This window comes from Clytia hemisphaerica, unplaced genomic scaffold (genome assembly GCF_902728285.1).
Source record: "Clytia hemisphaerica strain Z4C2 unplaced genomic scaffold, Clytia hemisphaerica genome assembly, whole genome shotgun sequence".
Classification (NCBI taxonomy): Eukaryota; Metazoa; Cnidaria; class Hydrozoa; order Leptothecata; family Clytiidae; genus Clytia; species Clytia hemisphaerica.
This window is the reverse complement of record NW_027103851.1, coordinates 1,370,816-1,442,312: the sequence shown is the minus strand read 5'-3', so window position 1 is coordinate 1,442,312 and position 71,497 is coordinate 1,370,816. Positions and strand designations below refer to the sequence as shown.

Genomic DNA, 71,497 nt, shown 5'->3' with positions numbered 1-71,497 from the left:
TATAAAAGATAAGGAATAAAGAATCAAAGGTTGCTTTGAGGTGTGGTATATTTTATGAGGGTCATATGTATGATATTTTACAAAGTATAGATCAATTGATTTTTATGGTATGGGTTTTCTTGCTTTTACATGGTTAGTAGGAAGTCCATAGCTTCATACAAATTGTCGGAATGGAACATTTTGGGAATGTCAATATCCTCAAAGTCTTGTTTACATGGTCCAAATATGTCAGATGCTGAGATTTTCTCTTGTGGTTGAACGGAACAGAGTGATTTTGGTGGTGGAAAAGATTGTAGTTTTGGTAAACGACGTGGTGGCGTTGATTTGATTGGATGAAACTCTGGAATGTTTTTGTAGACTTTGCGAATAGGTTTTGAAGGCGTTTCTGATACGTTTGAGGATTCAGAAGTAGCTGATTTGTCTTGTGGTGGTTTGAGGATAGTAATGTATTCTTTGTTACTGGTCATTGGAGCATTTTCACCGTCAAAATATTGCAAATCGACTTCGCTTTTGAAAGAAACTGACTTCTTTGTCTTGCTCAAACTGTTCAACTTTCTTTTCAAATTTGATGGTTTTGCTGGTTTTTGAAAAGGCAAGATATTTGCATTACCAATATTGACATTTTCTTTGACTGGTGGAACACTGTGAGCTTTCGAAAGATTCTTCACTGAGGGAATATGTTTTTTGTCCTCGCAGGAATATTCTTCCCTGGTAGCATTGATTTTAGTAGCATCAACTGGAGTGCTAGCAACGACAGATTCGGACTTTTCATTGCCGGCAATATCTTTGGAAGCAGCAGAATGTCCAAAAGAAGTAACCATATATAGACCACCATCTTTTGGATGTTCTACAACGTCATCCTCTGTAACATTGCACGACATTGTAATATCCTTGTTCTGCCCGCTTAGCAACAATTTCTCATATTTTGCATCGTTTTCCAACAAAGAATTTTTCAGTTTTTCGTTTTCCGATTCAAGCAATTTCAACTTTTCTGCCATTCTGATATCTTGGACGCGTTTTTCACTTTGAATGTCTTGGCACTTCTGCTCCATTGTGTCATAGAGATCTTTCAACACATTTAACTTCTTTTGTTCTTCGGACATTCGTTCTTTATACTTCTCAACTTTGGTTTCCGCAGCTTCGAGTAGATTTCCTCGTTGAAAATAATCTTCCAAGAGAATTTTCAAATCTTCCTCGCACTTATTCTTTGTCATTTCCCATTCAAAACGATCGTTATTCGCCTTTTTTATTCTCTCCTCGTAGTCTGTAATTTTCTTTTTCATTAGGACGACTTTTTCTTCATATTGCTTTTTGACTAGTTTGATTTGATCGCTGGATGCGGATTGGATTTTCTTCAGCGATTTCACTTTCCTTCGTAAGTCGGACTCTACCTGTATAAAATAGAGAAAGAAGACCTATGACATCTTTTTCTAAGACATAAAAATATATTCAGAGAACAAAAGTTTTTTTAGTAGAAAAGTTTTATTTGATTTTGTAATTTAAGATTATCTATACATTCTCAAGAAAAGTCATCATTCACTAGAAAATCCATGGAAGCGTACCTGTCGCTCTTTGGTCAAAGCTGACTCGTGGTTTTTTTGTTTGTCGGTTAAAACACTGTTAAATGTTTTGACTTCTTTCTTCAAAGATCGAATTCGATCGTTCTTTTCGTCGATTTTCTTTTCTAATCGAGTGATCTTTTCGATCGCATCTTTTGATTTTTTCTTTTGCTCGCGATCTTCCTTTCGCGGAAGAGACGAAGTAGCTTTTTTAAATCCATTACGGATTTCACTAGAATGGTTATCAATCTCCATTCTCGAAATACAAATTTATAAACACTGTATAAAAATAGATTCTCAAATTCACTTGAAAATCATTCACTTTTAACTATAAAAATACACAAACCGTGGCTAATGCCTGATTTGTATCGTTTGTATGTATTTGAAATAAGTTTTTTCTTTTTCATGATAATAAATAATATATTTGACGTCAATTTATATTTCAATTACGTCAATTTAGAACAAGATATGCTAAATTGACGTGATACAAACCATCGTCGTTTTTACAACAGCTTTTGTATGTAGAGACCACAGATATCTTGTATAAAATACTAGATAGTTACTCTGTCCCTAGCTAAAGCATAATAATGCGCCATCTTTGATAAGTAGACCTTAGTTCGGTGCCGGCAATTTGATTGCTTAAGCCTATCTTTCGCCTCGTCGCTTCGTGCCAGTCTGGTTTTTTTGCTTGGTTGAACAAATTGCCGGTACCGAACTGTTACCTACTATGACCTACTTTCAGCAAAGATGGCGCATTATTTTGCTTTACCTGCCTTTGCGTTGTAGTGTTTTATATCTATGGTAGAGACACGAAGATACAGGAATTGATTGCAAGGTGTCTGTCAGTATTGCAGAAATTAACTTATCTAATGCTTCCGAAGTTGACGAATCATCTTTAAAAAAAAAAAAAATAAGAAAAAGAAAAACTCTCTTTCAACCTTAGCCTGTGCAAATAATCCCTTTTTAGATAATGTTTCGTAGGTAACGGTTCCGTTTTGCTCCGAAACGAAATGAAGCCATTCTATTGGTTAGATGTGACTTGAAGATTTAATTCAACCAATAGAATAGCTTCTTACCTTTCGGAGCGAAATGGATTTGTGGCGTGTGAATGGGATCTTAGTTTAGGTTTTCAACCATAGAAGATATCGATCAAATTCTCTTTATTTTCAGGAGCATTTAAAAGAGCACTCATTTCTATGGATAGTCTCCGACTCGGTGGCTTTTGTGGCAGTCTGGTATTCCTGTATAATGTGAGTTAAACGGTTTTAAAGCTCAACAAACGGAGGCTTTTTCTATTTTTCCATTCCACACTTTGCTTTAGATAGATAGAACTAGCCAAGAACGTTACGAGTTTTAAATTTGTCACGGTCTCTTTGTTTATCTTTTTTTTTTGGATTGTGTATCAATACATCGCTTTCCAATATTACGATATTTTGTGGTCGTTTCCAGCTCCTACCTGAAAAATCATTTTTACTGTACTAAAAGGGGTTGATGTCTTCATGCATGATTATTTATTAAGCCAATCAAACTATCATATTTTTATTTAGACGATAGAAAAACTACTGGACAGAATAAACAAAGGCAAAGAAGGCATGAATTCAGCCATTGCAGGTAAGACCCTAATGTCCGAACCTATCCTGATTACTCCGCGTACAGCATGTTTTCACTCTTAAAGACGCGGCTCGTTTAAAGGATCTATCTAGGTTGGCCGATCGCAGTGATGATTTCTATCTAGATTTGAGATGGATATCAAATAAGCTTTTGAAAAAAAAATAGCTTGTCAGATCATCGTATGCCCCTCAGCGCTTTAGAGTAGAGCGTGATGCGGGTAGAACGGATTAGTAAAAATGAGTGGACTTTCTCTATTTGAACTTTTATTACATTTTATCTAAATTATACCCACTGCATATCGAGAAAATTACTCTGAAAAAGTTCAGTATTTTCTTTAGTTCGAACAAATAAGACTCGACTTTGAATTGACAAGAACCAATTTATTAGTAAGGGAGTGTTAGATTCGTTTATAATCTAAGTCTAAAATCATTTGATTTTATTGAGTTTTTGTTCTGTTGAAGCTGAGAAATACACACGATGAACCAGGCAAATTTTAATTCTTGTAGAATTTGGGCTACTGTATGATTTTCATTTTCATAATAGTAAATCGTAAACATGGAGGACGAAAGGTGTTTTTCATTTACACGCTTTTTTTTTAAGAATAGTGTACTTTGGATGAGGGTCTAGTATTCTTAAGAAATTACCAAAATTGAGGGTGAAATATTCTTAACGAATTCTTAATTTTTCAGACTTGACTTTTTTACAAACATGAGAAATGATCAGTTTGAGAGTTTTGGAGTTTTGAATGAGTATTTGGAGCTAAAATTACATTTCTGTCTCAGTTTAAATTCAAGTCTAACAAAGGAAGCAACATTTTTTCTATTAACCAAATACAAAATGACTGTATCCTTATAAAATTCTGTGAAACTCACCCTAGAGGTTATTCTTAGGATATTCTTACGATTTGGCAAATTTTCACCCTAATATTCTTATAGAAGATATTCTTATATAAAAAAAGCGTGTATCGATTTGTGTTCTAATCGAAAATTCTTGCATTTCTCGTAGGCGCTGTTGCCGGTTGCTCGATGGTTCTACAACGGAGCTCCTATATTTCACTTTATGTCTTAAGCAAAACCTTAGAGGTAAGATTATATACCTAGACGTAGTGGTGTGGTTTTTATCGGTCTTAACTTTTACCATGATGGAAGGTACCTCTGGGCCTTCCTTAATGCTCTAACTCAATCTATCTATCTAACCCTTAAAACCTCTAAAATTGTTATCGTTTTTTATAATTTTTTTCCAGCTGTTTTATATGAATGGCATACAAAAAGGACAATTTCCATATATCAAGCATTTCGACACAATATTGTATACACTTTGTACTGGACTCATGTTCCACGGTGTAAGTTTATATTTTCTTTTTCAAAATGTTTATAAATTCAAAATGTTCTCTCTAAAGGTCAAAGTTTTCAACTGCTATTTTCTGCTTCAGAGCTTTTAGAGTTTTTACCTGCTATGTTCTGTAAGGGTACGAAAGTAATTTATCTTAGGAAAGAACATCTTTCAAAAAATCATTTCTCCTAAGGGTCCTTTTTCCCTAAAATGAATAAATGCCCGTTCTGTACATACCCGGCATTCTCCAACCTTAGTACCGGTTTTTACATATTCATTCATTTTCAGGCTATTTTACAACCAACATATTTGAAGCCAACATATTGGAACTTCCTAATAAAACTCACTGGGAAAAGGTTGGTGAGATCCTTATCTTTTTTCACGATAATTTAATTTCGCGAATTTTAGCAAATTCGTGAAAATCGTGAACATTTCTGGCCGCGAAAATAATTTCTGACATTGGGTTAGGATTATGTACTTAACGCTTTACCATTGGTGCCCCCCCCATAACTATTACTACTAATACCGTATAATCACTGCACTTTTATTTATCATGCCCGGAGCCGCATTTCTATCTTTTTGTTGTTGGTTATGCATAAAATATTTAATGAATGATTTCTTTCTAGGTTTGGAGATATAAATCGTAAGTATTGGGACGTCCTTGGTTACGATAGTTCATTATCACCAGAAAGCATCGGTAGGTGAAAGTAGTGCTTCTCCGGCGCCTTTCAAACATCAATGGAGCTTGTGATAGATAATCGCTCATCGTCACAATTTCGATATTTTTCGAGATCGATATCTTCATGAATGGAGGGGAAAGTACGACCATTCAGCCATAGTTGGTTGGTACAGAATTCAAAATTTCTGGGAGTATTTTGAACACTGTTTTAGCCAATCCCTGTCCCGGGGACAAAATTGTTATGGACGGAGTCCACAAGAATTATGTCCCTTATGTTGAGTTCTTATGCTTGGTATACTTAATAACTTTAGAAATTATTTTTTAGCGTTTTGATTAGATTTAGAAACTTTACCATTGGTGAATATGATGGGAATAATTATTGTACATACTAGTTTCTATTTTTTTATAAAATATTACTTAGGTCAAGATCTTTCAATTTATATCAATATTGTTCTGTTCCGTTGTTTACATATTATTTAGATTTTTACAACACAGGAAGAATCATTGTGTCATTGTGCCATCAAGTCTAACTAACGTCTCAGATAAAGATTGATTTTCAAACCTTATGCGTCTAATCGTTTTATAGGAAGAAGTTTAACGAAAACACTAAGCGGGTTTTTAGCAATTTTTTCGTCATTAGAATTTATGTCAATCTGGAAATCTATGTTGTTTTTTTAACAATCTTACTTATATGATTACTATTTTGTACAATTAACTAGATTTTGTACCAATATTTATAATAAACATATACGAAAAATGAACCAAAAGCATTTGTCTATTTCCAAATATATGATTAATTTCGAAACGCTTCCAAAAACATAAAAAACATTCATGTTAAATGGTGGAACCTCATGAGACCATTGGGGAGTGCCTTAGGTACCCCGAGAACCTAGTACCCCCCTCTCCTGGCATTTTGTAATTCTTTTTTTTTGTTTGATTTGATCAAAATTTATAATTCGATCGAATTGGATCATTTGAAAGGACATTTTTGTTTTGATAATTGGTCATTCTAATGTCTACAATCATAGTGCCATAATATATTGGCACTTTTGGCGAATTTACCATTTTTTCGAAAATTGAAGTTCGAGCGAGAATGTCAATTTCAGGCCTTCAACTTGATTTAATCGATTATTTCGATCTGGGAGGGATTTATTGGTTTCTGGGCTATATTTCCAGCCCTACTAGACCATTTTTGAACTTTTGGATCCTAAGTTCCTAAGTTTTAAGTCTAGCTTTAAAACTCTACCCTTCGAACCTACTTGAGCACTTACAAATCGATTGTGGTTTCAAAACACCCGGTGAATTTCCCTTTTGTGCCAAGTATATTTTGTCACTGATTGTAGATTCGAACTCAGACGTTCGAATGGTGTTATTTAAAAAAACCCTTTGTTTTGATTATAGGTGTATCGTATGTCAATTTCGAACGTAAACGTTCGAATGGGTCATTTAAAAAGAAGCTTTGTTTTGAGAACGTTCGAATTGTATATGATTTAGAAAGCCATTATTAAATGAACCAATAGAAAACCATGTTGTGGGTGACGTCATTAAACATTCGATTATTTGTTGACAAAATGTTATATGCCTGAGGTGAGAGGGTTTCGAAATTGTAGTTGTGTCAAAAAAATCTTTCTCGATAAACCAAAAACAGTATGGCTACCAAAAGTGAAGCAAATCTAAAACTGATCAACCAACTAATTGATGAAATGAAAGAGATGAAAGAAAAGATTTCTGAAATGAACTGTAAGTCATGTTTAATTTTATCTTGAGGCTGAAAACACTGTGAATGGGGAAGGGGCGTGGGGAAGTACTGTATAATTTTTTCAAGGCCGCCAGGGAAGTACAAAGTAGGAAAGTTTCATATATGTAACATAGCTTTTCTTGCAAACAAACAGAAGCGATCGACGAAGCAATCTTTTAGAAATATGTTTTCTTATTTTGACACCCCCCTCTAAACTATCATTTAAGCGAAGAAATTTATGCGGGGGAAAAAATGGATTGTCAAGTTTATAGATTTTATTAAATTACATACTAGCCTAGATCAGAGGAATGTAAAGAGATGGAAAAACAGCTTTTTCAGAACAATAGACAAACGGCTCGTCATATACCAGGTCCTTTGCCCTTAAGGGAATTTGTTTCGAGCAAATGGATTTCTTTTGTTGTTGCTTTAAAAAAATTGTATAATTAGCGTGGTATGACGAAATTCTTTTGTTTCAAATATAATTATCCGTAAACTTTAGGTGCTTATAATTTAGGGAGACCACTTTTGATACAAAAAGATAAGATATTTTCTTGCTCAGAATTTTCTAGCGATTCTAAATGATATAACGGCATCATGACCGCATTAAGCCGCATAATTAGATTAAAAGCTAAAGTGCACGAAAATAAGAAATCAAATCTGTCTTTGATGAATTTCTATCAAATTTTTAGAAATAATTTGGTATCATTGTGATGAGAATTTTTCAGACTACAAGTTAGTGTAAGATTTGTTACTGGATATTGAAAAAATTTCTTGCTGGGTCGGATAAATTTCATAAAAAAAGTGAAAACTAAAAATTTAATTTTATTTATTATTTGACGTTTCGGTGTTTTCTTTGCACCATGATCACAAGTATAGTAAAAAAAAAAATTCAAAACGAATTTCAATTTACAACATTAAAAAAAATCGAATTGTAATTACCTGATAGTAATTTTTAATTTTGTGATTTTTTTTTTAATGTTGTAAATTGAAATTCGTTTTGAATTTTTTTTTACACTTCTAGCCGATTGATTTAAAAAATATCAAAACAGATGAATCCTTCCAGGATACGTGATTTGAACTCGAACAGATGAAAATTTCCAGGAACCTAAAAATTTTCAAGAACAGATACGTTTATCCAGGAGTCTGGCAAGAAAAGAACAGATACATATTTCCAGGGAAAGTTACCATTCAGAACAGATAATTTGTAATTTCTAGCCGCTGGCTGCTCTTGTGGGGGCCCTGTCAGGTTAGGTACTTACAACAGTCCAAAAAAATGTTTTACAATTTGTGTCTGGTAATTTGAGGCCAAAATGTCTCGTTTATTTATGAGATTTTCTGATATCCTTAACTTTTTCCTTTTTGTAGTGAAAGCAGCTATTCACTGCGTTGAAATGACGTCACTTCATCATCCAGATATGTCTCAGGAAATCAGTAAAGCAACCCCAACATCATTCCAAAAAAGTCAACACAAATAATGCAGGTGATGAAAGTACGCCAAACTATCAAACTAGATTGTAAAAATTTCGTTTTTCCTGTTTTTATGAAGAATCAACATGTGAATTACAAATTTTCAGGTATCGTTATTCTAAAGTCTGTCCAGATATAATTGGCAGTGGAAACAAGAATGCCTGTAACTCTTGATAGTCAAGTATAATTATGGAAAATTTTTTTGCTTGTTTTAGAGAATCAAAAGCGCTATATTTGAATGTGTTTTTGGTTGAAAAATTTGCGATTTTTAGCGGTTAAATTTGCGATTGTAAAAATAAAGCTTTTTTTCTACTTATGCTATAACGTTTATTTTTACACCAGTGGTAGTTCAACCTTAGGTTAAAAAGTTTATTAAATTTCAAAGCAAACAGAAAAGTCCTTTGGAAGATATGGGACCCGAAATACCCCTTGTTAGCACTTTTCTGTGAAGTATCAAATCTCCAACTTATTACTAAAAACGGGGGTTATATTATCTTTTTTGAACAGTGCAATTAAAAATTGGAAAATGTTAAGTGTTGGTGCATTGGTATTATTGGTATCATTGATTATTTCGAAACGAAGTGAAATCACAGTATAATAAGCAGATATTCAATGGGTAAAAGTTAACCCGAGGTGATGTAATATTCAACGAGGCGAAGCCGAGTTGAATATACATCACCGAGGGTTAATAAATCCAATAACCAACGAAAACCTATTGAATATATGTTTTATTATATACCTAGAGGCAAAAATAAAACATTAATTATGTCAATAGCTAAACGTTTCACTTAAAACACTCCCATAATCGAACGATCGAATGTTTTTCTTTCTTAATGATTTTCTTAATTACTTTTAATCATAAAATTTGTTTATGAAATTGACAATAGATTTATTTTAATGAATTTCTTTGATAACAACAAGAGCAACAAAAAAACTCAAACTTTGAAAGCAAAATTTGAAAAAAAAATTCTACCGTGGTATAATAGCCATGGTATATCAGGAATTATTCAATGGCTGTTTTTGCCTACAGGTATATAATAATTGCTTTTATTGAAAAGATAAGCATGAACTGATATTGCCTTTGTTATTTTTAAGTCGTTAAAGAACTTTGCTAATTCCCCAAACACTAAACACAGTTTGGCTATGAGGTCATTAAAGAAATCGTAAAACGTGTTATGATCGAAAAACTGTTTTATCAATCATATCACTACCCCCGTTTTTAGTAATAAGTTGGAGATTTGATATTTCACAGAAAAGTGCTAACAAGGGGTATTTCGGGTCCCATATCTTCCGAAGGACTTTTTTGTTTGCCTTGAAATTTAATAAACTTCTTAACCTAAGGTTGAACTACCACTGGTGTAAAAATGAACGTTAAAGCATAAGTAGAAAAAAAACTTAATTTTTACAATCGCAAATTTAACCGCTAAAAATCGCGAATTTTTCAACAAAAATACATTCAAATATAGCGCTTTTGATTCTCTGAAACAAGCAAAAAAATTTCCATAATTATATTTGACTATCGAAAAGTTACAGGCATTCTTGTTTCCACTGCCAATTATATCTAGACAGACTTTAATTCTATGTGACGATTTTAAAGCTTAACTGTTTTTTAGTGTTTACCATTTTATGGGTATTTTTTTATTTCGATTTTTGTTTTCATACAAAATAACTGCACCTATGGTTGAAGAACAATTTTCTGTGTGCCCTGTCGAATTTCATATGACTTTTTCTCATCTCATTGATGATAATACCACATATGGTGCATTTTTTCGACAAATTCAAAATAAAGACCTACTTTTTTACCTGAATGCAACCATACATTGATTTTTTTTGAAAATTTTCCACTCCAACCTACTTATGCCATGCCAAAAAAGCATTCCAATCGTCTCTTAATTTCGTAGTAATACTGAAAATTGAATCTTGAATTATGAGGTCTTCTGGAGCACCTGGGTGAACTCATTACGGGAAGCAAACTATTTTTTCTGCATGTTTGCGAAGAACCGAAGAGGCATTATTTTTGCTTTTAATTTGGTGTAGGCAGTGTCTGTTACTTCGGGAAATTGCATAGAATGACAGCTCTTTAGTTTACTTTTAAGTTTACCGTTATCAAACTCTGCAACGTTGTCAAATATCGCAACTTTTCCGCTGTAAAATTAGATAAAGCTTGTCTTTGAAACAAGAACGGAGTTGCGGCGTCTCAAAATCATGTGCATTTTGTAAACCAATCCAAAAGTAAACCTTTCATCCTAGGATTTCGCTTTCCTACTTGTAATTTTTCACAATTATCCTTGTCAGTAAGGATTCTTTATTCAAAAAAGTGCTAATTTGTTTATAAGAGCGACATCTTCCCTAATTTTGCCTGTGATTTAAAGAAAAATGCTCGGGTATTTTTCAATAACAGGCTCCGTTGGAATGCGTTGCGTAGAAAAGCAGCGCACCTGTTACACACCCTGTGGACTGCTATTACACGTCCATTCGCTGAAAAATATTTGTAGAAAAAGGGACCATGTTGTTTTCAGCTTCAACTTTCGAAAATCCATCAAGAGATTTTCAAAATCTTAGTGTCTAATTCCCAGTGGAGATGGGAGCCCCATGTGGTTTTCCAATTTGAAAAAAAAATTGCTCACATCGACGATATTTGGGACAGTTTTTCATAGGGGAGGGAATCCCATCGGAGCTTTGATTCATACAAGGGTATGTATTCAGGGCAATTTATTTTTTCAAATTTGTTCACCAATCCACCAGTATTATAATACAGATTTTCCTCCACCAATATCAATTAGCATCCCTCGACGATATTTTCAAAATAATCTTGTAATTCATATTCCTATCCCATTAATTACAAATAAAATGCACCTGCTACAAGAGTACTGGGTAAGCGTTGAAAATTAAAAATCAAACAGTCAGAGGTCTTTTTTATCTGCTTTCAAAATTCTTAGACAGCGAGCTCGACGAATTGGTGTTTGGACGGTAAACATAGAATAAACTCTTTTACACCTCTTCTAACCAGTTCTAACCAGAAAATGGAGGATAACTTCCGAAGAAATCTTTCCTTTGTGGACTGTTCAACCATTTACGATGGTGTTGTATTGATGTCATATCCTACAAGATCCGTCTTTGGTGCATTGTTCCTCTTACTTTGCTTGGTGAATCTAATATTCAATGTTTTTGTTATTTGGATTATTGCCAAAGTCAAATTCACTAATGGCTCCGGTCGATTTTTTCGGCTGATTCAAATCGTATCGATGCTTAATATCTTTCAAGATGTTTTCAGTTTTCCGTTGTACGCTGCTTTTTGCTTTATGGCAGAAAGAATTACAGACTGTTTTGATCGGCGCATTATCTACGCTGTGTTCCATATCGGAATAATGGTATCATCTTATGTCTTTATCTTTACGCCTCTCGACCGAATGCTTCATGTAATTTTCTTGGAAGATTATCAACGAAAAATCAAAAATAATGTATATCAAGCTCTTCTGGTCAGTTACGCAATAGCTGGATTTATTGTAGGCCTACTAACGACATTTGGGTCTTTGATTCTTGGTAAAGCAGGAGGTTCTCGATTAACTAGTCCTATAACTGGATTCTTTGGAGTTGGGACGTTTGTATTCCAGCTTCTTTCTGTTATCATATTGAGAAGACATTCGAAAAATTCACGGGTCATTAGCAGCACTAGACGAAACGTATTTACTATCGCTCAGCGATTTTTAATGATTTACGTTGTTTTTAATTTACCGATGGTTTTATATCCAGGCTTCATCAAAACATTGGTTCAACTTGTTGGAGATGAGATCACCTTAGCTGGTTTTCACACTTGCTTGCTAGTCTTGTATTCGTCGAATATCTTCCATGCGCTAATCTTTCTAACTGGAAATAATCAAACTAAGCAAATTATGAAAAAACTTTTCTGCAAAAATCGAATTGATCCTGTAAAACCTTCTGAAAACTCACGCACTCAATCGATCAAACTGACATCGGGGATTAAAAACAATATCGCCAAAAAAGTTGCTTGTTGATGTCCCGAAGGGCTAGATGTCGTGTTTTGGCTGAAAAATGTGCCAAGGTTAGGTAGGAATTCTCACAAACCCGGTGGGATTTTTTAAGCCAGTTGCGGGATAAAAATTACGGATTGCAACTCGATGGGGATCGATTAGCCATATTTTTTTATGGCTGGGGATTTCAATTATATTGCTTTTAAGTCTAAAAATCCAGTGGGTATGAAGAAAATAATACAATATTTCTAGATGAAAGTTTTTTGATTGATTATTTTCAGCGGGTACAAAAATTGGAGTATAATTTTCCACGGGGACGATACTTTGGCCAATTCTTCCATTGGGAAAGGGTCCCACCGGTACTGTGAGAGGGAGGGTGTTTCTCAAAAACTGACAGCAGTTTAAGTACAACGGTGAATAACTTTTAAAGAGTTTCAATTCGATTGCGATTTTGGTCGTGTAAAAGATTATTTAGAAAATATTACATACTTTTTGTAAGACTGCTATATTGAAACTTTTCTCACTGAATTTGTGCCACCCTTCTAAAATAATAAGAGAAAGGGTCTTTGGGTCCCCTAAGCATTATTTTCATAACATTGTTACGTGTATTTAGGTGTAAAAGTCTAAAATAATTGAAAAATATCCAGCCGTAGAAGACTGCAAAATACGGGTAGTGAAAAATTGAACAAATGATTATTTAGATTTTACTTTTACAATAAATTATGAATGTATTTCCAACATAGCAAAATCCCATCTCATTACATTAAGCTCATATAATCTGCTCCAATCTTGATTGAAAAATGATTTTAAGGGTCTTTCAGTCCGAATATTACAAAAAAATAAAACATTACCCAAAATTAGCCAAGATCAAATTCTCTTTTTCAAATCATGAATTGTAATTATTGGTTAAACTGTTGTTAGATGATATTAGAGGGAAGTGGCGGTGTAATCCTGCCATTAGAAATTACTACACATTGTCTTCGTTTCTGTTCTTCTTTCCTTGATCTCCTTGAAAACAGGTATCGTTTTTTCCAAAATCTTGTTTTCCCAAAATCTTTACAGAATCGTGGAAACAGTTGTTTTAGCCTTTGCCGAAAAACTTGAGATTTTAGTCCGTACAATATTGGATTAATACACGAGTTAGAGAATCTCATCATTACTGTGAATTGATAAATATGTGAGTTCCATTGCAGATCAGTGGCATTTAAAACTGGTTTCAAAATCATAAAAAAGATTTGGTTGATTTCAACACAGACCAGAAATGCAATCACTACCACTCGCATTGTATTAACAGTTTGTTTTGTTCTTTTCATTGCTAAGGTGACTTTCTCCTGGTAATTAGATGAATTTCGGTAAGCTGTCAAATGAGAATCTAAATTCGAACATCGTTGGTTTAATCTTTTTCGAATCTGCCAGAAACAGACGAAATAGATAATAGAAGGAATGACTGTTTGCCACACGAAAGAGTTATAATGCATAATTTTCATTGGTAGATTATCATACGAGTATATGCAAGCATTACCAATATCAGGTGTATTAGTCGTATAATGTGACCCGTAAATTGTAGGTGCTTGGGTGACGAAACTTAAGATTAAAACACCAAAAATGACCATAACACTCCATGTCATTTTATTTTCCTTGAGTCTTGTAAGCGGTTTCATAACCACACGCCATCTCTCAATAGCAATTGCTACAAGCAGGAAAGCAGAGATATCTAGCAACCAGAAAGGGAAGAAATATCCAGTCACAGTTTTACACATTATTTCACCAGATTTGCCAGTAGGATGTGGAAAGATATTTGTTGATAGCACGTAAATGGGAACGCATAGTAGGCTGATCATCAGGTCAACAATTGCCAGTACCAATAGATATATCTATAAAATAGTGGATAAATAGTTGCAGTTAATATACTCTCTTCTTGCAATTTTTTTCCATAGACTCAACAGCTGATGATTGGTTGCAAGTGACGTATTGACTGATTTTACGTCACTTACAACCAATCAGATGTTGGGTCTGTAATGTCAGAAGACATTGCAATGGCAAACATCATGCATAGAGATATAATGAGAAGACAATATTATTGTGACCAAAATAAATTTACAAATGTACAGCTTTAAACGCCGGAGGTTAGAAGTTTTAAGAGTTGAATATCCATCCACCTTTCTCTTACACTACCATACTACTATTTTGCATATCATGTGTATTTTGCTACTAAATGCTTGAAACACTTGAAGGTATGATTAGCAAGTAAAGTTAAGATTTTCAAAACAAATAACAAGAAAACACTTACGTTAAACGGTGCTTTTCTATCTATTTTACTTTTCTTCGCTGCGCAAATCAAATAGATGACCAAACTATTACCAATTGTACCAATAAGAGAAATCAGACTGTACCATACTAGTTGCCAAATACGTACAGGAAATGTTGTCACCAGTGTCATAACTCCTTTATTTGATAATAGATTAGTCTGTAACTCTCTTCCAACTCACAATTTCAACAAAATTTCTCCTGGACTTCTTCTGTCGTCCAAGCCTGTTTGAGTTCTATAGTTACTTTTCTTATCATGAAACTGTATTCATTTTTTGTTCAAGGCAAGTCTATACTCTTATGAAGTGGAAACTCAAATAAATGTTTTGACTTCATCATTTAAAAAGGGGAATTCAAAACACAGTTAATATGAAGGAACGTGTCGCAATATGTAAACAATGTATGATAAATTAAACAAATAGGTCCGGTTATTAAAAGTCATCTTGCATATTTTCAAGCTAAGGCGGCAAATAAATGTCCCACTAATAAATACATACTTGGAAGCTGAGGCAGGGTAGTATATATCAAATCAATTCTCGGAACTGAAACCTTTGGTCATCGGAAGGTTAGCCTCAATGTCTGAATTTAGCTTTCCTCTAATTCGTACAAAATAATACCCGCAATTTCATCTTTGTAAATTGTAAATTTTTAGTCTTCAGAGGGATGTTATAATTGAGTTTTCTGCATTGTAAATATAAAGCGGAGTCCCTAAACACGCCAGCACACATAAAAAACCTAATCACGCCATCACGCCGAAAATATTCACTCATTACGCCATCACACCAAAAAGATTCTTTTATCAATCACGTATCAGGCTTTTTGATTTCATAGATCACGCAATCACGCAAACCGCTGGGAAGGGCTCATCAGGACCTAAAGCCTGGATTTTTCTATTTTGTAGAACAGTAGCATGGTGGAAGGGAGCAGTGCCCCCCAGCGGACGGTTTTCTGGGGGGAGCCACAATACAAAGGGCGCAAAAAGACGCCGCTGATTACTAATTTCGGTGGCCCCTCGCTCTTTTACATCTTAGATATGGCAGTTTTCGGCCAAAAAGAGAGAAAACACCCAAAAAGTTTTGTGTTCGCTTTGCTCGCGTAATTTTTAAAGACATTTTTTTCATAGGAGTGCGCTAAAGTAAAAATCATCTAAAACTGCCGCTCCCCAGTTTCACCGAATTTTAGTCAACCCACCACGCTACTGTAGTAGAATATCATTAATAGTTTAAAAAAAGTGCTTAGTTTGTTTGGAAGATTTATTTATGATGTTTATAAATATTAGTTGTACAGTTTGTATAAACGTTCTATATACAGAAAGTCCTGCACGATGTATTTTTGCTGCATGCTTAGAGCGCGCAAAAGATCAATTTAGCGCCATTTGTATGCTTATCCTGGCATAGTTCTTTTGTTTGTGACTTCCGTACAGTTAAGTCATAGCGAGATTTGTTAACCTTTGAGATAAATATGAGATTTGGATTTATTTTTTTACTGGGGAGCGTACTTGTGGTCAATCAATTGATATTGCCAGTGTCCTCAGTAATATGGGTGACCAACGGTGCAAGTGCTGTAAAGGAAATCAATAAAAGAATGGACGAGATGCAAAAAGCTAACCTAATTTTTGACGAGAAATTAGACGCTAAATTGGGTGCACTAGATAAATCATTGAAAGAGCTGAAACCACCAGAGAAGAAGGAAGAGAAAAAGAAAGGGCCAGATGCGATGGATGTTGCCTCAGCTGTCGGTGATGCTTTGGAGGGATTGCCAGGGATCGTGAATGGATTACAAACCAAGAATTACGCGACAGCTCTCAAAAGTAAGACCAGCATTATATATGTTACAACGATAGTACTACGAAAATTTAAAATCTAAAAGAAAATCTTGATAGCGGGGAATATCTTCTCTGTAGACTTAATTCTTCTTTCATCAAAATTTTCTAATTCCCTGGAGACTGGAAATATGTCTATTGTGTCACTTTAAAAAAACCTCGAAACATTCGTATGTACTTAGCTTAATATTATATACTATAAATAAAATCTGTCCGATAATTAATCCCTCCCCATACCGTTCTTTGTAATATAGTCCTAACGTTTACCTTTTACACCATCTTCATTGAGCCAATTTTTCATAGCCTTGAAGAGTAGGTCACCCTTTACCATACTTAACACACGTATATTCTCTTTGTGGTTTAAGAATATAAGACACGCATGCGTAGTTTTATATATATCAAGGATAAACGGAGACGTCATAGAGACGTGATATTTACGTAATATGAACTACGTTGCTTTTAAGACTATTTTATGTGAAATGGCACGAAATTCTTCCATTTGATAAAGGTCGAAAAAAAATTGACTAATCGAGTCCAAAATTTCATAAAATTTAAAGTAACACATTTACGTCATCTTTAAGTCCCATTTTCTACGTAGTCATGACGTGCCCATGATGTTTTAAATCGACGTAATCATAATGTCACAAAGTTACGTCACGAATACGTTATTACCAAGTAACTTGGTGCACGTCGTTTCGTCATCGTAAAGTTACATCAATAAGACGTCTTTTTTACGTTCATATTATCGACGTAAAAATTAGACGTTGTATCTACGTCGTTTGAATGTTGGTCGCCGACCGACTTATTTGCGACATAAATCCGACGTAGCTGTGACGTCGCTTCCCTGCTGGGTTATGCTGATGAAGTCACGAAAGATGACGAAAATTACTACATAAGCAGTCTCTTCAGCCTCTTCATTTTTCTGTTCTATATATTTGTTGCTTTTACATTTTACGTTTTCTACTTAACCTAATATTTCATTCGTCATTTTGGTAAAAAAGAAAAATTTTAGTCAGCGTTTCACATCTTCTTGCCGCAAGGCTTGGGGATAGATAAATTCAATATATACAGTAGTATGTCAATATATGTTACAATTATTTTTTCTAAATAGGTGGAATGAAGGTTGTTTCGTCAATCGTCAACTTGTTTGTCCCTGGAACAACCAAAATCGCCAACATGGTCTTGAAAGCATTCACCAATATTCAATCTTTGTTCACCGGAGTCAAGATTCGAAAACCTGAATCTCCAATACTCAAGTAACGGCATTTTTTCATTGTTTTATTACCCCCTATATCAGTGTGCAGTGTGATGGGAAAAAAAAAACGGAACACAATTTGAATTAAAGAATCCTGTACTGAGTAACCCAATTAGTTGGCCTCTTTTTTCAAAAACCTGTTTAGTTGGGAATTAATTACAATTTGTCCCAAAAGAAAAGCAGACAAATGTAGTATACAAGTACACAGGTCAGAAATTCGTTTTAATTATGAGGATTTTACTTTATAGAAACATGTGCCCGCCTTCTTTTTCGACATTTTGTAAAGCCTATAAATCATCTAAAACTTTTTCTTAAGAGATTTAGAATTATTTCGATATGAAGTTTAGAAATTATCGTCAATTTTATTTTCAATTAGCGTAGGATTTGATTCCCTAGCCTAATGTTTTTTCAAACCAGTAGATTCGTGCACATGCTTGACCAGGTATTGAGCGTTCCTTTTTTGCTAACTTTTATCCTACTATAACTTGCGCTATTCCAAAGGAATGTTAAAGAAAACGCAGCCAAAAACCGTAACAGTAAAAAGTAGCCAAAGTTAGCTTACTTCCAATGTAAATATCACTGGGTCAATAAAACTCAAACTTATTTAGAATATTGAAGAGCTTTGGCCAGGGTTCATCAGCTGTTTAGGTAGCCAAAGTGGTCAAATGCGAAATTTGCGAGCATAGATCGCTGCTGTCACTAGCAAAGCTAAATAATAATATAATATTTTATTTTATTTTCAATTTTCAGAGCTTTGGCGAAATTTCGAGTTGAGGGGATCCAAGATGATATTGCAGGCATCGAATATTTATGGAACATGATGTTGAAATCCATCTCACATTTTGAAGATTATTTGAATAATAATGCTGTTATTACCGAACAGCTTGCATCACAATTCTATTCAAATTCATTTCAGAAGGTAATACATTAGATTGTATTCAAAAATAGAACCCCAAAAAGTGAGGTTTTCAATCACAGCCACTTTTTAGCCCACAGCTTTGACATTCTTGTGGCTGCTGTGTAGTACAAAATTCTATAAAATAAGGAGATTGACGAGCTTTCCAAAAATGTGGCTCCCTTTGAAGTTGAGTGATTCAGTCTTGAAATATAAGATGGCAAAGTGAGGGCAGGTTTTGTGGCTGTATGTCATGTGGCTCACTCAACGGGTTGGCTTATAATTATGTGCTGTCCTGCTTTAAGACTTCAATATCTTTTAACCATTTTTCTTGAAATTGGTAGTTTAAGGTCTTATAAAGATACTTATGGGTTTAATTTGTGGCTGCAGGGTTTTCAATGGGCTTAAAATGTGGCTTCAATCAAAGCATAATGAAAAAAATTGTCAACTTTGAGCCATAATTCTAGCCAAATGACCCAATTATTTTGGTTCCATTTTTGATATTTTGAGGATAAACCCTTCTGCTACGAGTTTCATCTGAAAAAAAATGATTTTTACTCATTGAACAAATTTGTGGCTGCTGTTTTATCAACATAGTGTTTTTCTTGATTTTGCCGCAGTTTTGGCCCATTAATTACAATTTTTTTTCAAACTACTTATAAGGGGGGGTTTCATGGTTGGCGGAGGAGCGGAATCGGCCCTTTTTTCGGACGGAGTGGCGGAATTTGGCGAAAATTTAGACGGAATTACGGAAATTGGGTTCTCTGACGGAGACGGAAAATTAGACAATTTTAGTGCGGAAAAACGGAATTTAGCAAAAAAAATTTGCGGAATTTCGGAATTGGTAAAAGATATCAAAATTTGCAGAATTTTTGAAAAAATATTGAATTTCAAAGGAATTTTCGGTGACGGAATTTTGGTTCAATTTAAGACGGTTTGACGGAAATTGGAGAAAAAATTGGCGGAAATGCGGAATCGGGTACCCCCTGAAACCCCCCCCCTTATATCACCTTTAGAACCAATATTGTGAAGTTTCGTTTGAAAAGAGTTATTTTTAAAAAGGATATTCAAATTTCTTTTTTTTTGCTGTTTTTGAAAACCTCACACAATTTTTGAATGCCATCAATAAATTAGTTTTGGGCTGTTTCATTAAAACACCATATAGTGAGAGCCACTATGTTCTGAAAATATCCTTCGTGTGCACAGAGTTGTTAAAAGCAAACTAACTTTTTTAAATGATCAATTAGGTCGATAAGATCACAAAAACGAGTGGTGAGAAAAATTTGATCATTTTGCTGGTCCCCATGTGACGTCATCACTTTTGCTGGGGCTTTAAAATGAAAGTGAAAATTAGAGGTTCATATGGCTCAATTGAAAGATATTTATCCAAGGATTCCAAAAAATATCACAACATATACCTGAAAATCAATATTTGAGAAGCTATAAAGGAAAAAAGCTTAAAAATGACGTCATCGATGACGTCAAAAAAATCAAACAATCAAAAAATTTGACAATCAAAAAATCGTCAAAACCGAAAAATTTTTGATACGTTTTGTTAATACCAGGAGGTGAACGAACCTTTTCAAGTCAAAAAAATATTATTGAAAATGTGCGGATACCCCCTGGAAAATGGCCAAAATACCCTTGGAAAGATTCTTTTCATACCTTAAAGTTAGGGTGGACGAACTAAAATCAGTCTTCTACCCCCTCGAAATTTTAGAATAACTTTTTACCCACTTGAAAAAAAGAAAAAAATACCCCCTGGAAATTTCATTTGGATTACCCTCTTGAAATATTCGTCCACGCCCCTGTATGGATATAAAATGGAATGGCCCATTCACATTACCCTGAAGAATTTTGTCTCCACCGTGAACTACCACAGGGAACCAAAAGTTGACGGGACTAAATATTGCGATATACAATTTCTTCAAAATCTATTAAAACCAGTTGAGGCAACGTAGATTTTGAAATAAACCGGGTGTAACCGCCAAAAAAGGTTCTGCAAAAAATACCTAATTCATTCCCTGGTACCGCGAAAATTCGTTCCTTAAAAAATGTTTTTAAGAAATTTAGCACCCTTCATGCAGTTTATCTATGAGATCAACACTTTTTTAACTTCTAATAATTCTACTCTATTGATATATTTTTAGATTTCCTTTTGAGAACCATTACAAACTTTTCTCATAGATCGGTATTTTTGGTCGATTGGACAAAATGATTAAAGATTATTGCAAAAGTAAACCGCATGATAACGATGATGGGTCAGATAACACTGAAAATATCGATGTATGCTTATCGCTACTTGCTTCTTATGCTCGGTTAGTACAAAGAATTTAATACCCTTTTATTTTTTACACAATATTTATATTATCTTTTAATCTTTTGAAAGATGTCAGAAACTAGCCCGAGGTCCACTTAAAGCTTTTTTTTATAGACTGGATGGCGCGATTAAGTGGACTCAGCGTCATAAAAAATTATTAAAAAGCAGTTCAGCCAAACGTTGACTCTAGTCTAGTCAGAAACCTAAAGTTTTTTGCACTACATTCGTTTAAAATAAAAAAAATTCCAAGGCTAGCCTGAATATTAATGAATTCCCATGTAAAAAAAATTAGGTGATGAAATCTTGAACCTGCGATACCCAGTCTAGGGCTCTTTGTTTTCCTTAATCATCATTGTCACAGAACATCCTATCCTGGTCTACATTGTCAGAATCTATTCCAATAAAATTGTTCATTATTTTCCTCTCGCAGACTTGCGATTTCGAGAGGCGTTATCTTAGCACGACTAGCTGGCATTACATTACAAGCAGAAGAGCACTACAAGGCTTTGTTAGAAGATCCGAAGTATGTCAGTATGAAAGATAAGATCGGGCGGAAAGCACAAGAAATGGGCAGCTACAAAGAAAACTTCATCTACCTGGCAGATCAACAGAGAAGCATGGATAAAGATGTTTTAAGGTTCTTAGGTGATCCTTTGAACCAATTTCAGTCAAAACGAGTTATTTTCGAGCTGTTTGCACACCCTGGACAATATCATATCTTGATGGGATATTTGATGAGTTTGGACGAGCAATATGATTTTTTAACGGACAGCAGTCATGTAGTTGTGTGTCCGGAAAAGAAATTATCAGGATTGTGCAGAAAGCAAGCAATTGTAAGTAAATTTCAGGAACAGCTTTGGAATATGCATAAATTTTAGTCTTTAGCTTCTTTGTTTTTTGTTTTTTTTCAGGTAAGGGTTAAATTATATAAGAACATAACATTTTAAGGAAAAAGTTTAAGCTCATTCTAATAAGATTTTAAGGTTTAGAGCTCATTCTAGCAAGATTTGAGGGCTATGAAACATCAAAATACTGGTATCAAGAGCCCCCCCTTAAGAACATTTTAAAGTGTTCAAACTAAAAACAAAGAACATCCGAAGGATTTAAAAGAATTTCACTTTATAGGTAAAAAACGTGTATCTCTAACTAAGGAATATTTTCTTACAGACCAAAGAGCTAACTTTCTTCAATCCAAAAAATTCACCGATCAAATCATGGTTCGTTCCTGTTGGTCTTGAAATCCATTTTAAAGGTCAAGATAATGTAGAGTATGGACCTTTCATTGGGATGTTCGCTTACTCACCAGAGAACATTGCTACATTTGAGCAGGTTAAAGTTCTTCAGATGGAATCGTGACAAGTTCCAGGATGCGGCTGATAACATTATGATTTGCAATAGTAAGTAAACATGATGCTTTTTGATTAGTTTTGACTTCAGGTTCTGAGGCATAGATTACTCTTTTACTTTGCGTAAGACTTGCGGCATGTTAAAATACTTTAAACAAATTACTAGATCTTTGGTATATTTCAATGGATTCTCTTTCACTCTAATAATCAAATTCTTCAAATACCCTAAACGTTTCAATTTTGTTTTCTCGTTGTAGCGGAGAATATGTGCGACACAGTTGATAGTAAAATCTTAACCAATCATAACCTAAAGAGTTACCATGGTGTCAGTTTCCAAAAGACACGTAAAATCAAGGTACCAGAAGGTGTTAAAGTCACATTAAGCTCTGTAGATGATGCAAAAGCAACAATAAAAGTCAATGGTCCTTTGGTTGGTCCGTTCAAGCAAAAGAATATTCAAGAATGTTTTAGTGAGTGGACGACATTGACTGTGGAAAAAGCAGAGGAAAATGAGGATGGCCGGAAATATGTTGAAGTGTGTGGACCTAAAGATGAATTCTGTACCCAATTCGAACCTGGTAAAGTTGTGGAGACATCGTCAACTGGATTCCTTGGTTTCTTCAAAGGTAATGATTTAAAATGTAAACCAACACCTGAATCAGATAAGTTGAATATTCGTATCCCAGTTGGTCGGATGGTCACCGTCAAGAAGGGAGAATCAACTGCTGGTCCATTCAAAGGTCCTGCATATTATCCAGGAATGAATATCAATGATATGACCATACATGTAGAAGATCTCTGGTTAGGTGATGATAAAAGTAAAAAGAGAACTATGCAACAATATTTTGCTGACCATTCAGCTAAACATCACCATAATCATTTACGTCATCATCACCATGGAAACCTAACAAATATGGAAGATGATGATCAAATCAGTTTAGTTTAAGACACTGAGCTCTATATACGCATGTCATAGCTCTGTTTTGTTCACTTTAAAACTGGTCTATCTACACTCACATCGAGTTGTTCCGCCAAAGGGTACCCCTTCAAAAAATCCAATTAAAAAAGTGGATAAAGCAAATATATTCAAGGGACCTAAAGAGATGTCCTTGAAAATCCTTTTAGTAGAGACTCGATTTGTCTTTTAATGCTTTTTGTATAACTATAGGAGACTTCAGAGGGGTTCCGAAAAAAAACAAAAAAGAGATTGAATTTAACAATTTAAAAAATTCTATTGTTCCTAGGTCAAAAAATCATGTGGGGATGATTTTAAATTTTTTTTAGTAATTCAACGTATACTTATACCATATTTTTACTTTTTTTTATTTGAGTCATTATTTGAGTCAAAATTGGCATACGTGTCTTTTGTATAAGATTTTACTAAGAATTCTATTAAGAAAATCGGTAAGTAGGTTTCAAGCATTGTATTAAACAAATTTAAGAAGCACGTATATCTGTAAGACAAAAAGATTCTTGATAGAATTATAAGATTTAATCTATAATTTAAATATTTCATTCTTGCGGGTATGTAACATAATTGCCTTTTTTATGCAATTGGTCTTATGACTAAGTTACAGTAGTATTTTTTGTATTGACTGCGAAAGAAATGAACTAGAGGTTTTTATTCGCATTTTATTTCATGAAAGAATGGCCGCCATGAAGTATTTGCTTTGCTTTTTAGTTTTCATTTCTGTATATCAATATCAAGGTAAGACTTATTTTATTCTGTTATTTATTAATTTACAACTTTTTGTAAAGACCAAATCTATCCACTTGCTTACCACGTGTTTCGAATTTTGTGCCGTGTATAACATGGACCATATTACACTTGACTAATTATTTTTAAAAGTTGAGACATCGTAATTTGAAATTTCTGAAATTGGGTTTTTATACAGCTTTAACATCAAAATTCTATTGTTTTCTTGCAAAAAGTAAAATATCTCGACTTTCTAAGACTCGCAAAAAATGTTTTTTTAGGTATTGCTCAGGATCACAGAAGGATTTTAAATGCTAAATATCTCAAACCATATACTTAATTCCCCCTTAAATATTTGGACTCGAAGATGAAAAAACCCGGGGAGGGGTACTAGGGCAAAATGGGTTACGGGGATGTGTCGCTGGTCAGGGTACCTTTTTCCATGAGACCCATGAGGTCCCATTCAGGGTAACTTTTTTCGCAAATTTCGGCAATTTTTTTGAAAAAACGAGTCCCTTGTAGGGTCCATTTTCCGAACCTCAGTCGAACCCGTCGGTCGGCAAGGGTAGTACCCCCCCCCCCCGGGTGAAAAAACATTCACTGTCCAACGACACACTTTTCCTTGTTATGCACTTACACTTTCCGTCCACTTCTCCCGCCTTAAACAACATCATGGCATACTTTACACAATCTTATAAAGTAGATGAAAGGACTAAAGGTTTTATTTTTACGTAAATTTCATATCAGACACATTATTTTATATCAGGACAGTTAGCAAACGATGTCACTCTTATTAGAAAAAAACCTTTAATCCGCTCTTGTTCAAATGTATAATCTATTATCGTTAGTTTTCGAACACAAAAATATAATTCAGCTTATCTCCCCTCATCTCTAATCAATAGCTCGACCCAATCCCACCTTAAATCCTCCGAAAACCGATGCAAGGGAATTGAAGTTTTTTCCCATCAGCTGTAACGATATAAAACCTTCTCTTTCGGGTCACAATTATATATTTTCGGAACTTTAAAAGGAAAAATCTGCGTTTTTAGCAGTTTTATTGTGTTAAGAAAATTAAGAAAACACTCCAGGATTATATATAAGTCGGGAAATCCTTGTGGAGCGAAAACTTTTCAAGATTGTGAGTTTTTTTCTTGTACATGTTTCTAAACTTTTTGACATAATCAGCCTCATGGAAGGCTGGATTGGAAGGTTCTTAAAAGAAACCTAATTAAAAAATATTATTTTCTCATTCTCAACCTCAGCATGTTTCTTAGACGTTTCTTAGTTTTTATGCATTCTGAGCCTCGTGTTTCTTAAAAGTTTGTTTCTTAAAAAAAAGCTTGTGAAAAGTCGCCTCTGATTTTGCTAGCACGGCAAATTACATTAAAGTAAAATTTCAAAAACTTTATCCGAAAAAGGTCTTTTATATCCATTTACAAAGTTAATTGACACGCTTTTTTCATTTTTTGTTTTTCATTTTATGATCTTAGTGCTGGCTCAAGAATCATGCAACAGTGACAAAAGAGGAGGAGGCTGCGAGATGTTTTGTCGTAACGTGACTCAAAATCAAACCGCGTAAGAAAGATATGATGACTTTTTTTTAATTTAGCAAAGTTTTAAAAATTTCTACTTTCAGGGTCCCGTCAGCGTGACACTTTTATGGCACAATCATGGTCGAAATAGAGTGAGAATTCGGTTATTTTAACGTTTTTCAAGATTTAAAGTTCCGGTGAGAAAGTCGATTTTGGGCTATCTCTTTAATTTAATCGAATATTTCAATTTGGTATGGGTTGGCAGACTTCCAGGCTATATTCTGAGCCTTATTGGGCTATTTTTGAACTTTTGGATCCTATAGTCCTAAGTTTAGCGTTAAAACTCAGAGTTAAAACTCTGCCCTTCGAACCTACTTTAGAGCACTCACAAATCGATTGTGGTTTCAAAACTTTCTGAAAAATTTTGCTTTTTTATCAAATATTATGACCTTGATTGCAGTGAAAGTGACTGTCTCTGCTTCATATCTATGTGTACAACCTTTATAAATTGAACTCTCGCCAAAACTTCAAAAAAAACATTCAATGTAACTTAGAAACAAAACTTGTTTAAAAGAACAAAATGGACACAGCAGGTGGGAGAAAAAAGGAACCAAAAATCTTTCTGTAAATTACACCCGCCTCGCAGCCCCGGTGGAACTTTTTCCTCAGTGGGGATAAAAATTCCTATTGAAATCTCAATATGGGGATAAACACTTTATTGTATCAAAGTTAAAAAATCCAGTGGGCATGGTTTTGGAGTGCAATTTTTAAACATTGGATCTTGGATGGGTTTGACATCAAAGTCAAATTCCCAGTAGGGTTGAAATTCCTGGATATTTTCCATAATTTTCCAGTGGGGCTAGGTTCCCAGCGGGTCTGTGACACAAGGGTGTTAAATTTCTTTTAAATTTCTTATTTGGCATAAACTCCCACAAAAAGAGACCACATTTTCGTAATTCTTTCTTTTGAAATCGTTTTAGCTGTGATTGCAAAGCACCAAGTGAATTATCAGCTGATGGAAAATCATGCCATATGAAACCTCATCTTGTGTACGGAGTCATTGATTCTCTAGTGTTTGTGGAAAACGACACTGTTAACGAAAAGATCCCTACTCATAAATGGTTATTGAAGAAAACCGATTATATTGTTCATTATATAACTCAAGATTACGAGGGGAGTAGGATCTTCTGTGTATATAGTGCTGGAGGTAGATCATATAAAATTGATATGATAAGGATTGGGAAAAGAACAAGAGAGTTTATGATGGAATGTGAGTACTATTTTTCATACACTTGCAAGAAATCTTCAGATTCTATAAAACAAAATAACAAAAATTAAGGGTTTATCGACTGCCAAGGAGCAGCACTTCCATGGACGTGAAAAGTGTGTTTGTTTTAAGTTTTCTGTGAATATTCAAATCAAATCTACTCTCATCTTTTACACCCTTCCATAGCACCCTCGGGGAGGGGGATACTTAGGCTAAATGGGTGTGAGCCATAGAGGGTCCCTTTTTCACACCCTCGAAAGTCCTTCAAAGGGGTACAAAAACCATTTAAAACAAATTGAGTCTCTATAAGGGTTCCAAAATTACGAAAATCAAAAATCAACCCCCTCAAAGGGTCAAACTCAAAGATCCTTGCAATTTATGGACTAAAATTTGAAAATTTTGCTGAACAAATTGTTTCTTACGGTTTTGCTTTTTATGATACTAAATACTTCACCAATAGACAGGTTGCAAAATTAAAGTCTGAGTGAAGACAAATCACGCTTTTACTCGAAATTTTTATGTGCTTCTTACATGACATTTATTTCTGATTGGTTTAAATCTTTTGGCACTAATAAAGTAATTAACTGTTAGTTGGAAAGCAAGTAACATGGGACTGCATGGGAGTAAAATCACGTGAACTTTTTCGAGTAATCACATGTTTTGACTGCCCCGATATAATTTTGCAACATGTGTATTGTCAAAGATACTTTTGTTATGTAATGACATGATTTACGATCACAGTATTCATAATCTGTGATACTTTTGGTATCGATGCATTGATCTATTTGGTGGCTCTACTTTCTTTCCTACAGTCGAAAACGAGTATTTGTATGGAATAGCTTACGATCATATCGAACAAGAAGTTTTTGTCGCTGGAGAAAAATCCATTCATCGCGTCATCGATTTTGATAGAAGTGATAGAAACACGATCTCTCAAATCTTCTTGAAAAACATTACAGCGAGATCAATTAGTATTGATTCTAAATCAAGGTGAATATTTTTTTTTTTTTTTGCATATTCCAAAAAATAAATATAGAAAAGAATGAAGGGATTTGTGGTTTGTGGTTTAGATGTAACCAACGTAAGCTCTTAATTAATAAGCCAATTTCCCATCTGAATTAAGTGTTTACCACCCTTTGATGTGTCAAAGTCCCCTCGAAACTGTACTTATTAGTTCTACTTATACTGAGACGATTAATTTGTCTGAGACGAGCAATTTAGAAAATGAGCATTATGGAGGAGTGTACTTTCCATTCATGTTTCAATAAATAGGATCTCCCCCACTGATCTCATTTTACAAATCACTCGTCTTAGACGATTTTTCCTTCTCAGTATAAATTGTGTAAACCTAAAAAAGTTTATGGATAGAGACTCCCTCCCGACACACACCTAAAAGGAGGACTCGGCAAAATCCGCGGTGCGGTCAGGCGAAGTCAAGCTTTAGTGTGTTTTTTTGTGCCTAGAACCAATAGTTTTTAGATAATTCTCAAGTTTCGCCGTGGGCACATGCAACATATAAACGTTATCAAAATGGCAATTTTATTTGGAATTCTCGATTTACCTCTAAACGAACTTATCGGACGGGAATTTATCAAAGAATTTTCTTTTGAAACGTTCAGACCACTGTGAAACTATATATGCGGACAAGCGATGGAGAAATTTTACAGTATTAAAGGTTCAGAATTTCTATAACTGTTAATAACCGTACATCCCTTGCCCAAGTTCAGGAGTTGCCATAAAGCCATTATGGTAATAACCGGGAGGGCACATTGCTATACATTTTAACTGTTAATATATGTTCTTTTCTAGATTAATGTTCTTAGGAGTTAATGAAGCAGATCTCATTCGTATTAACATGACCGACAAAACTAGAACAACAATCTTCAAATCTAACATTAACAGCAAAATCAAGGCTATCACTCTTGATCGAACGGCTGATAAAATATTCTGGACTTCCGATGAATTTAGAAACGATATTGACGTTAATAACAATAAAAACGATACGTAAGTTAATATGTACAATATCATTATAATGACTTAAAGGCCGGTCTCCACTTGTGCGCGCTTCAATCGCACTTTTTGGCTTCAATCCTTTTTGCTTGGAAAAAAGATTACGTCATAAAAATGAAGCGCGCGCTCGAAAGAAAAGTTGAACACATTTCAACTTTTTTCAACCGTTACGTCAGATCACGCCAATGGAGTTGCTTCATTTTTCTTTTGACCAATAGCGTGGAAGCTTTGCTCGAAAAAATGCGATTGAAGCACGCGCAAGTGGAGACCGACTTTAACACCGGTCTCTACTTGCGCGCGCTTCGATCGCACTTTTTGGCTTCAATCCTTTTTGCTTTGAAAAAAGATGACGTCATAAAATGAAGCGCGCGCTCGAAAAAAAAGTTGAGCACATTTCAACTTTTTTTCAACCGTTACGTCAGATCGCGCCAATGGAGTTGCTTCATTTTTCTTTTGACAAATAGCGTGGAAGCTTTGCTCGAAAAAGTGCGATCGAAGCGCGCGCAAGTGGAGACCGGCCTTTACAAACAGACCACCTTCCCTTGAATGATTATTTCGGTTGTTTTTTCTCCAAAAAACGTCCAAACATATTTGAAGCCCTCGGATGTTCTTAACTTTTTGAGTTTAATTAAGGGTGAAAATAGTATTAACATTTTCTCCCTTTAATTTCACCACTTTATGTGTATGTATGAAATTGGGTGTTTTAGAGTTCATGAAAAGCCTTAAAAAATTCTTAACTTGTTCTTAATATTTCGGCCACCGAAGCCTTATATTTTTATAGAATTTTTCCCCGGGGGGGGGCACTCGATTAAAAAACGACCTTACGGTGTGTTTTCATGAACATTTTTGACCATTGTCAGGCACAATATGGTGACATTTCCCACATTTTACACCCTTAGAGTGCATTCTTTCGCATCTTTTCTCGTTTCAACCCTTACAGTGCACTCCAGGAAGTTTGGAAAAGTGACCCTTAAAGTGACCCTCTACCTTAAGTGCCCCCCCCCCCCCCCCCAGTTTTTTTTACTTACAAAAAAAAACGTGTATTGGCTTTATTTTAGTGTTTTTTTTTTGGGAATACAATATTTAACCCATGCCAATTAGGTCCTAATTTAATTAAGAAGGAAGAACAAACACCTTGGAAAGCTTCCCTACTTAAGATGTCTGGTATAAGACTGAAAGTAGTGAATTTTAGACAATTTTATCTTCCCTCGGTTTGTTGAAACAAAGGTTGAAGAAGTTTATGACTAATTATACGCAAAAGCTACAGAGAAGGGTCTTAGACATAAACACCTCATTTTCACAGACCTGGTAGGATTTTCTCAATCAGTGGGGTAACTTGTGTAATTTATGGCATATTTTTTTTCATTTTGAAAAAAAATTCAGCAACTTATTGCGAAAATTCGTATTTCGCTGATTTCTGCTGACATCAGCAAAATTTGAAAAAAAAATTATGCGAAAATGTTTCTATTAATAATATGCAACTTTGGTCCAAATTTCATGTTTATACCATCAGCCAAACTGCAGTTATTAAAAAAACAAGTATTGTTGACGTCAGCATTTTTTGGTTTTTGCCTAATAACTTTTTTGGGTGAAAAAATTAATTTTATTAACAGGCAGTTTTGAATTTTACCTTCTTTAAAGGTATAAATGAACATGTCTAAGGCCCCCAATTTTATGCGCCAAACTTATGACTTTTTGGACATGCCATAAGTTTCTCGAGAAAATAATGGACTGAACCTTATTCAACCTAGGCTTTTAGGGGCGGTTCAGAACTAGGGGGGGGGAGGCTTTTCCTGTACCAGCCCTTAACTTTTGATCTAGTGGACCTTTTTAGATGAAATTTGGCACACAAGATCTTTGTGACGTAAGGTAACTTTTGACAAAAAACTTTTTCAATGACGTTACTCAACATGCCCAAAGTAAGCAAAATATTAGTAGCTATTGTATTCTAACAAAGGCTTTAGAAAAAAATTGCTTGAGTTTAAAATGCTTATTTTATCCTAAATATTCAATAAATTACGGTTTAAACGATATATTTGACATTGAAAATAAATTTGTATTGTGTCAATGTGTCAATTTTTGTAAAACCTCACTGTCAGAAATGTCATCATGCTAAGGTGTGAAAATATTTAGGTGTCAGACTTTTTTTTATTTTGAAGCTAAATAAAAGTTAGGAATTTACAGAAAATCACGGCAAAAGCTCTATTATTTCAGGAGCTACTACCAATAGTTTGACCCCTGACCAGAAAGAGCCCCCTCCCTCCCTAGGCCGACTAGGGTGAAAGTCGATGAGATTGATATTCCCATACTTTTTAACGGTTGGTATTTGAATTTCATTGTTTTCAAATGAGAAAATTCAGTGGGGATGGAAAAATTACCACAATATGTCGCAGTGATGATTTATTTATTTGATTATTTTCGATGGGGACAAAATTTGGAGTAAAACCTTCCACTGGGGACGATATTTTGGCCAATTTTTCCAGTAGGAGTGGTTTCCACCGGGTTTATTAGAAGGGTTTTCACATAGCAGTAAATCTTTGAAAACTTAAAATGATTTGTTTGTTTGATTGTTTTCGATTGGGACAAAAATTGGAGTATAATCTTCCACTGGGGACGATATTTTGGCCAATTTTTCCAGTGGCAGTGGTTTCCACCGGGTTTATTAGAAGGGTTTTTACATAGCAGTAATTCTTTGAAAACTTAAAATGATTTGTTTGTTTGATTATTTTCGATTGGGACAAAAATTGGAGTATAATCTTCCACTGGGGACGATATTTTGGCCATTTTTTCCAGTGGGAGTGGTTTCCACCGGGTTTATTAGAAGGTTTTTTACATAGCAGTAAATCTTTGAAAACTTAAAATGATTTGTTTGTTTGATTGTTTTCGATTGGGACAAAAATTGGAGTATAATTTTCCACTGGGGACGATATTTTGGTCAATTTTCCAGTGGGAGTGGTTTCCACCGGGTTTATGAGAAGGGTTTTTACATAGCAGTAAATCTTTGAAAACTTAAAATGATTTGTTTGTTTGATTATTTTCGATTGGGACAAAATTTGGAGTAAAACCTTCCACTGGGGACGATATTTTGGCCATTTTTTCCAGTAGGAGTGGTTTCCACCGGGTTTATTAGAAGGTTTTTTACATAGCAGTAAATCTTTGAAAACTTAAAAGAAAAATTGAGCCATTACAATCACGTGGCAAACAAACGGTGAATAATCAAGTCTACTCAGAGGGGTGCATTTTTCTAGTTTCTAATGAGTAAATATTTGTTTATTTCTAAAAAGGTTATGGATGATGAATTACGACGGGACTTGCATAGAATTTATTGATAAAGAGGAATCCAAAACACCTATCTCTATTGTTTTTTGGCAAGGTTTTTTATACTGGTCTGATTCGCAATCAAAAAGAATTTACAAGACAAGTATTGAGGAGAAAGAAACTGAAGAAATGGAAATACAATTGGACGCAAATGTGTTTACAATTGACTTTTACGGAAATCCTGAAAATTGTAAGTATACTTTCCATTATTATAATGCACAGAAAACATGCAGGTTCTGTCTACATTAAAAAAAATTTTTTTTCACTTTTGACTACGTCATACAGTATAAAACCTCTAATCAACGGACACTCTAAAAGGCGGACACCTCTGATTAGCGGACAATTTCATTTTCCCCGGCCTTTTCATAGTCAAATCCTCATAAAAAAAGTTGCCAAAAGGCGGACACTCAATTAGCGGACCCTCTGATTAGCGGACAAATTTTTTCACACGAAATAGCCAAAAACCCTATTTTAGCTCTCCAATTGGCGGACATTAAATATCAAACGGGTCACAGACGTCCAAAATCGAAAAAAAAATGTTTAGATATTTTTATTTCAAGCACTTCAAGTACTTATTTGAATTATTTCTACAAATTTCCAGTTTTCCCTTGACCCATAAAAACGAATTTAGGTGGGCCAAAGAAATCATAAATCACTGGTACTTCAAGTCCGTACCCACCACCTCGACTTAAGCTATTGCCAGTCACTCGAGCTCTGATTCCAGTGTTTGGTACTTTTAAGAAAAGGGTACACAGTTTAGAAATATTCTCAGTGAGATGGCCAACAATACTGTCCTTTCCCATCGAGTTTGTTTGAATGATCGCCACAGCATTTTTGTCAGTGTTATATATTTCTATATTTTCTTTTATTTGTTAAAAACTAAATTGTTACGTTTTGATAACCCTGCTCTTATTCTTCTATGACCTAGTGTCTGCAGATAAGTCCTTTAGACCCCAATTTTGTATTTTCGACACCCTGGGATGGCCTAATTTCAAAATTGGAGCTCCGAGATCAAAAGTTTCTAATAAGCGGACACTAACCCCTTTCCCCGATGGTGTCCACTAATTAGAGGTTCCACTCTACACTCTTTTTCTTTATAAGAATGATTAAAAAAACAACGATATTTGCAAAATTCCAAAAGAATCAAGGGTCAGTACTTCTGTGCTTAATTGTAGGGGTCACTTTTTCGGAAAAAATCACCCCAACAGCATTTTATAATGACCCTTTACCCCCATTTTATGAAATTTTCTTGAAAAAGTGCCATAAAACCTTCATTTTCGCAGGGGTTTTTGGGAATAAGAAAGGGATATTTAAGGGAGAATCTTTGTGTTTGCTTTGTTCGCGTAATTTTATAAAAATTCATTCTTTTTATTGGGCGCCAAAATCCTAGGTCTCGAAATTTGTCTGCCTTCCCTGTTTGATCGACCCAACGATCGCGCTACTATTCCTGATCCTTTATCATATTTCTTTCCAAGACATGGGACAATGGTCACAATGGGCGGAAGTTAACCAAACACAAACTAATTCAACAATTTGTCGAAGGAATTGCGTACCACTTAATCAAACGTATTACACAAACAAAACATGCTTCAAACAAGACATGAGCAAATTCATTAACTCGTGCGGCGTTGACCCAGTTGAAAAGCCTGCATGTAGTGGTAAGCATTTTTTTTTGACATAAAATTGAGCCTGTTATTCACACCTGATTTTGCCTCCTGATACCGAGCCAACTACGAAAATAAACACTTCAATATTCAATATTCTCAATATCCAGCTTAGCCTGGATATCTAGACCACAAGTCACAGCCTAGTTTATCATATTTTTGTCTATTGTTTACGGTCTTCTCTACCTAGATCGCTTGCATCCAAATCTGAGTATGCAAGCCTTCTCACTCATCAAGATTTTCGCGGGTTTTTATTCGCCACATTTTAGCGTCCAAATAATTTATACAAATTGCCGAGTCATCAAAATGACTGATTAATTGATTATGTGTATAATTTGCTTGTCTGCCTGGGTTATCAAAGTTTGGAGCTTCTCTCAACAAGGGTTCACTCACAGACAGTATCAAACAAATTATAACAAACTATTCTAGGTGCACCAGACTCTATAATTGTATGGTTTCGCAGATTTCCAAAAGTTTTTCGTTGTCCCTAAATCACGAAAATACTTTCTCTTTGCTTTCCTATTCAGATTTACAATATAATTTTTTTGTTTACAATATAAGCTTTTACATAAGGTGTTTCCGGTCTTATTTGTTTTGTTTTTGTAAAAAGAGCGAGTCATAATAACTTTTCGGACAGCTTTAGTTATATTGCGCTTTTGATTTCCCCTTATGGTTCGCTTTTTCATTGGTGCATGGGCATCTAAAATATTTTTCAAAGTCTTCAAAATCTGAGAAATCGCAATCAAAATTACGACTTAAGGGCTCTGACCAGAGTGAATTTTTCATAATTGCCGTGTTTAAAATGTGTTTTCTGACTGATGTAACCAACAAAACTATGGCATGTTATACATTTTCTGTTAGACAAACTATTCCTGAATCTGAAAATTCAAAAATTATGATGAAAAAATTTGATGAAGAAGAATATGAAGGCTTTTGCGAAGAAGAGTATTTCAACTTTGAAGAGCTTATTTTCGGCGAAGAAAAAACATTTTGAAAAAATTTTTGCGGTAGATGGTGTATCTTTTACCGAACTAAAAATATATTTTTGGAAAATTTTTCTAAATGCTTCTTTGTCTCAAAATCTTCAAAATAGTGGTTTTTCATCAATTTTTCATCTGGATTTTGCTTAAAAAAACCAGTGAACTGTTATCAGATAGAACAATATCTCACTTTGGCTACTTCATCATCTACTTTGTTAAAAGTGATTATTGGTCGTAAAACAGTTTCTCAAAATCTGATGCGTGGATAGAAATCTCTTTATAAGGGTATGTTTGCACGGTATTTTTTCTCAGTTACGAAAATTTTAGTTTTGGAAAACGATTGATATTTACAAATTTGTTTCAGCTAACAATCTGGAATTTTAGGAGTTGAAATTTAAAAAATAAATTTTAGTCTATACGGAAAGAATAACTAATTTAGTTGAAAACTTGACACCCAAATTTCTTTTCTTAGAAGTGCGTTTTCAAATAGTTTTCAACACTGGTGAATCTATAAAATGAGCTGATTTCAAATATGTAATTCTTATTTGTATTGAGGGGACCGAAGTACCCGAAATTTCCAGTTGAAAATAATCAAATTATGTGCATAATTTTTTGAGAATTCAAAAGAATCCAATCAAGCATGAGAAAATATGCAATTAAAATACGATAAGAACAAAGAAATGACATTATCATTGCACACGTGCAATTGAATTCCCATTGCAACTAAGGGACCCCTTACAGACACTCTTCATTTTGAGGAAAAAAGCATGAATTCATTCTATCTGATAATAATTCTATGAAAAAACAGTCATAAGTTTTGACATATCGTTTTAGAAAAATTTTCCACAAAATTTAAGATAGTTCAATTCTTTGCGGACAGTGTAATTTTGAAACAAAAAAATTAATTACCCATTAAAACTAAGCACTTTTTGTCAAAGAGGGTGATGCAACATATTATTAACATCTTTTTAAAGTTCATAACGTCATTTTTGCAATTAAATTCTTAATTACTCTTAAGGGATTCGATTAAAAAGCAATTTATAAAGTTTATAAATTGCTTTTTAATCGAATCCCTTAAGAAAGGCAATTCTTTGTTAAAAGTGTTAAGGAACCTGAAATATAACTTTTATGTTCAAATACCAAAATTTTTGGGAGGAGCTTTTTTAAAGCTAGCTTTGAACATGCTATAAATCAAGTGCAAAATCAAACATATTATTTTCAAATATCTCCTCATTAAAGTCACCAAAAATTAAAAAATTATTATATGAGGCACCGTAATGATCAAGAACTTTACTTAACTCCTCGAGAAAGGGTTTTAGTTCTTGTAGCCTTAGATTTCGATAAATAGAAAGGATAAGCCATTTTGATTTTCTTAAGGGCTCTGACCATAGTGAATCTTTAATATTTGCCACGTACAAAATGTAATTTTCTACTTGAAGTAGCATACAAAACTGTGGCATGTTATACATCTTTTGTTAGGCAAAATTGAAAATTTTTTTGCGTTAGATGGTGTATCTTTGACCGAACTAAAATATTTTTTCGGAAAATTTTTCTAAAAGCTCATTTGCTTCAAAATCTTGAAAATAGTGCTTTCTGACCAATTTTCCATCCCAATTCTTCATAGAAAAACAGCCATAACTTTTGATGCATTGATTTAGAAAAAATTTCCGAAAAATTTAAAACAGTTCAGTTCTTTGCGGACAGTTTGAAAAAACTTTGAAACAAAAAGTTTAATTACCTATTAAGGTGGGAGTCACATGAAGGATTGAGAAAATTGAAATTTTACATTTTTCATCATATCGTTTGAAGCAGAAAAGATTTCTAAATAAAACTTTCCAGAAATGTAATATAGCTATAGAGAATGTGAAAAATTTAAAAAAAAATCTAAAAATAGCCAAGATGGGGGTAATATCAGCCAGGGGGTAATGCACTATCAAAATACTATGGCAGCGTTTTAGAAAAATCTATAAAAGCTATTCCAAAAATTTTTTTGGAGGTTGCTAGTATTTGGATAAGCTGTGGAATGAATGGAAATTTTTTTCAAAATTTCATTCCAGGGGGTCAGGAACCTAAAAAATGGTTTTTTCGAGTTTTGAAATTGAAAAGTGATTTTTTCAAAAATCTACTCCATTCATTCCATAGCAAACCATAAATGGAGCAACTCCTGAAAATTTCATGATCATAGCTCTTTCCAATCCTAAAAAAACGTTACCAAGGTGTGCGAAAACCCCCTGAAACCTATTTTGAGAAAATGGTCCGTAAAGTCAGAAGTGAGATATACATCTCTATTTCTCTGTAATAAATCGACCGTTTTACAAAATTCTTTCTGTGTTTGACTAAAATGGAATAAAGTACTACTTTATATACTTTAGAAAGGGCTTTGAAATACCAAAATAGTCCAGAAATTCCAAATTATCACTTTCACGTGATGCGCGCCAATCCTTGAAATTTTGCGCCAAACTCCACGTCAACATCGATTTAAGTCAATTTTAATGTGTTTTCACAATAAAAACCACATTTTCAATGCAATAGATCATCCTAGTATATTTTCCTCACTGCATCTGTCAGTTATAAGTTAATTTAAAGTTTATCTGTAGTAATACAAGAATCCACTTGGGCGTTGGACATCACGCAGTGCACAATTTCTCCTCGTGAATGTAAATAATCCAGAGGGTCTCCCAGACCTTCAATAATTCATCACACACAATTGTTAAACCAGCCTCCAGGCTTTCAATATATCTAAAGGGACCCCTCGCTTGTTTGTGATCTTTAGGAAATCAAACTATATTGGTCCAAAAACCCCTAACAGCATATTCAAAGAACATAAAACTTACTGCTAGTTCCTGTAGAGATATCGAAAAATTCCTCTGAAAACAGTATGGCGTCTCCGTCTGACTGAAACCAACACAACCGGGCTCATTGGGAGTTCTGAAGCCGATACCGATTCTCCATAAACCCGCAACTCGACTCCAAGCAAAGGGTTTTTCTTAGGAGAAGAGCGCGGATTCTATACTGTTCAAACCAGAGCTGGCCTCTACACTCGTACTGTAATTTTCCGGCGCATTTGTGTCGACAACTTGGTGCGACAAGAGCGCGAGAAAATTCGAAGGTCTTCAGAAGCCATTTGAAATTTCTGAAAGTTGAGTGAACATCAAAATTTATAATTTGTAATTATGGATTGAAGAAAGAGTTTTGCGTGCTAATAATTTGGGAAGTTGCTTTTCATATGATTATGAAGTGAGTGTCTTGTTATCATTTTTAAGCGAGGGGTCCCTTTAACACTTGGATCTTTGAATAGATACATCATTAAATATGCCTTCGGTCCATTAAAGTTTGTTCTTCAAAGTTTTTCGGTGTTCATCAGAAACGTTGAGTTTGGGAATCAAGTCTTTGGTTTCACCTAGTTCAAGCTTCCTTAGTTGAGAAGAATGACATTAAAGAGCTAAAAATGTCATCAGTCAGTCCAAAATTTCCAAATTAAAAGAGTTTTCATAGTCAAAAACACTGCTGACAGCCTCCAAATTTGTGTGTTTTTTAAAAATATTACATTTTTGGTTACCATCTTTAATTACGTCATATTAGGAAATCCCGCGGAAAAAAGGCGGTATTGACTTAGACGCCCGAAAAGAGCGTAAAAAGATCTTTCGTTTGGTATGCCATGATCCTATCACTCGGAGGAATGCACTAGCTCGCGAAGACTTACCTGAAACGAGACTTTTTTCTGTGTCTTGGGTACACTGCGCAATTTTTGTTATGATCTGCTATTAGGTAAGGGAAGCAAGGAATAGCGTGCTTTGACAGGTTCTGATTGGCTGAGCTATTTGGCTTCCATGTGTACATGTCAGTCCGAAATTTTTTTATTCATCTTGATTGGAAGATTTTACCTTGCCTTGGACCTTACCATTCACTATTAGACAGCAACCCCTAGTTCATGACCCCTGCCTTACTGAGTACTGATGCCACCCACCCAACAGTTCAGTGCTTAGTCTGTCAGCGGTATGTATCATGGTGGATCCTCACTCTTTCTGTCTTCACAGCAGGTATATGGTATTTAAATTTAGTCTTTCGAGGAGGACATTTACACACACATTTACTTTCTGATGATGGATCCATTCACAGAGGATGGCAAGGGGGTTCTGGCCTGTAGGGAGGCCTGAGCAATCAAAGTATTCTGATTTGATTGCGCCAAACACAAGAGGGTATAGGAAGTCAGCAATTTCCATACACAAACAGTCACGGAAATCCTTGTATTTGCGCTCGCACACCCCGTGCAATCGATAGCTAAACGATATTAATCGCTCAATTCTATTAATTATTCCATAATTGATAGCTAATCGAGGTCAAAAATTGTGAATATCGATTAGCTAGGGATTAGCCATCGATCAGTATCGCTGAGGCCTCAATACCTCGAGGTATTGATAATTACCTTTCGATATCGATTGTTATCGATTACTCATTGGTTATTTATCGATAAGCTACCGTGAAGTCTGGTAACTTGCATCAGTGGAGGCTAACATGCATAGCCCTCAAATGACTGACCAATCAAAGCAGCAAAATTTCAAAACAAATGAACTACGCAGCTTCGCTCGCAGCTCTACTCTACGATTTTTGTTTTGATTTAACTTTGTATTTTAATCACCAGACAGGTCATTCATTTGCGGGCTATGCATGTTAGCCTCCACTGATGCAAGTTACCCGACTTCACGGTATCTATTATTATCGATCAAGACAGCAATCGATTATTTAATCGATCGTATTGATTACTAATTGATGCAATAATTGGATAGCTAATATCAATATCGATAGCTAATTGAGGACATAAAATATGTGAATATCGATTAGCTATCAATTATCGATTTTGATCGATATCTAATCGACCGATTAATATCGATTAGCTATCGTTTAAGCTTAACGTTTTGATTCGATTTACGTTCAATTGAATTCGATTGAGAAAAAATCACGGGTAGATGGATTGGTTCATGGGTAGGTTGATAGGATCATCTGTAGATTGATAGGATCATCGGTAGATGGATTGGATCACCGGTAGATGGATTGGATCATCGGTAGATTGATAGGATCATCAGAAAACAGATTAGCTGGATGGACGGATTGGTTCAATAGATTGATTGAATAGGTAGATTAGAGCATCGGTAGATGGATTGGTGCAGTAGATTGATTGGATCATGGGTAGATGGATTGGATCATGGGTGGATTGATTGGATCATGGGTGGAGGGATTGGATCATGGTTAGATCAATTGGATCATGGGTGGATTGATAGAATCATGGGTAGATTGATTGGTTCATGGGTAGATGGATTGGTTCATGGGTAGATGGATTTGATCATGGGTAGATGGGTTGGATCATGGCTAGGTGAATTGGTTCATGGGTAGATGGATTGGTTCATGGGTAGATGGATTGGATCACCGTTAGATGGATTGGATCATGGGTAGATGGATTGGTTCATGGGTAGATGGATTGGATCATGGGTAGATGGATTGGATCATGGGTAGATGGATTGGATCATGGGTAGATGGATTGGATCATGGGTAGATGAATTGGATCATGGGTAGATGGATTGGTTCATGGGTAGGTAGATTGGATCACGGGTAGATGGATTGGATCATGGGTAGATGGATTGGATATGGGTAGATGAATGGATGGGATCATGGATGGGATTGGATCACCGGTAAATTGGTTGGTTCATGGGTAGATCAATGATTCATGGGTAGATGGTTGGTCACCGGTAGATTGATTGGGTAGATGGATTGGTTCATGGAGATGGATTTGGGGTATGATGGCTAGGGGATTGGTTATGGTAGATGGATGGTTCATGGGTTGATTGGATCACGGGTAGGATCACCGGTAGGATTGGTTCAGGGTGGATCATGGGTAGATTGATTGGATCATGGATTGGGATAGATGGCTGGATGGGTAGAGGATTGATCATGGGTAGATGGATGGATCTGGTAGATGATTTGGTTCAGGTAAGATTGGATCATGGGTAGATGGATTGGATCATGGGTAGGTGGATGGGTTCATGGTAGATGGATTGGTTCATGGTAGATGATGGATTGGTTCATGGGTAGATGAATTGGATCACCGCATGGTAGATGGATTGGATCATGCTAGGTGGATTGGTTTCATGGGTAGATGGTTGGTCTGGTAGATGGATTTGGATAGAGGATGGATTTGGATCATGGGTAGCTGGAATTGGATCATGGGTAGATGGATTGGGATCCAGCTGGGTAGATGGGCTATGGATCATGGGTAGGATCACCGGTACTTGGATCATGGGTGGATTGATGCTGGATTGGTTCATGGGTAGATGTAGGATTGGGATCACATGGGTAGATGGCGGCAACAGATGGGTATGATGGATTGGATGGGTAGATGGAAGGGAATTCATGGGGTATTGGATTGGTCTGGATGGATGGGTAGATGGATTGGTCATCACGGATTGGTTCTGGGTAGATGGATTGGTTCATGGAGATGGATTGGATCACGGGTAGATGATTGGATCACGGTAGATGGATGGATGCATGGTAGATGAATTGGATCATGGGTAGAGGATGGATCCCGTAGATGATTGGTTCATGGGTAGATGGATTGACATGGGTAGATGGATGGAGATCATGGGTAGGTGGATCATGGTGGATCATGGGTAGATGATTGGTCACCGGTAGATGATTGGATCATGGGTAGATGGGATTGGTTCATGGGTAGATGGATTGGATCACCGGTAGATGGATCTGGGTGGATTGGTTCATGGGTTGGATTGGTTCATGGTAGATGGTTGGATCATGTAGATGGATTGGATCATGGTAGATTGGATTGGATCATGGCAGGTAGATGATTGGTCATGGCATGGATTGGGTAGATGGGTTGGATCACCTAGATGGATTGGATCATGGTAGATGGATTGGATCATGGGTAGACACCGGTAGATGGATTGGGATTTTCAGATGGATTGGATCATGGGTAGATGGATTGGTTCATGGGTAGATGGATTGGTTCATGGGTGATGGATTGGTTCAGGGTAGATGGCTGATGGATTGGTTAGGGGTGGATTGGATCACCGTAGATGGATTGGATCATGGGTAGATGGATTGGTTCATGGGTAGATGGATTTGTTCTTGGGTAGATGGATTGGATTACCTGTAGATGGATTGGATCATGGGTAGATGGATTGGATCACCGGTAGATTGATTGGTTCATGGGTAGATGGATTGGTTCATGGGTAGATGGATTTGATCATGGGTAGATGGATTGGATCATGGCTAGGATGGGGGTGGATTGGTTCATGGGTAGATGAATTGGATCACGGGTAGATAGATTGGATCACCGGTAGATGGATTGGTTCATGGGTAGATGGATTTGATCATGGGTAGATGGATTGGATCATGGCTAGGTGGATTGGTTCATGGGTAGATGGATTGGTTCATGGGTAGATGAATTGGATCACGGGTAGATAGATTGGATCACCGGTAGATGGATTGGTTCATGGGTAGATCAATTGGATCATGGGTAGGGTAGGATGGGATTGGTAGATGATTGGTCATGGTAGATGGATTGGTTCATGGGTAGATGGATTTGGTCATGGGTATGGATGGATTGGATCATGGGTGGATTGGCTCATGGGTAGATGGATGGATGGATGGATCATGGGTAGATGGATTGGTTCATGGGTAGATGGATTGGATCACCGGTAGATGGATTGGATCATGGCTAGGTGGATTGGTTCATGGGTAGATGGATTGGTTCATGGGTAGATGAATTGGATCACCGGTAGATGGATTGGATCATGGGTAGATGGATTGGATCATGGCTAGGTGGATTGGATCATGGCTAGGTGGATTGGTTCATGGGTAGATGGATTGGATCACCGGTAGATGGATTGGATCATGGGTAGATGGATTGGATCATGGGTAGATGGATTGGATCACCGGTAGATGGATTGGACTATCTGTAGATGGATTGGATCATGGGTAGATGGATTGGTTCATGGGTAGATGGATTGGTTCATGATTGGACTAGAATGGATGGATAGAGGATTGGATCATGGTAGTGGAGATGGATTGGATCATGGGGTGGTGGATTGGAATCATGGGTAGATGGATTGGATCACCGGTAGATGGATGATGGATTGGATCATGGGTAGATGGATTGGATCATGGGTAGATGGATTGGATCACCGGTAGATGGATTGGACTATCTGTAGATGGATAGAATCATGGGTAGATTGATTGGTTCATGGGTAGATGGATTGGTTCATGGGTAGATGGATTGGTTCATGGGTAGATGGATTGGATCACCGGTAGATGGATTGGATCATGGGTAGATGGATTGGTTCATGGGTAGATGGATTTGTTCTTGGGTAGATGGATTGGATTACCTGTAGATGGATTGGATCACCGGTAGATGGATTGGATCATGGGTAGATGGATTGGTTCATGGGTAGATGGATTGGATCACGGGTAGATGGATTGGATCATGGGTAGATGGATTGGATCATGGGTAGATGAATTGGATCATGGGTAGATGGATTGGATCATGGATAGATGGATTGGATCACCGGTAAATTGGTTGGTTCATGGGTAGATCAATTGGATCATGGGTAGATGGATTGGATCACCGGTAGATTGATTGGTTCATGGGTAGATGGATTGGTTCATGGGTAGATGGATTTGATCATGGGTAGATGGATTGGTTCATGGGTAGATCAATTGGATCATGGGTAGATGGATTGGATCATGGGTAGATGGATTGGATCATGTCTAGGTGGATTGGTTCATGGTGATGGATGGATTTGGATAGGGGTAGGTATATGGATCACGGGTAGATGGATTGGATCATAGATCATTGGTTCATGGGTAGATCATTGATGATCATGGGTAGATGGATTGGATCACGGTATTGATGGTGGATGGTGGGTAGTAATGGATTGGTTCATGGGTAGATGGATTTGATCATGGGTAGATGGATTGGATCATGGCTAGGTGGATTGGTTCATGGGTAGATGGATTGGTTCATGGGTAGATGAATTGGATCACGGTAATGGATTGGTGGTAGATTGGATTCACCGGGTAGATGGATTGGTCATGGGTAGATAGATTGGGTTCATGGGTAGATGGATTGGTCATGGTAGATGGATTGGTTCATGGGTAGATGGATTGGATCATGGCTAGGTGGATTGGTTCATGGGTAGATGGATTGGTTCATGGGTAGATGGATTGGATCACCGGTAGATGGATTGGATCATGGGTAGATGGATTGGATCATGGGTAGATCGATTGGTTCATGAGTAGATGGATTGGTTCATGGGTAGATGGATTGGTTCATGGGTAGATGGATTGGATCATGGCTAGGTGGATTGGTTCATGGGTAGATGGATTGGATCATGGGTAGATGGATTGGATCATGGGTAGATGGATTGGATCACCGGTAGATGGATTGGACTATTGGAGATGGAGATGGATTGGTATGGGTAGATGGATTGGTTCATGGGTAGATGGATTGGTTCATGGGTAGATGGATTGGTTCATGGGTAGATGGATTGGATCACCGGTAGATGGATTGGATCATGGGTAGATGGATTGGTTCATGGGTAGATGGATTTGTTCTTGGGTAGATGGATTGGATTACCTGTAGATGGATTGGATCACCGGTAGATGGATTGGATCATGGGTAGATGGATTGGTTCATGGGTAGATGGATTTGTTCATGGGTAAATGGATTGGATCATGGGTAGATGGATTGGATCACCGGTAGATGGATTGGACTACCTGTAGATGGATTGGATCATGGGTAGATGGATTGGTTCATGGGTAGATGGATTGGTTCATGGGTAGATGGATTGGTTCATGGGTAGATGGATTGGATCACCGGTAGATGGATTGGATCATGGGTAGATGGATTTGTTCTTGGGTAGATGGATTGGATTACCTGTAGATAGATTGGATCACCGGTAGATGGATTGGATCACCGGTAGATGGATTGGATCATGGTTAGATCAAGTGGATCATGGGTAGATGGATTTGATCATGGGTAGATGGATTTGATCATGGGTAGATGGATTGGATCACTGGTAGATTGATTGGTTCATGGGTAGATCGATTGGATCATTGGTAGATGGATTTGTTCATGGGTAGATGGATTTGTTCATGGGTAGATGGATTTGATCATGGATAGATGGATTGGTTCATGGGTAGATGGATTGGTTCATGGGTAGATGGATTGGATCACCGGTAGATGGATTGGATCATGGGTAGATGGATTGGATCATGGGTAGATTTGTTTGATTTCGATTTATTTTCTTCTTTTTTCGATATCTTAAAGACGATTACTACGGACCGGCGCTCCATCCTCTTTGAAGTAGTAAAAGGCACCCGTTTTAGCAGGATTATATTGACCAGCTCCTTCTTCAGTTTCTGGCGGAGCTACGCACTGTGCCTCAACTTTCAAGATTTCGTCAACCAGACATTTCAAGAAAGAAACCAAGTCATTGTCGATCGTGGTATTACTTGAGAAAGACTTGATCCAGTTGCCAACGTACCGACTGTATTGTCTTGTTTCTCTGATGATTTTTTGGACTTTGTCTAAGGATAATCCGTTCTCGATTTCTAACAAAGGTGCTATCACGTTGATCAGGTTATGTGGCAAAAATGCGCGCAGTGGTGTATCATAGCTTAAAACGTTAAGGCAGCGCTTTGTTGTTGCAAGCTGATCCGTCATCAGATGTTGCAGGAAAAATCTCTTTGCTAAGGGTTTACAGTCTTCTGAAAGCAAAGAAATGACGTTTTGTTTTTGCTTAGTTTGTTCTGCTATAGGCATTTCTGCAAGTTTCTGGTCCGGGACTTTCGCCGTAAATAGTTTGAGAAAATCTCGAGCACTTCTAACGTTTTCGCACTTCTTCTTGTGTTCATCTTCATTTTCATTCTGCGACGTTTTGGGGTAGGTCAAGAAACATCGATCGAAGCGGCGATTAGGGGTTGGTACTGTTACTGCTTCGGGGTTCGTTTGTTCAATGGGTGTAATTGACATGTTGTGGTGCAAAATGCTGATCTTTGTACCATCACAAGGCAACACTTTTGGATCTCAACCACACCAAGTACAGCTTTTACGAAATTCTCTGGGTTGGTGACTGGCCCAAGAGAAAAACAACTTCGAGAAGGTTTTCGCAGAAACAAAGGGACGTGTTCCCAAACATGTGTATGTGTTGGAAATTAGGATGAAAAGTTTGACTTTATTGTGGACACTGAATCAACGAAGTCCCAGCAGAGCTTTTCGGTAAAGCAGGTTTGTTGCGAGATTCGATACACTCCATCAAGCTGTCCATCCCATTTCAACGTGCACTTATTCTCCGAGCAAGACAGTTTGTAAACATCACACGGTATCATCGTTAAATTGGTGGAAAACGATGCGGAACATTCTTTGGTAAACAAATATCCATCATCATCATCTTGTGGCCAAGGTATCTAAAATAAGCACCAATTCTCAAGCTTAAGTAAAGGAAGAAGAATAAAAAGGTACTCTTTCTATTAGTATTTCTATCAGTTACTATACATCTATTTCCAAAAAAAGCTAACATCGCACTGCTGGGTACTGTTTTTAATTTATAGGTGCTCCATGGCCTGGGTGCTCTTTATTTTACCCAAAAGAAGTCGTGTGCAGAGGGATCTCTCTAATTCATACCATAATATACTAACCCTGTCTCAAAGAATTTTAAGCAAGTGCTTTTCAGTATTACGGTAACACGGGAAACAAGAAAACGATAAACATTTATTAACAGAACAATATGATAGGCAAATAGTCAATAGAAAGATTTTTAAGCTCTAGAAGATCCCATTTTCAGTAATTACTGTCAAAGAAACAAAATGGCACATTTTTGTAAACTCTTGAAAACATACCTCACAGGCACATGTGGGCAGAAGAGGCTTTGGATAAAAAGACAATTTGAAGTCTTTGTCACGTAATGCTTGAAGACTGGATTCGTAATGCTGAAGAAACTGTTCCTCTAAATCTTCACGTTTTAGGTTGACATCGCGAGCGTATGGTGAATAGAAGGACCACTTCCCGGTCGATGAGTCGAAACCATTGGTCTATAAAACAACATTCAAAATTTAGTGATGAGAAAAAACAAGTCGTTGCAGCTTCTCTTTATTTCTTAGAACCTTTTTACTCATTTCTGTCCTAAACTTTGACAGTTATTCCACTGATAACCTGGAAGAGCCACAATAAAAATGGAAAAGTAAAGCTTTTCAAAAAATATTGTTCAATATTTCTATACCTTCTCAAAAGGGTTTTCATCAATTAGTGGCGAGTGATCGTCCTCTTGTTGATTTCCATCAGTATCACTGTCAGTTTCACCATCACTTGGTACATTAGGTTCAGGCGTCTCACTGCGAAGTTGCATCAAAGGATGATTTTGCCAGTTCTCGTCATTGTAGCGTTTGAACACCTCCAAATGATCACAGCGTTCATCTTCCTCTAAGTTCCGAAGCAAAACTTTCTTTGAATGAGCATGCACACACAAGCCTGATGAGCATTTGACATACACGCGTGTCTTATCGTTTGAAGCGAAGATGTGCACAAATTGGTGACTGGAAATTGAGCGAACGGAAAACTTTTCAATCGTTTCGGCCGATGATAGCAGAATAACATCTTGTGTAACAGCCTCTAATGACATCTTAATTTTGCTAGCAACAACTGTTCCCATTTCCATGTTCGACTGAGGAATTGAATAACCATGTTCGCTAGATTCGTGGAAATCGATGTTAAACTGAAAATATAATAAAAGAAAGAACGGAGAGTGAGCCGGTGAAAATAAATACAATTTATACTGGACATTATAACATGTCATCTTAACACAGAAAAGATCTATTAAAAACCAAACTTCATTATATGAATTTATTTTCTCAAAAGATATATATTTTAAATTTATTTTCAACTTTCTCAATTTCCAACTTATGATCGTGGAGACACGGGAAACTATTGGTATTGAAATCAAAATTCATAAACGATAATTCTAAAACAATTGACTAACCTCTTCAATAATATTTTCAAGCAAGCGAGCGTGCATACAACTTTCACCATCCCAATCCGATGAACCAATTGTTGTCGATAGCACTTTAAACGTTTCACACGCGCATTGTATGTTAGTATGATTGTCTTCAACGTTGCGAGTTGTGGTCACGAATTCGTTGAACTATAAGATTTATAAAAATGACCTACAATAACAATTTTCAGAAAGCACGCAGGATTGTCTAATCAAAACAATTATATTTTGTATATACATCAAAGATTATGATAATTAAAGTCTATTCACGATAAGTGTGCACTCTTTTTTCTTTTACCTATAACTTTTGAAGGAATTATTCAATCTTTATAAATTTGGTGTCATTGGAAAGATAGTAGTGAGTGGAACAATTTGAAATAAAAAAATCTTCAAAATAATTCTGAAAATGAAGATGAAAATGAAGAAGAAAAAAATGAAGATCTTGTAGAAAAGTGCTATAACTATCATTTTCACTGAAGTGAGACCTTGATCATAGAACGTCATCACTGTGAAAAAATTTCTCAAAAATAATCATTCAATCAAAAGATATCAAACAAAGTTATAAGCTAATTGACGTCTAAAAACGCTGTTTTCTGCTGTTTTCTGCTGTTTTTTGGGGTTATTCACTTATTAACTTTGTATCATTATAACTTTGTATTGAATAAATATTTTTGTGAAATTTCTTCACAGTGATGACCTCCAAAGATCAAAGAATATCTCCAGTGAAAGTAAAAGTTATAGCACTTTTCTACAAGATCTTCATTATTTTCTTCTTCATTTTCATCTTCATTTTTAGAATTTTTTTGAAGATTTTTTTATTTCAAATTGTTCCACTCACAAATATCTCTCCAACGATACCAAATTTATAAAGATTGAAGAATTCTTTCAAAAGTTATAGGTAAAAGAAAAAAGAGTGTACACTTATCGTGAATAGACTTTAATATTTTCAAGGTTAAAACGTATCTTACTTTAATTAATCCAGAAACAGAATTGTAATCGTTCATCACAACAGTTTGGAGTCTGCGACTTTTTTCCCGCCACAAGAGTGTGCTGTCCAAATATATTGCTCGCTTGAACTCTTCATACATGTCTGATGGTAAACTGGCAGTATATGTTTGAGCAAAGTCGTCTTCCGTAACGCCAAGATGTTCGAGGAGAAAACTTCGATCAACATTTGCTCGACGTTTTCCAGAATTTTGGGACTGAAAATATATCAAATTTTATATTAGATAATAAATTTTTCAAAAAAAGTTTATAAGACAACACAAAGAAACAAAATAGGGCTTTTTTTTTCTTGTCTGTTATTTTAATAAATCATTCGTATTTAATATCAATTTTGGTTCAGCCAGAGGAGATCTAGAAAAAAAGCTGAAATACTAGTCGGTTATTATCTAAAGATGGAAAAATATAAGGTTGTTTTTTATTTTTGTTTCTTGGTTTTATCCGATAACCGACCGTTAATTCAATCTCTGAGCAATGCAAATTTAATTAAATAAATAATTTGTAAAAACCTTTGTTCGTTTTTTGTAACTTCCACTTGGAATATATTTAATATTGAAAGCGTTTTTCAATTTGAGAAAGATAATTTTTTTCATAGGTGCGTCATCAAAGGATTGGATCATCAAATTTCTTGGTGAAAGACCATTTGGTGTAAAGTACTGCTTCTTCTTAACACTAGTGTTTTTCCTGTACGCCCACTTATGGTAATTTGGTAAGGAAGAAATAATTTGAAATTGACATTCAATTGGAAGATTTTCGATTTGACCAAAAGTCTGCAACGATTACAGTATGGCAGATTTTTCTGACGTAATACTAGTACTCATTTTATAATTTAGTAACTCTGTCTTCCACTGTCTCAGGGCCGGCGAAACTGGGGGGCCGGGGGGGCCATGCCCCCCCCCCACTTTTTTGCTAAGAAAGGTCCGTCGGCGCCAACCATGGTGGCGCCTCCTTAGACACTTACTATTTGGCCCATCCACTTTCAAAATTGATTCGCCGGCCCTGTCTAGAGTCACCAAGTCCAACCATCTTGTAAAACCTATAAAATAAATAAAGAATTGTAAAAACGTTACGAAGTTTTTGTTTTTCTTATAAATTTAATTTGAAAATCGAATGGATGTTTATAATACCAAAAGACACTTAAAGGCCCGTTTAACAAGAAACAAGAAGAAATACTGATGTTTTATTGCTTTCATACTTTACTTATTACTTGTCTATCTTTAGTTGCTCTTAGTGTGACGATGGAAAACAAACTCTTACTCCTTATTCGGGCAATTTTTTTCGTAAATTTAGTCATTCGTCGAGTAAAGAAGACAAATCCAGGCGCATTATCACCAAACGACTGCTTGAATATGGAATAAGCAACCGGTAGATTTCTCTGAATGGATGACTTATTGCTTTGTTTCTTTTGGTCAAAATTTCTGTCTGATGTAGAGCCTTGTACAAAGAGAAATTAAACATAAAATTACTTTTTGGGGGTTGGTCTAAAAAGCAGGGTAGCCAATTGGGCTAGCCAATTGGGCTAGGTTGTGGGGTACCTAAATATTTTACAGACCAGATAAGAAATACCGAAAATGAATGCATAGAACCACATTTTACTGACCAGGGAGCACGAATCTGATTGATACTTAGATTGATCATGTATGATTACAAAGATAAACAAAGATATCAATTACCACGTGTTAATGCACGAGGAGTAAGAAATAGAGCTTCATTATAATAGAGCTATTTCAAAAGACTTTTTGTACCTATTATAAGCTGCCATATTAAAAATTTTTGAAAGGAATTAATTGTTTGAAACATCTAAACATGATATAAATTAAACAACAGATTCAATAACAAAGGATTGTTAAGATATGACAAGATTAGAGATCATATGGCCCAAAGGCGATTCCAAAGCTATTATCATCGAATTACAGCTTCACGGAAATACCAATTAAAAACATAAATAAAATCTAAATCTAAAATATTAAAAACTGTTTTGTATATATTTTTTATTCGGGTCTGTAAATTTTCAAACGAAGCCAAGAAGGAAGACAAAATGGCGCCAGGTCTCTTGAGAAGTAACAAAGTTCAGTACCTTTGGAAAAAAGGCTATTGTGGCTGAAGTTCGAAAGGAATCTTAAATTTTATTACATGGAAGCATTAACAAGATGTTGTAATAGTTATTTCCACATGAAAACAGGTTTCAGATTTCAAAAGTTTAGGCAAAAAGAGGTACCCCATAGCCTAGCCCAATTGGCTACCCCATTGGCTACCCTGCTTTTTAGACCAAACCACTTTTTGGTTTATAAATTGGTATACAATAAACATTTTTAGATTACAATAATTTAGATTAGCCAAATTAACTTCAACCAAAAAGAGGACCTGCATTGAAACTATGAAAAAGAATTCCTTACTATTTTTAGTTTCGATTCGACGATGTTGAGCAGCAAGAACATCCCAAGTATTATAAATCGACACAATATTGCAATGCTTAATTTTGAACTTTGTGATAATGTCATTAAACAATGTTTTCCAGTTGTTCTGAATAAACCCTTGATAAACACCTGTTTCAAACGATCTGGAAAAAAATAGTATTTTATGTTACCTTTAAGCTCAGTGTCAGTTTTCAAAGTTTTCCTTTCAATAATTCAACAAGATGGTTTCAGCCCACTTTTTAGGTACACCAAACGAAATAAGGTGCCGCAATGATTTAGCTACCCTTAAGAATTTGCTCCTGGGTTAGGTGCTCCCCTTCACCCGAGAATTTTTTTGTAAAAAAGCTTTGTTGTTATGCTATGAAGAATGGCAGCACAATGAAAAAAAAAAACTGGAAAAGAAAAACAAAAATGAGAAAGTATGGGCCAAAAGATTTCAACTTATACTCTGAAGTATTCCATTTGGAAAATACAGATAAACAAACAGCACCTAGATAGAGCCTCTATCAGGAGCAGCTATGTACCCCCAATGAACAGGTAACCCCATAGATTTGCTAAATTTTAGGCCAAAACTCCACACTTGGCCTAGGGGCCCTTAAGAAATCCAGGGGGCTGAAACCATGAACAATATTTACAAAAGAAAATCTGATAGTAAATTATATACCTTAGATATAGCTGATTTTCCCCACAAACTTCAAATATTAATGGCATAACATGAAAGATACCATCAGTGCATTTTGAGTAAGTCGATAGTGACAAAATTTCATTTTCTGCAATGAGTAAAGATGGAGTTCCTGTAGATGGGAAGTTCGGATCAAATAAGCTTTGTTTGATCAAAGCTTGGAAGTCTTGTTCAAGAACAATTGCTTCTCTACATTTCATAAAAATCTGTAAGATTTCACAGGCTTTAATTTCATCTTTGAAGTCTAAAAAAGATAAAAAAATTGATCAATTCTAGAAATTTATCAAATCTGATCTATTTTCTAAATTTGTAAATACGAACTTTACGTTTAATGAAAATGTCTCGAAATATGATATTTCGACATTTTTCGAACAACTTGAAATACTATGTTTACTATATTTTCAAAGTCTGTAAAATACGAACTTTACAGCCTTTACATTGAATGAAAATGTCTCGAAATATGATATTTCAACATTTTTCGAACAACTTGAAGTACGATGTTTAGTATGTTTTCTAAATTTGTAAATACGTTTTTGTATTTTGTTTAAATAAAGTTCGTAATAATCAATTTATATCAATTGATCATTGATACATAAATCTATTGAAAGTTTAAAATGAGATATTAACTGTGTACCTTTGGGTTGATTTTCAGCTGAGACAAAATCTTGATCATCATCTAGAGTATGTATTGAAAAACATGTATTAGAAATGAGATACTGTAGCTTAGAAATTTCGAATTTTGGAATAATTGCATTTACAGCATGCCAAAGGTTATATAACTTAATAATGTTCTACTGTCAGTTTGTAGTGTCAAGGTAGTGTCAAATAGTGGAAAGGGAGCTAACAACAATCTTTTTTTCTAGAATATAGCAATTGTTATAGCAGGTCTTAAAAAGTCCTGTTATATAGCAGGACTTAAAATATTGAAAATCCTATATAATTATAATAAAGAATTGAAAACTCCCTGAAGATGGTCAAATGTTGTCGTGTTCATTCTAAAGAAATATATAATAAAAAACTTTAAAATTTAGTATCATTAATCTTTTTTATCTTGTGAAAGCATGCAATCATTGTTTCCCATTGGATAATTATTAAGGCTAAGATCACAAATAATTTTTGCTTGTGTCATTTTTAGATAAAAATTCTGTCCGTCTGTCTGCTGTTCGGTAATTCAGTAATAAAAGTTCCTAGAAATTTTAATTTGCAAACACGAAAACACAAAATATCCTCTCCAGCCTACGGAGAGCAGACTTTTGGACTAAATGTTACAGAAATTTAATAAAAAAACTGACCTGCTGATGTTCCATGGCTTATTCTAATTTATACCATAAATGTTCTTGAAATAGTCATTGAAGTTGAAGGCTGAAAAAAAACGTGATAACATGTCTTATGTAGAAATTTCTAGTTTTAGGTGATATTCCTTAGAATTTATATATAGAGTTTCCTTTAAACTGTATTGCGACAATAAGCTCAATATTGCTACAACAAAAAGACATGCATCAAACTGAGAATGGAATCAACCTGCAGGAAAGTTGAGATAAAAGCAGATAAAAGTTGAAACAAATGATTAAAAAAAAGAACAAATTTTCTATGTCTGCTATATGTTTGTTATTCAATAGGCCGTCACGTTCTCCAAAACAACTATTTGTTCTATTTTGCCTGTGAGGCAAAATTAGATTTTTTAAATCTTTTTTTTTTTTGTTAGGCAAAGAATTATTATTAAGGTAGGAAAACAAAAACGAATGGACTTACTCAAATATGGAGAAAGAAAAAATAAGAAGTCCTTTGGAAAACAATCTGAGCTGCGAGATGTGTTGAAAAATGAACATGTTCATGACTGAAATGAACGAAATATAATTTTCTGGCTAGAGTCTGCTAAATGACGAGCCTAAATTCGCACCCTAGAATTTTGACGCGCCTCGACATTTGGACATGCCCTAAAATTTTGACGGACGCGCTTTGAAAGAAATGTAAGTATTTTCTTTATAAGAAACCAAATAATAGATTTTGATCTATTATAATAGTAATCGCACGATGGGTTATTTTTTCTTATTTGGCACGCTCTCAAAGAGAACAATTAATCGTTAATCACACTCTCAAATGCGGCGCCAATGTTTACAAAACTGATTTTAATGTTTTTTCTTACATTTTTTTTTTTCATTCAAAATTTATTTTGTGAGAAAGAAAATCAACAAGACGACTTAAAGTCGAAAATTTCGCATAATACTTGAACATCAACGACGAAGACGCGTAAAACGTGACTCCTGCAGCATTATGCATTTTGAATGAAGCGTTACACAAAATATACACAATGTATTGTACACACAGGTCATAGATGTCATAGATACCCTGTTTTTTTATGAAAAATCTCAATCCATTAAAAAAAAGATTCCTTAAAAAAATTAGAGAAAGAATTCTATTCTATAAAGCGTAAACAAAATCTTTCAATTCAGAATAATTCAGAGAACTGCATTATACAGTACTTGAGAAAAATAATTTAAATTTTTTTTGAAAACAAAGAAGAAAAAATGAACTTTTCATTCTTTAATGCCAGAAACCTCATTTTGTGCTTTGAAGGAACTTGTGATAAAGACTTCTTTCACTTGCGCAAAGTTTATATCAATTGTGACTTTTGATCCCCCGGACAGCAGGTCTACCCCCCCCCCCTGCTTCGGACAAGCATCAGTTGATCCCATCAAGAGCAAGTTTTACCCCCCCCCCCAGGACAAGGCAAATTTTGTAGATTTTTCACTACTCTCCCCTCCAGACACTATATCCTCCACCCCCATGTACAGACATCTTCTGGAAGAGCCCATTAAAGGCAAAAAGCAGTTGAGCACACTCTTTTTTTTTATAAGCATACGGTAAATTCCGGCTGAAGCTCACTATGCTTAAGTAAAGCTCAATTTTGAGACTCGAATTATGCTTAACCCTATGCTTGGTAAAAAAATTATGTAAGTTTAGATAGTGTACATTCTTAAGAGACCAAACCCTCCCCAATCTCTTGCCGATTATCCCATGAAAAATATATAGGGGAAAGATTCCAGAAAAGTAACAAGAATCTTAGTGCGGAAATGGGAATCTTATACAAACAACGTACCATGGTTCAAAATGAAAATCCTAATTAGCAAAAGATGTATCAAGATTGTTGGTGAAGTTTGATTGAAGCTCGATTAGTTTGATTTATTACCTTATTGCCCATTCTTTTTACATTCCAACGGCTTATTAACAGGTTTAAAACGTTATTAACACGTTAAAACTTAAAGAGCGAGCCAATATCTATCATCCCATCGGGGAGGAAAAGCTGTAACTTTTACTAACCAAACTTATCGAACACCAATCAAACTTCATCGAATAAAAAACTGTCATCATTAATGAGGGACCGCTGTATATACATTGTACAGTGGTGTACGGTGGGGCTGGATCTAAATGTCCTTTGTACGGCGGTGAAAATAGGTTAATTTGAAATCTGCTGTATTATCTGTACACCCTTACTTACCCCCCGCAAATCACTGTACAATGACAATGTACGGCAGTGTCGTAGGCAGGGTCGTTCGATTATACAAAAATGATTGCTGAATTTCAATTGACATGATTTCTAAGAAATACCGTGAGATCGGGTAACTTGCATAAGCCCTCAAATGAATTACCCATTTGGTCATTAAAATACAAAGTTAAATCAAAACAAAAATGGTAGACTAGAGCTGCAAGCGGAGCTGCGTAGTTCATTTGTTTTGAAATTTTGCTGCTTGATTGGTCAGTCATTTGATGGCTGTGCAAGTTACCCTCCACTGATGCAAGTTACCCGACTTCACTGTACTTGCTAAAACTGACTGTTTGTCACAACTGGTTTCACTATTAACACATAGCTATCTGGTGAAAAAAGAAAAAAAAGATCATACCTGTGCTGTTTGTAGTTTTGGTGAAGAAGAAGAGAAGAGAGGGTATAATAATGTTGTTGTTTGTTGTGGAAAATTAACTCTTTTTGTACTACTTACTGATCAATTTATTGGTGCATTCACTAACTACACAAACATAAAGTACTTAGTAGTAAACAAATATTAAACCTCTTTAAACACTCTACAAAAGACCAGAAAATATGATAAAAATTTACAGTATACAGCAGCAGCAAGTTTCAAAAGCAGTCATTAAACAGTTCTCACGATGAATGTTTGCAAAGGCTTGGTTACACTTCTTACCTTTAGCGTATTTTATTTATTAAGAAAAGCCCTGTTTTTTATCACTTTTTATCTTTGTGAGTGAGTCCACCTTTAGAATATTTGCCGTAGTACGCCCGCAGCCAAACGCCCACGCCATAATCTTCGCCCCAAAAAAATTCTCCCCCGCCGCCGCAGCAGAAAGGCTATCGTAATACTTTCGCTAAGCGAAATTAATAAACAACAATGAAAGAAAGACATAAACAGAAGAGAAAAATATAAAACTCTCAGTGTAATTTCTGTAATTTGCTTTCCTAACTGGGAAAAAGTAGTGAAAGCCAATGTGCGATTAGCTCGTAATCACATAATAACTCGTACAATTCGAAAATTGCACTCGTGATTTTTTTGTTTCGAATTTTCCTCGTCCTTTCAAAAAAATCACTCGTGCAATTATATTCGAATTGCACTCGTTATCATCTTATCATGTAATTACATGATTACATATACTATAAGTCTATTCACGATAAGTGTCCATTCTTTTTTCTTTTACCTATAACTTTTGAAGGAATTCTTCAATCTTTTAAAATTTGGTATCGTTGGAAAGATATCAGTGAGTGGAACAATTTGAAACAAAAAAAACTTTGAAAAAATTCTACAAACGAAGATGAAAAAAATTAAGATCTTGCAGAAAAGTGATACGACTTTCATTTTCACTGGAGAGATTTTTTGATCTTAGGAGGTCATCAGTTTCAAAAAATTTTACTATAATATTATTCATTCAATATAAAGTTATGATACAAAGTTAATAAGTGATTGACCCCAAAAAACAGCAGAAAACAGCGTTTTTAGACGTCAATCAGCTTATAACTTTGTTTGATATCTTTTGACTGAATGATTATTTTTGAGAAATTTTTTCACAGTGATGACGTTCGATAATCAAGGTTTCACTTCAGTGAAAATGATAGTTATAGCACGTTTCTACAAGATCTTCATTTTTTTCTTCTTTATTTTCATCTTCATTTTTAGAATTTTTTTAAAGATTTTTTTATCTAAAATTGTTCCACACACTGATATCTTTCCAATGATACCAAATCTATAAAGATTGAAGAATTCCTTCAAAAGTTATAGGTAAAAGAAAAAAGAGTGCACACTTATCGTGAATAGACTTTAATTAGCTTTCGACATTTTCTAAAGAATCAATTAGCCTACGTCTCGGAAGAAGACTGGGCTCGAATTTGCGGAAGTTTTCACAGTTTCACTTTCGTTTTCGGCTATACGGCAGCGTTTTCAGGCGTACTTACTAAAACGTGAAACGCCCAGGAAACGAGGGGAAACGACATGGAAACGAGTGGAAACGAGTGGAAACGGGGGAAAATGAGGGGAAACGGGAGACAAAACTGGAAAGTATTGGAAACTAAGTCATTTTCCGTCTGGAAATCAAAGGGGTTGATTTGTCAATATTAGATAGCTTTTTCAATTTAGAAGATCTTTACTTAAGACAATTACATTCAGCTGGGGATAGATTCAATTATTTTCATTGTTTAACTATTTTTTTAAACTCTGGGTCCAAATTATCCTGCAGGATAACAGGACCACAGCTCCAAATTCATTAATAATTTATCTTCCTGACTTTGAAAACTTGAAGTCTGATACTTAGTGTAGGCAATTTCTTAGCTTTAATCACTCCCTTCACTTCATCTTTATCATACGTCAAAGCATTATGATAGGAAAGAAACGAATAAGAATTTGGTGGGTACGAAATATTTCATCGACTGTTTTTTTTTTTTTCAAAGCCACTGATTTGGTTATACTGACGTTGTTACATCGGCGATGCGCACACGTTCATTATGGTAGTGATAATGAAAGTTCCCACTAATATCTGTAAACCCATCTGTAAGGGAGGTCATAAGTAGTCTGACACTTTCTAGTCCGACAGTAAAAATGTCCGACGTTAGATTTGACGAATGCGTCAGTATTCCGACAACAATTTTGTCCGACAACGAGTCAAAAAAACACATAAAACGAAATATGAGTCGCCGAAGAGGAGGCACATATTTATAAGCAACCACGTGCTCATAAAAATCCAAAGTTCCGAGGTTGGGCCCCTAAACCGGACTTTTCTTAATTTTGGGAAGCTTATCAAGATTAAGCTTTCAAGAGTCAATAAATTGGATTTAGCTGTTTTTACGACCCTTCTTTAGGCAGGGGGAGTGGAATTAAAGTTTGTATTTTACAACCCTTATAGCATAATTCTGAACAAGCAAAATTGGACCCTTAAAGGCGGTGCATTATTTTTGTCATTAATTATCTTTACGCAAATTTGATTTGTCCTTTGTTTCTAATTATGTCAAAATGCCGCCAAAATGAACATATTAATATTATCTCAGTGAAAAACCCTTATTCAACATTCGACACTTCTAAAATCTTTCGTTTTCGGACAAAAGTGACGTCGGAAAAAAGACTTCTAAATTGTAAATATATTTTATGGATTCGGACTATTTTACTGTCGGACTAGAAAGTGTCGGAATAGTGACATTTACTAGCACCTTGTTTTTAAGTTTGTTTATACACCCTACTATTTAGAGGCTTCAGAAGATAAATAGATTACCAAGCTTGTTTGCTTCTTTCCAGTTTCAAGTGTTTTATTACAGTGTTTATATATAAGTTTGACAATAGTACTAGAATTGAGTCATCATTTTTAATGGACAAGCTGGAAAGTACAGAGGTATCCCCGGTGTGGGGGGTTACTAGGGTTGCGAGTTGACGCGGGGGGTGCCGCCCGACTTTCGAACTTTGGACCCTTACCGGGACAAAAAAAGAGAAAACCAAGGAAAATTTTGTGAATTTTATGACCCTTAGCGGGACTAATTTGACCAATTTTGATTGAATCTCGATCTTTCAGGGGGTAAAAAGTTGAAATTTTCCTATTTTTCCGACCCTTTATAGTGGGACTGAAATTTGATTTTCTGATTTTTCCGACCCTTAGCGGGACTTTGGAAGTCCAAAAAAGGTGCCCTTAAGGGCGGCACATACCGTACCCTCCATTTGCCTAAGTACCCCCCCCCCCCCTCTAATCAGTCTATTTTGAATAAATTTGATAAAGAGGAAGATACCAGTATGGGTGGTTTTTCACTGAGACTGTCTGGCGAAAATCAATTAGCTGAAACAAAGAGAATTGATAGGAAAGCATTTCTGACTCCCAAAACAGTTGTCAAAGCGTTTACAACCCTTTGAATTTGAAGAAAATTTTATTAAAAATCATCAACTCGCATATCAAGGGATTTAGAATTACAGTCTTCTAATGAACATTTTCTGTGACAAGATTCCTCGTCTTTTGTATCAAATCAATACAGATGAAAGTTCGCTCTTCAACTCTATCGAAAAAGAAAACACTTTTCCCATATGGACAATTTTTTACAAAAGAATCCCACTGCACATTTTGCTACTTTTATTCTTTTATGGCAACCAATTTATTTATGCTGGCTGCGTTTAGACCAGCCTGGCATTTGTAATTGCTTGCAGTATTCTTTTGAATTATATTGTTCCACGCAATTGTTCGGTTTGTCAAATGCATAATGATGCCAGCGTGTTGGCATTTCGTTGGCATTTGAAATGCCATTTTGAGCAAAGGAATCCCCTTTTCTGGCATTTCAAATCAAACAAAGGAACCAAAACAAAGAGAAAAAATGACATTTTTGATTTTTTAAAGTATTTGCACGTTTTTTATTCAGTTTTTTTCTATAGATTGTAAAATTTGCGAGATTTGCCATAGCCTAGCCCTACGGCAAAAAGTTTCAGTCTTAATGACTGCAGTTTTTGAAAAATTCCATGCTTTTCATTGTTTGATCTGTCAAAGTTGAACTTGAGGAAATCACCTTTTCAGTAATGACTCTAAAAAGACGATTCCTTAAATGCTATGACAGAAAATACAATGGAAAGGCTATTAAAATCGAATCCCTCATGAGCAAATGCCAAATTACAAATGCCAGTTGGTCTAAACACAGCCGCTGTCTTTTTCGCTTAATTGGTCATTAAGCCAAGAGAGGTCTAGCCCACTTATCTATCTAGCGTAGTGAAAAAGCACCCTATGAGAATTCCTTAATGATAGTTGAGATTTTCACTAATTCGTTTTATAATAATTGGAGATTTGTTTTTGTCGTATAAGAGTGAATAATGTTGTTCTTCATTGCCCTCTTTGAATGTGCGATGTTCATTCTTCTAGAGAAACCTAGCAATGATCATGCTAAAGACGATGACAATTCGGGAGTAATTGTTGGCTGTGCTGTTGGCGGTGTAATTGTTCTTGCAATCATCATTGTTGTGATTCTATTCCGTAGAAAGCAACGAAAGAAACGTAAGCATGCATGTCTTTTGATCTCCTTGAATGAATATTTTGAAGCCACGCATGAACATGGCTTGGATATTTTTTACAAATAAGAGTTGATTGAAACTTTTTTTTTTTTTAATTATTTGGAGCAAATAGCCCCTTTTGAATTTTGTGTGATATGTGAAAAAAAGATATGCATGAGAGTTTTACAAAAGAAAACATGAAGTTTACTTTAGCCAGGGGGGGGGGGTCGGTAGTAAAATCTCAGACATATATGAGTAGTTAAAGGATTTTTACGAATTTTTACATACCACCACCCAGGCTCTTGGAAGAGGTATTTTACTACCCTGGCAGTAAAAGTTTTTGGGACAATTTGTCAAGGAGACCACCTATTTTTTGGTTGCTTTTCGGACTGATTTCACAAAAAAAGCTAAAAAATGATTATTTCTGTGACACATTTTTCACTTATTATAAAAATTAATGTTTTGCGCTTAGAATTAATGTCTTTTTTATATTGACAAAAAATTTCGAGAATTTTTTGTTTGCAGCAAACAACTTTCCACCAGAAAATGTTTTCAAATTTTTTCAAAAAAAGTCATTACCCGAAATTACCGAAATTACCCCCAGACACGTCCCCCCGGACAGGGTAAATTTTGTAGATTTTCACTACCCCCCCCCCCCCCCACCCCTATATCCTCTACCCCCCCCCCCCCCCCCCACCCCCCCCCCCCCCATGTCCGGACATTTCTGGAAGAGTCCATTATATACTTAGCTGTACTTTACAATTTAACTTTCATAGTTGGAAGCAGTCGCGATCCCACTGGTATTAAGTTTTCAAATGAAGTCGATGATGATGATGATTCTTCACTCAGGGCTGCACCCAAGGGATTCGACTCCGTACCGGCCCAAGGATGCCGAGAACCTGGTAAGTTGATCAAAAATTAAACGAATTCCAAAAATGCAGCTGGAGAAAAAAATGGCTGTAACTTTTGATAGAATTCGAATCAAGTTGCGATTTTGTGCTCGTTTAAAAGATATTCGTGAGTGGAATATTATCAATTAAAAAAATTGAGAAAAAAAAGGAAAATTGAAATAAAAAATGAATAAGAAAAAAATCAACTTCTTGTAGAAATGTCATGTAATTACCATTTTCACAGGAGTGACTCTTCAATCTTAGATCATCATCACTGTGAAAAAAATTTTCAAAAATATTCATTCAATCAAAAGATATCAAACAAAGTTGCTGGTTGATCGACAAAAGGCTGTTGTTTTTTGTCGTTTTTTACTACTTTATAGAGTCAACCAGCAATAAACTATTTTGAGACAGACTTTGATTTTACCAGTTTTAACTACCCAGGTAGTAAAGTTTTTCAACATTTAACACATAGATACCACCCATTTTAGTATTTAACTACCCTGGGTAGTAAAAAATTTACTGCACACAGACAACGAAATACGAAATACTAACCTTATCAAATCCAACAATGCACAATTTTATGCATGTAGTAATCGACAGACTATTTTTGCACAAAAGTTTTACTATTTCACTATCACACACATTTGGGACTTTTTGTCCCAAAATTAACTTACATGACAATTAATCTTTATTTGAAAGTTTTTTGGCATGGGTTTGCATGACGTATTATACAAAATGGCCTGAATGTTTAACACTATTGTTCACTTAGTATCACAGTTTTGTATCAATTTCTTCTCTTTTTTTATTCAGGTACACAAAAAGATGGGTAAGAAAGAAGGAGACCAATCAAAACTTATTTCCAAATTGTTCTAAGTCATCTTTTGATTCAATTCCAATTTTATTGTGTTTTACAAGCTCTTCAATTTTTATTATCACTTTTAAATGGAACCTTGATAAATATTCTGTATTAAAATTTGTATGATCGACTCTATCTGACTTTATATAATATTTGAAGTATTAATAATTTAAAATATATTTCTTTCTTTTTCAGACATACTGTAATCCCTCTTAACCAACGGAGAGAGGTGTGTGTTTGTTGTTTTCTTTTCATAATGAAACTTCAGTACTCTAAAGGATATTGAGTACTCTAAACTTCACAGCTTCTATGAACCAGACATTATCACTCCTAAATTTATGTAGGTATTCATGATATGCACCACTGCAATGACCTCACGAAATTATGCAACTTTTCTGTAGTTTTTTTTACCCAATACGTCACTTTTTTCTAGATATTGTTTAAGTGACGTGATGGGTGGAAAATTTTTAAAGTTCTCAGAAGACTCTCTAGTGGTGGTGGTGCATGAATTATCAACAGAACAGAAGAACTAATCAAGTTGCTTCTTTTTTTTCAGAATGATTATGGGCAACTATCAAAGTATGCCAAACGACAGGGAGAGGATGATCCTAATCACGACATCTGCTCTAAATCGGGTCCTGGTGGCCATGTTGGGACCAAGCCGACACCGACCTCATCAGATTACGCTGTGAAAGTAGATGGTTATAGTACCCCAAATACCAGTGAAACAAGGGAACAGGCAGAAACACTCTTCAAAGTTGATTGAGTTATTCTCTGGTTGTGAAATGTTTTGACGACAAAATAGTAAACGGGAATCTCAAATCGAAGTCCTTGACTGAATGCAACTATATAATAAAACCTCTTATTGTAAATATGTTAGTTAACTCTGAAAAATATAAACAATAAACAAATGTCAATATAATGTAAGAATGGCACAATGGCGCAGTCAGTCTTCATCTTGAACTTTTGCCCAAGTTTAATACATTTACAAGACCAGCAACAATAGTGTTTCGTAAACCATACATAAACTTTTATACTACTGAGCAACACATCGAGCTCAGCCAAACACTATAACAAATAATATATACATCTCATCATATTCCACTTTCTCGTACAGGTGGAATAAAATAAATCAACATAAGCATTTTCCCTTCATCGGGATAAACAACAACGCATTAATCAATAGCTCAATAAAAACAATAACTCAATTCTCAATCTGTTTCAAAGTCATAATCCCAATTTCTCATCCACTGTGGTTGATTACGTTGTCGGAGTGGGCGCTGGTCTTGTTGAGGAAGTTGTGGCATTTCTTCTCGCTCTATTAATTGTCAGCAGGTTCTTCAACAAAATCACTGTCGGAACTGTCTATTTGTTCGCGAAGTTGAAGGTCAGAGAAGTTGTTTGACGGACCGCATGCAAGATAGAGATTCACCAACGGGACTTGGTACCGGCGCGAGCTAAATTTCGTCGTGAGATTCAGTAAGGTCGCGTATTTACCTTCGATCTTGACGATGACGTAACGGTTCCTGGCTTTGTTCTTGTTGCGTTCGCCTTTTAGCCTTTTATGAATACCAAATCGCCAGTTGTTAGGTTCGTAGATGTGGCCGTGTTACCTTTAGGAGCTTTCGAGGTAGCACTAGGAAGATGGTTCTTAACGCGTATACTGTCTTGTTGGGCGGACAGGTTGGCATCATTCAATTGTAACTGTTCATTCGTAACTTGATCCCTCTGGAAAAGGATCTCTCTGGCGGATAAGACTCGATTTCTGATACGACTGTTCATAATTTGAACGGCAGACTGTAGTTGTAGATTAGAGATGGGACTGCCTGATGGATCTTCCTTTAATAATTCAATTTCTAGTTCTTGAATGGCTTTATCTACAACACTGTTTGAGTTTTTGTTTTTGATATGGCCAAAATTGAGTTTGATACCATGTTGTTGAAGTGTTAAGTCGTTACGAATGGCTTGGAATCCAGTTGCAGCGTCGATGCGAACTGTACTGTTGGGTGAGCGGATGCTGGACGTTGTGACGAGAAGAGCCGTGCGAAGTGATGGAGCGGTTTCATCGTCAATGATGGATGCGGTGGTAAACGATGAATGAACATCTCTGGTGACATAGATTTTCTGTCGGTTTCGTCGAAGGATGTCGGAGAAGAATGCTTCACCGGGAGCAGATGCTGGTAGGGAAGGTGATTGAATAAAGACTTCTTTCGGGATCGATTTGACGGAATTGCATTGACAGCATTGGTCTACCACACTGTTGATAATGGATTCGCTATTGATGCCAAAGAAATGGCGGTCGAATAGCAGCTTTAGTTGATGTTTTGACGGATGGTTGTATCGAAGATGGATTGCGGTTGCGATACCAGGGATGATTTAGAATGGGACAACGATCAAGTGTCGTGAACCGGTGAATGGATCAGATCTCTTGACTATAATCAAGCCTGTGTCGTCGAGGGATGCAACACTGAGGTATCGACTGAGGTGTTTCAGATCACGTGATTTCCAGGAAGGTCGTGTACCGTGAGTCAGGTGTGCAAATGCTCTGCGAAGGTCGGGACAGTCGTGTTGCGCGGATCGCCAAGCAGTTTTGTTGAGGAATGGCATAGGAGGGTTTTGTTGGTTGGTCTCGTTGGTAGTGACAGCATCTACAACTGAGCTTATAGTGTCTTTGACAAATTTACATATTTGACACAATTGATCACAGCATGGTACAGGATTTCGAGAATTAAAGTCACTCAAAGGGTTGTCTTTCCCTGGGATGTGCTGAACAGATACGTTGTAGGACGATAACGTCGATAAGAAAGTAGAGACTCTTGCTGAAGCTGAAAATATCCTTTGCAAAGTTTATCAAAAGCTTGCACGCATGGTTTTGAATCGGTGAGCACTTGCAAAGGGTGGATTGATTCTCGAGCATATGTTGAAAAGTTGTTGACGGCAGATGCTATGGCTAGTGCTTCTAATTCACAAGGATACCATTTCAATTGATGTTCTTTGAGTTTGAAGCTGTAATGTTGCGCGATATGTTGCTTCCCGTCACGATTAACGAAACGGGTGGCTCCTAAACCTTTGTTCACTGGGGATGCATCTGTTGTGAGTGATAACTGATCTGATCGTCGAGGAACGGTGAGCGTTTCTGGATTCTGTAGGGTCGTTTGGGCAGTCTTAAAATGACGCAAAAGGGCATCATCCTAATCAATACGTTGATGACCGTCTAAACCTTTAATGGCATCTTCAAGCGGCGATATTAATGAAGCATACTTTGGGATACATCTGGAGAGAGCTTTAATTGAACCGATATATGAGCGCATTGAAGAACATGTCTTTGGTGGTGGAACGACAGCCAAAGCGGATATTTTGTACCGTGAATAGCACAGGTCAAAATCATATATTGACGCTGTGCCGACGAATCGAAATTCTATTCAGCGCGCGCAATCAACGAAGACAAAAGTAACCATGACGACCATCCAAGATCTTGGATGAGGTTCAAAGTTGATATTTGATATTTTTACACACGGCGATCTTTGATCGGATTAATCGGATTCAATTTTCCTTGTTTTAGCCAACTTTTAGGAAATTAATTGGGAAGAAATGCTTTCTTTTTCTTTTATCCTTTAGAGGACAAATATAAGTACATTCTGTGAAAATTTCAAGTCTCTAGCACTTTCCTATCCGGAATTATCTTGATTCCGATTTAGAGGGATCTCAAGCGGGATGACGACGGGATAGAGGGATCTCTCGAAAACGAAAATGCCTAATAATTGGTGAACATTTTTATGTATCAAAAAACTTTTTTTCCTACTTTTAAATTGCTATAAGGATACTTTTTATACCAAATTTCATCCCCTTATGAGCACTACCTAAGGAGATACAAGGGATATTAGCCAAAATAATCCCGATTTTGCAAAAGTTCCAATGAAAGATCACTGTGACAAAAACTTACAAAAAGTCATCAATGCTTTTTAAAAAGAGTCAGTGATAGAGAATCATAACATAAAGTCTGTCTATTATTTCGATTCAATTAAAGTGACATTTCCATAATTACAAAAGTTTAGTAATTACTGTTATACATTTGGGGATCATGTAAAAGATTTCTTTCGAAATAAAAACAATTCAATTACACTTGGAGGTTTCTGGGGAATTCGTAAATAGTAAACTGCATACTGATACAGTCTGCTAGATATTAATATGGTAATAGTTCGTCATTTTTCAGAATTTTCAAGATTTCAACTCTCTCAAGATTCACTCGTTCGCCAGCTCTTGCGGTGAGCGGTCACGGTGAACGGGGCTTCGAACCGGGTTATAGTCCGACTTTTTTAAATTCTCATTCTCTTCCCACTCTTTCCATCTTCTTCTTTGAACTGTAAAATGTGTGTGAGAGCAACAGGGTTGGATAGTGGCGATCCAATCCCAGTTCCTTCCCATCTAGTATGCTTTCTACAACGTTGTGGCAGAAACGTGTCAAAGGTGTGGCAACTTTGTCTAGTAGAAAGTAGACTTCTTTTTTCATTGTTATTTTAGTTTCTTCGGCTGGTTCCGTGGAGTTTAAGTTTTAGTTTATTTTATATTATATTTGCGCGCGTTTCATACTTTCACTAAACACATCTTTTTACATCTTTTTATCTGTGGTGGTGTCTAGCTAACACTGCTTGGCCTACCTACACAACCCTATTTCCATCATATAGGAGGATATTTTCACAAATGGCCGAAATCCTGTGTAGGTCGAAAACTGAGGAACAGATAATGTGTTTTTTTGAAATATTTTTTGACTCATATTGAGTTACTTCTTTCCATCTTAACTCATATTGAGTTACTTTCTTCCTTAAAGTTTTACATTGACGGATTTCTATGTCATCATATTTTCCTTTTCTACTCCAACCTGATTGATTTTCTGTGAATGTTCATTCTAGATTTTTGTTGTATTTGTATTGTCTTTTTGTTTTGTGGGTTTTTGTCTTTATTGTTTCCATTTTGAGTAGTTGAAGGTTTTATACTTCTAGACTATATATATATCTCCTGTCAGTCTACCTGGAGTTTGTTGTCATCTTGTACAGGCCGCTGGGGTAATGTCGCCTGACTGTCTTAAATGACAGTCAGCCTGTCCCAAGCCAGGATAAAGACAGAGGGACCCAGAGAGGACTAATTACCCTTTCATTGTAACATCGTCTCTCTAAGAGGAAAAAGAATTCGGCCACTCTTTGTTGTTTGTAGTTCTGACAGGAGAAAACATTTTATTTTTTCATACTATATATAAAACCAGGTAAGTCCATAAAAGTATCACTTGTTCACTTTGATGCAAAATGGTAATATTTAAAATCTGATGAAGGCCGATTTTCAAAAAATAATTCTTTGGGGCAAATTTTGGACAAAATGTGCCTAAAAATGGGGTTTTCTGGACTTTGTGCGAATATGGTTCATTAGTTTTTTTTATTTTTTGGACTGTTTACTACACTTTCTTACTCATTTGCTATTTGTCCCATTTTATTCATTCTCATCATCAGGTAGGTCCATTCAGCATGTATGTTGCTTGTTTTTTAATGCAATATGTTTAGACACGCATTTATGGTGGCCCATGAGTATCAAATTTATTTTAGTGGGGGGGCACTGGGTTTGCGGACTGACGGTATGTGCGGGCCAAAAATTGGCTTTTAAAATCGCACCCTTACAGTGTAGCAAAAATCAGTGAAAATCATACCCTTAGAGTGCATTTTCCCCCAAATTTTCGATCCCTTCCGTGCAAAAATTGTCAATTGAAATTAAATTCCGCGAAACACACCAAAACATCTAAATCGCGAAATAAATTCTGCGAAATTCGATTCTTTTTTCTTATTGCCGACCCAAAAAAATATGAGCGTTTTGATTGGTCGAGAGCATCGAGATATTTGCGATATTTCATATTTCTCTAGTCTGGAAATATGACCGCGTTGACTTTTGGGGGACTGGGTAAGCGGCGGGAGAAAAATCAAAACAAAACCACCGAAAAGAACTGACTTTCGGAGAAACTGACTTGGGAGTCAAACTGTCAAAGGGAAAACGCAACAAAAATATTTTCAGATTAACTTTTACTTTGGAGTTCTTCCATAAAAGACACTAAAATCAAATCTGATGAACTAAGAAATTATAAAACTACTTGAGACCACCCAAATATTTTCAGCTTTTGGTATAAAATTCGTCCGTGTGTGATAACCAAACAGTTTTTTATCAGCAATGCATACAAAAAAACTTGAGATTCTTGAATGTTTGCCAATAAGATTTCTCATAACATAGCAAGGGAATTGAAATGTCTTAGTGTATTAAACCAAGTGACGAGTGATTTTTATAAAAGTTCTCTCCTAATTCTCGTTCTCGACGAGGTACGTCCTTGAATTTTCAACTCAACAATCATTACATCTTCCTTCTAAAATTCGAAACATTTAAAGCTTGACGATAATCAAGAAAGCATCCAAATTGTTTTGCTCTTGAAAAAATGTTGTTCTTTAACCATTAAATACATTTCCATCATGGAACTCCTTTCGTCCTCTGCTGCTATTCTTTTCCATGAATCGAAACAAAAACATAGGAAAAGACTGAATGTTATCAATCTGATTAATCCAATGATGAAGGGTTTCTTCTCTATCGAAACAATACTGTACACCATCTGCATTTTGAATTATCAATCTAGAAACTTTCAAATACATCTCTGAAAAATCTGCAATTCTCTTCAACACAAAACTTCTGGATCGAAAATGATCGAAAATAGTAGGGGGAATTTTGTTCGATTTTTTGGAATCGCTTGACTGTTTTGTTAGAAGCACTTGTTATATATTTTTGGAAAGCTAAGGGGTAGGGGAATCGAAATTAATATGTTTCCAATTTTTTTTCGGACACCTTGGTGTGATTTTCGGACAAATATGACGGTCTCAGGCAAAAATCATAGGGTTAAAAATTAATGAAAATTTTAGCTCGAGAAAACGGAGACCTGTTGTATATTTTTGGAAAGCTCTCAAAAAAATAAGATTAGAGATATATTGCAAGTATAGGTGATTTCAGTACCTAACTCGAGATATTGAGCTTCAAAAAACGCAAAAAATGGACAAAATAGCTGTTTCTGGCTGAAAAACACGGTTTTCAAGGGTTAATATCTCGAGTTAGGTACAGAAATCACCTATACTTGCAATATATCTCTATTCTTATTTTTTGAGAGCTTTCCAAAAATATACAACAGGTCTCCGTTCTCTCGACCTAAAATTTTCATTAATTTTTAACCCTATGATTTTTGCCTGAGACCGTCATATTTGTCCGAAAATCACACCAAGGTGTCCGAAAAAAAATTGGAAACATATTAATTTCGATTCCCCTACCCCTTAGCTTTCCAAAAATGTATAACAAGTGCTTCTAACAAAACAGTCGAGCGATTTTACAAAATGCCCTCTACTAAAATGCGCTGTTTTGTTTTTGTGTGAATATTTTCGGCGGGAACATATCGAATGTTTTATTGTTCGAATCTAACGTTCGAATTAGATTTTCGAATAAAAACATTCGAAACTACACAGAAGAAAGAAGCAAGGCGGAAGTAAGTTTTAAAACAAAAACAAAAATAAATTTATATCAGGAAAATTTCTTTGAGTCGACAATAAATTAGTTATCACATGACTTCTCGTGCAATACTCGATATTTTACTCGTTCCGAGATTTTACCGATATTTTTCCTCACCTAAAGGCTCGGAAAAATATTACGGAAAAATCTCGGAACTCGTAAAATATTTCTCGTATTGCACTCGAAGTCATGCGATAACTAGTACTTCTTTTATTTTGTTGTTATTGACCAGGTATTACCAACAAAGATGGACACAATTGATTTTTAAGCATGTAACGTGTATTTTATTATCAAATATAAACAACTCCGTGATGCCTTAAGTTAATCTAAGTTGATAACTTCTGACTCTTTGTGAGCAACCTTCTTTTTTGGTTTGACAGGCTGAGATCCATTTGAAGTTTTTAATATTCACTTATATTTTCCAAAGAAATAGCGCGTAGCTGCTTTTGATTCACGTTAAAAACCGACTGAAAACATTTTGATTAAAATAAGTTAAATTTATCAAAAGACAGGCTTCACATGTATAAACAGGGGACCAGTTATACCTATAATGAAACCTACTCATGCCTTTATGTAGGTCTTAGTACTATTTTAACTGTATTTTTACCAATGACAAAAACAAATTACTGAAACCTGTTTATAACGTGAAGTCTTTCTTTTTTGTTCTTCTCGAAAAATCTAATAAAATGAACGAACATTGGTGTCGTATTTTTTTTAAGTTCTATTTCTATATTTTCCATAAAAATAGAATGATTTTAATCCAAAACTCTTTGAACTCATAGTTTGAAGTTATAACAAGAAGCCCGTTAGGCGTGAAGGCCCAGCAAAAGCGAAATTTACGCGATTTTCGCGAATTTCGAGATTTCCAAAAATTCCAAAAAATGTTTAACAAGATTTCAGGAAAGGGATGTCCAAAGGATTTAAAATTTTACTGCGTCAAGCAAAACAAAATGAAAAATAAGTCGACAAGGATAATTCTCCCTTTCTTCATTTCTTAGAACAGGGAAGTGAAAAAATAAACGAAACATAATGTAGTCAATCAATAATAAATTGAATGTTGAAAGCTCGAAACTTTCTACCCGAAGGTAAACAATCAAATTCAAAATATCATTAAATTCAACTTCCATAAGAAACAACATCATTGCATGAAAAAAGTTCTAATATCTTGTTCAAATTTACACATGAGCTGCATTTTAGTCTACATTTACCATGTCCATATTCCATTTAAAATTAGTATTTATAATAATTCTGTGTCGAGTTTGAAAAATCAAGCCGCCAATTCGTAAAACACAACAGATCCAGAAACAACCATATTCACACGTAGCATCATGGAAAAATTCCATCTTGTTCAAAATTTTACACATGAGCTGCAGTTTAGTCTCCATTGCCATATTCCATTTAATCGGTATTTGAAATAATTCTGTGTCGAGTTTGAAAAATCAAGCCACCAATTTGTTGAAAGACACAGATCTAGAAATATATAACCATTTTCACACATAGCATCATGGAAAAAGTTCCAATCTTGTTCAAATTTACACATGAGCTGCATTTTAGTCTCCATTGCCATATTCCATTTAATCGGTATTTGAAATAATTCCGTGTCGAGTTTGAAAAATCAAGCCACCAATTCGTTGAACGAGACAGATCTAGAAAATAACCATTTCACACGTTGCATCATGGAAAAGTTCCAATCTTGTTCAAATTTTACACATGAGCTGCA

General features: G+C 35.5%; 5 protein-coding genes and 4 long non-coding RNA genes across 10 annotated transcripts in view; 5 read left to right on the top strand and 4 right to left on the bottom strand.

Annotated features, from left to right (window-relative positions):
• Nucleotides 1–5,823, top strand: part of LOC136807718 (transmembrane protein 135-like) — a 9,861-nt gene extending 4,038 nt beyond the window's left edge. Inside the window, exons 9-14 of the mRNA XM_067064328.1 lie at nt 2,730–2,809; nt 3,107–3,170; nt 4,176–4,252; nt 4,414–4,512; nt 4,791–4,858; nt 5,129–5,823. Of these exons, the coding sequence (XP_066920429.1) occupies nt 2,730–2,809; nt 3,107–3,170; nt 4,176–4,252; nt 4,414–4,512; nt 4,791–4,858; nt 5,129–5,207 (467 nt within the window). The 3' untranslated portion in view covers nt 5,208–5,823. The remainder of the gene's footprint in view (nt 1–2,729; nt 2,810–3,106; nt 3,171–4,175; nt 4,253–4,413; nt 4,513–4,790; nt 4,859–5,128) is intronic.
• Nucleotides 126–2,239, bottom strand: LOC136807791 (myosin heavy chain, clone 203-like). Its single transcript, XM_067064416.1, has 2 exons — nt 1,563–2,239; nt 126–1,391 (listed from the first exon to the last, which is right to left on the bottom strand). The coding sequence occupies exons 1-2, from the start codon at nt 1,812–1,814 to the stop codon at nt 126–128; spliced, it is 1,518 nt and encodes a 505-aa protein (XP_066920517.1). The 5' UTR covers nt 1,815–2,239.
• Nucleotides 5,824–6,767: 944 nt separating the features above from the next.
• On the top strand, nt 6,768–8,486 carry LOC136807802 (uncharacterized). Its single transcript, XR_010846723.1, has 2 exons — nt 6,768–6,921; nt 8,285–8,486. It is a non-coding gene; the product is annotated as an uncharacterized lncRNA (long non-coding RNA).
• Nucleotides 8,487–13,137: 4,651 nt separating this feature from the next.
• Nucleotides 13,138–15,032, bottom strand: LOC136807699 (galanin receptor 2b-like). The gene is made up of 2 exons (XM_067064300.1): nt 14,669–15,032; nt 13,138–14,252 (listed from the first exon to the last, which is right to left on the bottom strand). The coding sequence occupies exons 1-2, from the start codon at nt 14,816–14,818 to the stop codon at nt 13,296–13,298; spliced, it is 1,107 nt and encodes a 368-aa protein (XP_066920401.1). The 5' UTR covers nt 14,819–15,032; the 3' UTR covers nt 13,138–13,295.
• A 972-nt stretch (nt 15,033–16,004) lies between these two features.
• On the top strand, nt 16,005–23,361 carry LOC136807697 (uncharacterized). Its single transcript, XM_067064296.1, has 7 exons — nt 16,005–16,495; nt 17,619–17,763; nt 18,513–18,681; nt 20,845–20,975; nt 21,408–21,810; nt 22,145–22,374; nt 22,581–23,361. Exons 1-6 carry the CDS (start codon nt 16,147–16,149, stop codon nt 22,331–22,333), a joined length of 1,386 nt encoding a protein of 461 aa, XP_066920397.1. The 5' UTR covers nt 16,005–16,146; the 3' UTR covers nt 22,334–22,374; nt 22,581–23,361.
• A 75-nt stretch (nt 23,362–23,436) lies between these two features.
• Nucleotides 23,437–49,718, top strand: LOC136807698 (low-density lipoprotein receptor-related protein 2-like). Of its 2 annotated transcripts, none has more exons than XM_067064298.1 (8): nt 23,437–24,031; nt 25,510–25,594; nt 26,532–26,821; nt 27,631–27,808; nt 28,628–28,822; nt 32,113–32,336; nt 33,622–33,804; nt 49,443–49,718. In XM_067064298.1, the coding sequence occupies exons 1-8, from the start codon at nt 23,971–23,973 to the stop codon at nt 49,550–49,552; spliced, it is 1,326 nt and encodes a 441-aa protein (XP_066920399.1). In that variant the 5' UTR covers nt 23,437–23,970; the 3' UTR covers nt 49,553–49,718. The 2 variants fall into 2 exon arrangements, with proteins under 2 accessions (XP_066920399.1, XP_066920400.1); XM_067064299.1 differs by lacking the exon at nt 49,443–49,718 and adding an exon at nt 46,824–46,913.
• LOC136807700 (uncharacterized) lies at nt 47,960–49,422 on the bottom strand. The gene is made up of 3 exons (XR_010846708.1): nt 49,357–49,422; nt 48,814–49,047; nt 47,960–47,995 (listed from the first exon to the last, which is right to left on the bottom strand). It is a non-coding gene; the product is annotated as an uncharacterized lncRNA (long non-coding RNA).
• A 1,511-nt stretch (nt 49,719–51,229) lies between the features above and the next one.
• Nucleotides 51,230–52,648, bottom strand: LOC136807696 (uncharacterized). Its single transcript, XR_010846707.1, has 3 exons — nt 52,581–52,648; nt 51,929–52,190; nt 51,230–51,407 (listed from the first exon to the last, which is right to left on the bottom strand). It is a non-coding gene; the product is annotated as an uncharacterized lncRNA (long non-coding RNA).
• Nucleotides 52,649–61,235: 8,587 nt separating this feature from the next.
• On the top strand, nt 61,236–62,895 carry LOC136807695 (uncharacterized). The gene is made up of 4 exons (XR_010846706.1): nt 61,236–61,355; nt 62,157–62,172; nt 62,398–62,431; nt 62,759–62,895. It is a non-coding gene; the product is annotated as an uncharacterized lncRNA (long non-coding RNA).
• The last annotated feature ends 8,602 nt before the right edge of the window (nt 62,896–71,497 follow it).

Coding starts and splice junctions, on each gene's coding strand:
- LOC136807791 (XM_067064416.1), bottom strand. CDS start 1,814: ATGGAGATTGATAACCATTCTAGTGAAATCCGTAATGGATTTAAAAAA. Junction 1,392..1,562: donor CTTTGACCAAAGAGCGACAG/GTACGCTTCCAT, acceptor TATTTTATACAG/GTAGAGTCCGACTTACGAAG.
- LOC136807699 (XM_067064300.1), bottom strand. CDS start 14,818: ATGACACTGGTGACAACATTTCCTGTACGTATTTGGCAACTAGTATGG. Junction 14,253..14,668: donor ATAGAAAAGCACCGTTTAAC/GTAAGTGTTTTC, acceptor ACTATTTTATAG/ATATATCTATTGGTACTGGC.
- LOC136807697 (XM_067064296.1), top strand. CDS start 16,147: ATGAGATTTGGATTTATTTTTTTACTGGGGAGCGTACTTGTGGTCAAT. Junction 16,496..17,618: donor TTACGCGACAGCTCTCAAAA/GTAAGACCAGCA, acceptor TTTTCTAAATAG/GTGGAATGAAGGTTGTTTCG. Junction 18,682..20,844: donor ATTCAAATTCATTTCAGAAG/GTAATACATTAG, acceptor CTTTTCTCATAG/ATCGGTATTTTTGGTCGATT.
- LOC136807698 (XM_067064298.1), top strand. CDS start 23,971: ATGGCCGCCATGAAGTATTTGCTTTGCTTTTTAGTTTTCATTTCTGTA. Junction 26,822..27,630: donor AAGAGAGTTTATGATGGAAT/GTGAGTACTATT, acceptor TCTTTCCTACAG/TCGAAAACGAGTATTTGTAT. Junction 28,823..32,112: donor AATAACAATAAAAACGATAC/GTAAGTTAATAT, acceptor ATTTCTAAAAAG/GTTATGGATGATGAATTACG.